This window comes from Apodemus sylvaticus, chromosome 2 (assembly GCF_947179515.1).
Source record: "Apodemus sylvaticus chromosome 2, mApoSyl1.1, whole genome shotgun sequence".
Lineage (NCBI taxonomy): Eukaryota > Metazoa > Chordata > Mammalia > Rodentia > Muridae > Apodemus > Apodemus sylvaticus.
In genome coordinates, this window is record NC_067473.1 from 73,753,835 (window position 1) to 73,825,923 (window position 72,089).

A 72,089-nucleotide genomic window follows, 5' to 3' on the forward strand; every position below is an offset into this window, starting at 1 on the left:
TTACTGACACACAGAACATGGCTCTGGGCTGGAACACAGGACGGCGACAGAGCAGAAAGTATCTCCCCACACTGTCTGTGAGAAACTGTCCTAGACCTCGTGACTGAGGGTCAGTGCTTGAATGAAGACCATATTCCACTTGACTATAGGATGCTAGATGCCCACTGTCCTGTGAATTCGGGTTCTTGGTCTTCTGGGTGGGTTGGCTCCATTTTGTTCAGATTTTCTTTCAGCATTTGCCCAGTTCTTGTGTCATTGGTGAAATTCTATTAAGATATGAAAAAATGGCAACTGGTAATTTTAATTGGTGATTAGAAATAGGAATTGAAGCACACTGATTCCAAAGAATCAATCATGTCCCATGCACCCATTCAGCAGGAGAGGCTCATGATCTGACTAGCAGACTCCACCGCAGGAGTGATGTAGCTATGATAACCTGAAACCCAGCAGAGGAGCCTTCTGGCCCATGCCTAAAACTCATTTCCTTTTCTCCTTAACTTGACCTTCTTTGTACAATTGGCAGTGGTAGCATGTTAGCATTCCTTCTAGGCTCTGCCCAACAGTTACCTAGCAACAGCCAGGTAGGAGCCTGGATTGCCATAAAAAGACTGTTTGGCCTCTCCCCCCACCCTCTCTCTCTCTCTCACCCTTTTCTTTCTCTCTCTCTGGCCTCTCTCCCCTCTCCTTCTCTCTTCATGAATTTCCTACTGGCCTCTTCCCTCCCCTTCCTTCCCTTCCCCTTCCCTTCTCTCTGTCTCTCTCTGTTTCTGTTTTTCTGTCTCTCTGTCTCTATCTCTGTCTTTCTCTGTCTCTCTGTGTGTGTGTGTCTCTCTCTCTCTCTCTGTGTGTGTCTCTCTTTCTGTGTGTGTCTGTTTCTGTCTCTGTCTCTCTCTCTCTGTTTCTGTGTTTGTCTCTTTCTCTATCTACCTCCTCTCTTTCTCTGCCTCTCCTCCCTTCTCAATCCCCCTTTCCCCAAATAAACTTCATCAATACTAGAATGGTACAGGGGTGGGGCTGCCCACCATACCTTGCTTTACAAAACATATCAAATGGGATTCCAATATTCCTGATACCAGCTAAAGGTCAGTTGTTTGCCCTTAAACTAATGCAGTCTTTGTGGTCTCCACCTCCTTCTTGCTAATTCCGGACAGTCTGATGGCTGATTGGCTGGCTCATGAGGCCCAGAAGTCATCTGACAGATATAATGAGATTCCAAGCACCTGCCCAACTAGAGTGGTAGCTTTTTTGCAGCTAGAAGCTTTCCATGAACAAAACTCCTGCACCTACAGCTCAGGGAACATCTCAGCACCAGGAAATCTGTGGTGAGCGAGATTGTTTCTCCTAGAAATAACCAAAAATCTTCACCCATGATATGTCAATATGTGGCTGCTAAAACAAGACCTCTATAAGTTCAACACCAATAGACATGCTAATGTGGAAGGGGGAGTCTCATGAGGTCTTATCCCCAACAAAGAACCACAGGAAATTAAGCAATGCTGCAGCAGGAGCTGCAGGGATGTCCTTAGGGATGAGTCCCCTGATTGATTATCCAGTACCAAGTGGTCAGCAGGGGAATGTGTACATACATAGACATTGAATGGGCTGAGCAGCTTGTATGCATATATTTATGTATGCACACACGTGTAACAATAACAAAGAGAAAGGGGCTATGCATTTGAAAGGGAGCAACGAGGACCTGAGAGGGCTTGAAGGGAAGAAATGTGCTGGAAGCCAGCCCAGCAGACGTGTCCTGTCTTCTTGGTTCTTCTTGAGGCAGTGGAGCTGGGAAGATGGGGTAAGACTGTGTCTTATGGAAAATTTAGGAAATTCTGGGGTAAGACTGTGTCTTATAGAAAATTTAGGGTTGCTGTATAATAAAGGGTTTACTCATCTAAGTTACTATGCTAATGTAGCTGACCGGCCTTCTGTGTTCCTCTGAAGCCAGAGACTGCAGTCTCAGACATTTAACACCTCAGCCTAAAACAGCGGGAGATTTAGTAAAGGATTAGTTGCTAGAGCCTTTTTCCTATTGTCCAGATGCCTCTTGCTTGTCAGTCTAGGGGGAAGTTAGGAGCAATAAACTTCATTGAACCAGGAGAAGAGAATAGCACTTGCAGAAAGAAAAAATTTACATAAGTGAATATGCATAATCTCACATAAATTCATACACATACAGCTTCATACATATTTTCACGCAGTCAGCTGGGCCCATCTTGCATGCATTCTCACAATTTCATACTTATCCACAAATCCATACTTACATATGTATATGGAGCAAAAGACCAAGCACTGGTGCAGAAAGAACTCACTCATTCTGGATGAAAAATGGACTCCAATATTTACTGCATGGAGAAAGAAAAAAGCTTCTACCCTTTAAATGCTAAATGAAATAAATCCACATTTGTAAGAAAAAGGCTTTGTATCTCTTAACAAGACTGAGCCTGTCTTGTCCTTACCATGGGACCTGTCCTGTCCATGGTAAGAAGAAGCCTGCCTGCTCCTTCTGCTCTCTGCAACATCTTCTTTTTTCCTCTTTCCCTCTGCCTCCTGCACATTGTTCTCTTAGTTATTTTATGTTACCTATAGTTTCTAAGTTATTCCACTCTGCATTCTCCTTCTAATCTTGATCTCTTCTGACTAAAACCTTCTCCTCAGTTCAGTTCTTCTCTCAGCTCTGTTCCTCTCACTAAATTCTACTGGTCTGGCTTCTCTTGTGCTCAGTCCTTAAACATCTTTCAGAATACATGATCACATGTTACAAAGTTCATCATAAGTTCACACAAAATACCAAGTCATAAATTGAAACAGAAGTTTACAACAGAGAATGTTTACATGCATATCCACTAGGAGTAATTAACTAGCTATCATTTGTCTTCTCTATAGGTTCGTAGAAAGTTTAAACCCATAACTAAGTTATAAGTGAAGTTTTGTATAGATAAACCCAGTCAATATTTTATCTTCTGTCCTAACACCTATAATAAATCCTAGTTTCATTTTTTAGACCTTTGGTTAATTGTTTTACAACCTCTTGGAATGTGCTCTGAGTAGGAGAAAGTCTGTCTGGTTGCCATCTAAGAGGAATTAACTTGTGACACTTGGGAGAATGGCAGAGTTCTCATTGCAGTCTTGACTATCAGAAAAAGATCCTAGTAGCAGCCCCATTATAAAATAACTTAATAATCACAGATGTACTTTTAGGAATTCTTATAGGATCATCATTAAAACTTAAGTCACCTATTTGTCTACATAGCATCACTATAAGACAGTACGTCTTCGTGGATCTGCAGAGATCTGCTCCAAAGGGGTATGTTATTACATATTGATTATTATAAATGTATAATAATAACAGGAAAAGCATATAGATAGCAGGAATCTTTCCTAAAATTAGTCCCCCACAGCCTTGCTGAATGGGGGTTCACATGTCGCAGATTATATAATAATCCAAGGCAGGCATTTCAGGATGATCATCTGCTAGTATATTAGCTTGTCCCATTATGGCTCCAGACAGAAATGTAGATGAGAAATTATTTTAACTTTGAAAATTAAAATTTCAAAATCAGTTGGGCATGGGGTTCATATCTATTAATTACCTTGTTTGATAGATAGATAGATAGGTAGATAGATAGGTACATAGATAGATGATAGATACACAAACACACACACACACACACACATACACACACACACACACACACATATATATATACCACAATGTCCACATGAAAAGCAAGCAATTTTATTTATCAATTATGCTTCAATCAGTTGGCAAATGTAAGATATTATCATAACCATCTTCAGAAAATACAATATACTACATTAACAAATCAAGGCAAATTATAAAGAACCCACCATAACTTGATGATAAAGCCTATTGCTAACGACTCTACATACTGTTTGCACACATGAAGAACTCAGGCAGGCACCTGGCTGGAAGCCTCCTCCCATAGCTAGCTCTTCCTGTTGCTGGAAGTTGCTATGTAGGCTGCTGGGGAAGAAAAGACATCAATAGTCTTAACCAAACCCTATAAACTACAGCGCCAACACAGCAGGCAAGCTGGGCCAGCTTGTGCAGTGCTGGTGTGGCTGCTATGGGGAGAGCCAAATGTTTTCTGATTGAATTGAAGGTCTATTCACAGGAGGAAGCTCATGTGTGGTGCTATAAACCCTGTCAAACACCCAGGGCTGGGGACACCATGGGCCATAGTAGAGACTTACTACTTACTGTTTAGCTAAAATTGACATGGCACCAAGCTGCTGTCTAAATATTGACACCCATAGACAAATGTTATTCTTATCTTTTATCAAAGAAGCTTCTCTTTGCAAAGAATAGGGGTGGATGCAGACACCCAGGACTGGATGCTCAACCCTAAACAGGAAACTCACACCACTACCTGGAAGGTTCAGGAAACAGTCATTGCAATTGGGAGCTCAGAGCAGCTGTGGGTCTGTCAGCAGCTAGTCACGGATAGACAGATGAAGAAGGAGCTCATGGGAAACTATTTCACCCTGCTGAGCTAGTAACTACATATGGATTCTGGGAAATGGAGAGTCGTTGTCTTCTCTATATTCCTCTGGTGACCCCACCACACTCTGAGAGATGGTTCTAAACCTATTGTCATGCACACAGACATAGTTAATTCTATGGATCACAAAGCAAAAACAATACCAAAGGGGGAAAAAGCCACAAATATATTCAGAACACATTATATGTGTCCTTGTATGAAACTGTCAAAAACAAATGTCATTAATAAAATAGAATAAAATTTACATCACAATTCCCAAAATTTTAAAAGAATTTCCCTTATCTTTCGGTAAATATACATAAATATATTTTCTTCAGCCTCTTTCTTCACATTTTCCATTTTTTCATCAAAATTTCTCCTTGCAGAACAAAGTTTTGCCTCCTTTTCTTTTTCTGATTTATTAGCATATTTCTTTTCTATTCTTTGGATTTCACTAGTGAATTCTTGAGTATAAGTCTCCTTCAGATCCTCTAGACATTGTTTCAGCCTGTTATCTATATCCTCGTATATCTTGTCAGAAAAGTAGGAGCCCCCATTTCTGGCCACCATTTTCTCTATCATTTCTATCAGCTGTTGCACTTGGTTTTCTTGCTCAGCCTGACCTGCTTTGTTATTAAAGGCCAGGTAGCGCCCCCCACACTGCGACACGATATCATTTAGCCTTTCACCTGCTTCACCTAGAAAATCATCAAGACTCTGGCCCTCAAGTTCTTCTTTGCGAGGGAACAAGATGATCATGTACTTCATGGCTGCCTCCCCAAAAAGACCCTTGATGAGAGCAACAGTTTTCTGCTCCTCTTCCGTGAAACGGTCCAGTCTCAAAACCAGGATAAAGGCATGAGGCCCAGGGCAGGAGTAGAGGACGCAGCGGCTGATTTCTGAACACGTGGCTTTCATGGTCTCATTGGTGTCAAAAAGCCCAGGAGTGTCGACTACAAGAAGGTCTTTCCCATTCCACTTCCTGGATGCTCTCTTGCAGGTCTTGGTAACAGCGTGGGCAGAAATCTTAGACTCAAACACACATCTTCCTAGGATGGTGTTGGCTGTAGCGCTCTTTCCATTTCCAGTTTTCCCTACCAGAATGATTCTCAGTTCAGAGTCTTCACGGCCAGCCATGGCGAGGTAAGCTGACTCTGAAGATCTGGGTGCACAGATCTTAAGGAAGGAGAAGAGAGGAAAATTGCGTATTAGGTAAATGGGAAGCACTCCTGATCCATTCTTTTGTCCTTCCCTCCCTGAAATTTTGTGGTGTACTGTAGTTTTAAAAGGCTGATGCTCTGGATGCCATTTGGACTGTCCCTGATGGCATGGAAAGGCTATCCCTACTCCTGCTACAGCCTTCAGGCCAATATTGAACACAGGCTCCTGGGCCATGCCCAGTGCCAAGTCTGGGAGTTGAGTGCGCACAAATCGTTCCTGTGCCAAATACCAGAAAGCCAGGACAGGAGCACACAGTCTGATGACTATGGTGGCCAACAGCTTATTGTATATTTTATGAAGACCTAGGAAAGGCATTCAAGGACTCAAAACATAAAGAAAGAGTAAGGAAGGCAGAGGCAGTTAGGATCTCTGTGAGTTCAAGGCCAGCCTGGTCTATAGATCGAGTTTCAGGACAGGCAACACTATAGAGAGAACTTCCATCTTAGACAAGACAGAGAGAGATAGAGAGAGAGAGAAAGAGAGAGAGATAACGTGAAATTGTTCCTGCCTCTGCTTTGACCAGTACACAGTTAATATGCTAATTATTACAGCAAAATACCACACTGGAGCCAGAAATATGTTCACTAATCACATGTTAATAAAAGAGAAACAAAAGCTCCAAGACAGTTAAAGCAATCCTGAATAACAAAAGAACTGAGGACTTGTTGCCATGTCGGTTTTAGCGTGTGTTACAGAGACATAGTAAAAAGAAAGCAACATGTGTGTGGGGGGGCAACAAGGGCCCAGAGCCACAGGAAGCCTTGAGTTCGCCCTAGAATATGCTGTGCCTCCCTCCGGGCCTCAGCAGTCCTCACCAAGCCAAGGGTTACACAAGTACACATGCAAATTTGTCTGTTGTACAATTAAGAGAAGTCAGCACTCCTCTGAGGTAAGAAAAGTAACTTAAACAAGGTCTGAGTTATCTCCCAACTCTAAAGAACCTGCCCTGGGGACACAGAATTTCTATAAAGGGTATCAAGCTACCTCTGTGTTCTTCCCTGTAGACACACTGCACTCACCAGTTCATCTCCTTCTATCTCTTAGCCCCCACCCCTCCCACCAGCTCCCAGTGGACTGCAGGCAGGACACTGCCACACCCATGGGCAGGCCATTCCCTCTCCCTCTCACAGTGCACTCTCTCCCTCCCTCCCTCTCTCTCTCTCTCTCTCTCTCTCTCTCTCTCTCTCTCTCTCTCTTTCCAGGTCTCTTCCAGGCAGACTCACCTTCTTCTGCAGGACTTGATGAGAACTCAGAGTCTCTCCAAGGAACCTGTTTGACCTGGTGGCCCTGCTTAACTATGAAGCAAAACTGCCTGCATTCCCTAATGCCCTTCAGTCAGGAAGTTCTATGGGCGGAGCCAATGAAGAAACCCTTTGCTTTTAAAGAAACAGAAATATTGTCATTGTCTTGTAATTTAGTGGGAGCTTCACCTCTGTCAAGTTGAAGCCTTTCCTCTGTGTGTCTGTTATAATGCCAAGAGTTTCTAAACTTTATTATTATTATTCTTGTTTTGGATTGTTTTTTGAGACTACAGTCTCATGTAGCCCAGGCTAGTCTTGAAGTCACTGTGTTTTGAGGATGACCTTGAACTGAAAGCCGAGAACCTGGTAATTACTCAGTCCTTGAGCATGCAGTCCTTGTACCTCAACTCTTGGAGTTGTCTCAAAATTGTTGGTTCCCAAGGCAGACAAAGGATGGTAGGAAGAGCATTGCCCATACCCTGGACTTCTCTTAGAGAGCTGGGCAGGAGTGTGGCCGCTCCTTACCCAAATCAGGCTTGGGCCTACTCAGCTCCATAGAGACAAAGGCTAGCTACATCAGTTAGAGTCAAGCTACATCAGTTAGAGTCAGTTAAGCTTCTGTTTCCCTGCCAGAGAACTGGCTTAACATTTCCTTGTCTTCAATCAAGTCTGCATATGCAAATTAGGTGTATTTCCTCCCTTGATCTTCTCTTCTCCCCTCCCCCACCTGAGGTATATATGCTAACCGTGTCCCATCAATAAATGAGCTACCCTCCAAAATAGTCTTGGCGCCATTCATTCCTTCTATATTCACTACCAGGAAGACCCTGCTCCCCAGCTCTTCCACATCCAGAGCCCACAGCTGACGCACAAAGGCCTATCAGCATCTGGGATCCACAGCTCACAGTGAAAACTTGAAAATGTTGATTCTGATATCAGTAAAGGACTTAGCACCAGCAACAGTACAAATTGACTACAGCAGGGGGAGGGAGGGAAACTTAGCAGGGAGGGAAGCCTGGAGGGGGAGGGAACCCTAGGGTGCAAAGACAGAAATGACCCACCTCCTCCACATCCTTTCAGTCCAGCTGCAGCCAGCTGCTGAGGTCCACAGTTGGGCCCCACAACCAATCAAGGCAGTCAGAACATTTCTTCAGGTCAGGCACTCTACTCAGGTGGTTCTATTTTGTGGCAAGTTGACATTAAAACCAAGCACAAAGCAGTGCCACACCAGGCCTCAAACATATTTTGGTCATGTCCAGAGAGATACTGAATGTACAAAGAGGCCTAGATCTTCAACTATTTTTCTTATGTTTCCTCTACTAACATCAAACATTTAGAGTTTACATGAAGATTTCTTAGTTGTTCTTAATTTTTGTGTGAGGTAAGAGATGTGGACCTGTCGCAGTCCTGGGATCACAGGAGAGAAAACTGGAGAGATTTGGTGTCTGTTTTCAGCTGTAGTTAGCTCGGTGAAATAGGGGGGAAATGAACTGGAACAACAGACTAACAAGAAAGTGTGCCTTTGTGCTCAGGCAATGACAGGGAGTGCTCAGTGGTATTTGATGAGTGTGAGGGTCAGGCATGATCAAGCCACTTATGAAAACCTCAACTCTGGAAAAAAGAAGAGCAGAGGTAGAAAGGGGTACTAATCTCCCCAGAACTCACACCATATCCAGATTTACTTGAAGGCACTGCTATAGTTCAATCTCTTTTCCAGTTGCCCAGCTATCTTCTTCCTTGTTTCCCTTGGGTAGGTGGGTCCCAAAGTCACTGAGTAAAGATGACAGCTCTCAGGGTCTGGTCGGCTTCTCCTGGGGAAAGCTCCTGTCTTTAATGTCTGTTTGGACCTGGAACTCCAGGGAAGTTTTACATGTGAGCTAAAGAGTGAACAGTCCAACATTCCTTTGGTCTTTTGTACTTGGAGCCCATGAAAAGACAGATTCACCTAGCTCAGCAATCTCCCACTGTAACTCGACCTCAAGGTGGTGTGGTTGTTTCTTCTGGTACTATTATTAAAAATCTTGCTGTCACCCCAAAATGATTGACACAATTCAATATCAGACAAAATGTGCCTGCTTTGTCTCTCGACACTTGTTTGTCCCCCAAAGCACACACCTAGATAGATGTTCAATTCCTTGCAGACAGAAGTCTTGCTTTGTCACCAGGAAGTCCTGTGCCTTGGACTTTATCTGATATTGTAGGTGGTTTTGCCCAAATGCAGAAATGAGCACATGAATGAGGAAATCAAATTGAGAGAAGCACAGAGTCAGGGAGAGGAAGATGGCAAGAGATGAGAGCGTGCCACTGTAAGAGCCCTTCTCTACAAAGCACCCTGACTGTGTGTCTGATCAGAAGGGGTGGGGTTTGGAAGGCCCTGGGATGAAACAGCAGGACCTGGGTCCTGCATGTGATTGTGTCTCTGACCCTGCCGTGCTGGGAGTCAGAACTTTGACCAGCCTGTCACTGGTTTCCATAGCATGAAGGAAGGATCCTAAACCTACTCTGGTTTCTACAAAATTGACACAGGATGGGAAAGCCAGTCCTAGAGTGACCTTCACTCACAAGGTCCCCAGCATTAGGAGGATAGGGATGGGGGATTACCTGGGTGTCAGTATTCCTAGTCAGGGAGATGACTGGGCGGGTAAAGGCACAAACTGCCAAACCTGATGAATTGATTTCAACTCCTGAGCCCACAGGATGGTGGGAGGGGATCAACTCCTGAAAGTTGACCTTAGCCTCCATAGAACATGGTTGTATGCCCCATAAGTAAATAAAATGTAAAAAAATATTAACTCTGAGGAGGGGTACTCTCTTTAGGGAGCTGGCTTAAGACAGGCAAGGTAAAGGGAAGAAAGTGACCTATCTTCCCCAACTCTCCAACAAGCCCAAGAAACCCTCATGTTATCTTCACCTTTAGCTTTGTCCTAGACTGAGCACTTTCCATGGTTATACAAGGAGCACCTGATACAGTCAACCCTTGTCTGAATCAACCCCTGTGCTCCACAGAGCATCCTGTGTCAAAGCAGTATCAGGTTAACCCGTGTGTGCACAACCAGAGACCCTGGTAAACACAGGTGTGATCAAAGAACACTGTTTATTAAAACAAATGCTGAAGGAGCACCTTCAGGAGCGCAGAAAATCCAGATGCAGAAAGGAGAGATGGGGGAAAAGCCTGACTGAGCTCAGAGAGCCCAAAGCAGATATGAGCAGGCAATGTGTCTCCTTCCCATTCATACTGAAGGCTCGAACACAAGGCTAGACACAAGCCTGTGTCTCTGACACAATGCTGCCATATCTGGTCCTCAGACTCAGAGGAGGTGTCTTGAACCCCGCGGGAGCCCCAGCTGAAGTTCATCCTGGTGGGCAGGACCTGGACGGGCAAGTGTGCCGCTGGCAACAGCATCCTGGGCCAGAAGTGCTTCCTCCCCAGACTGTGCTTGTTACCAGACCCTCAGCCGGAGCCTAGAAGCTGGATTGGCTGGCACATGGACATCCTGGACATCATGAGCTCTGAGGCCTCCCTGCCCGCTGCTCGTGCTGTCGGTGCCCAGGCTGCACATGCTCACGCAGCTGTGTCGCTTCACCACGTAGGAGCTCCAAGCACTGGCCATGGTGAAGTCTGTTAGGGGAGCAGGCAATGGTGTGGTGTTCACGAGCAAGGAGGGAATTACCTGGCTGTATAAGGAGCGATTCCCTGCTGTATAACTCGTGCTGCAGGGACAACCGCGCACTGAGGGGAGCTGGTAGCCGAGCGTGGGGTTGTGTGTGCATTCTGGACAACCCTGCCCCAGGCAGTGAGCACAAGGCACAGAACGAGCCTATTCTCGAGCCTTGTGAGGGAGCTCGGCAAGGGTTGGTTACCTCACTACTCCAGTGAGGTGAATGGGTTAGTGCAGGACCAACTCACCGAGGCAGCATGATGGCAGAGGCATGCATGCAGAGGCCCCTGTGCACCAGGCTGCTGGCCCCAGCTGTGGGCGTGGCTGAAAACCCCTAGGACCACACTGAAATTAGGTGTGGCTGTCCTGCTAGGGTCCTCCCTGTTGTTCTAGCCCTGCTGTATTGGAATCTACCCAGACCTTTGCCAAGATCAGTTCAACCTGACAAATCGCAAACCTACTTTGACCCATCAAAAGATTCTCCTTTCCTCCCTCACCTTGCTAGAATCAGTCAGCTGGAACTCTCAGCCACGCCCACACGCCCCACCCCAGGACTTCCTGTTAGTGAATCTGCCCTCTGCTCTTTTCTCTTCTCTGCTGAACTCAGATTGCCAATTCCTGTCAGCAAGTTTGCATTTCCTCTCAGGAAGAGGGAGGAGGGGGAGGCTTTGTTCTCCCATCCTCTCTTACCCCCACTACCTAAGAAGGTTTGGGGTGTGACACTTTTGCCCAGACATGATTCTGTTCAACTTGACCCTTTCATCTGTGGGAAACACAAACCACCAACACCATCTGTGAAGACAATGTAGCTGAAAAATAATACACAGGAACTGTGTGTGGCTGAGGGGAGAAGTGTGTTTTGCTAACAATAGCTAGATTTTTACATCCTTCATTTATTGGGTAGATGCCATGGCTATTGCTAGAAATGGAAGGGGACATGCAAGAATAAAGGCCACCAGAGTGTCTTATAAACATCATCCTGCCTCTTGTGAGACCTGAACCCTGAGGCACATTAGTGCCTTAGTCTTAGGGAGACAGCAGTGAGGCAGTGTGGGAGACAGGCTCATGGTGTCAGGACAAACATGGTGATGGAAGGAAAAGCAGGAGTCTTTCCTGAAATGGTGACAACTGTATTTAAAGTAAAGTAAAAGAGGACTCATAATCAAGTGGCCTTGGGATTCTTCTTGGTGGATCTTTTTCAACTTGTGGGTTGTGACCATTGGGAAATACACATTTCTGATGGTTAGGAACCTCCAACCATACATTCATATTTGTTGCTACTTCATAACTGTAATTTTGCTACTGAGTTGAGCCTCACATTTCCTACGACCATTGGAAATAATATGTTTTTGGTTGGCTGTGACCCACAGGTTGCAGACCGTGCTGTTCTAGATTCTTCTTCCTCGTAGGTTCAGGTCAGGTCAGCACTGGACCTCCTCCTCCCTTTTAAGGATTTAGCCAATTTTCATCGCTGTTTAAGCTATAAAGGCCAGGGTCTTCAGGATTTCTCTCTCAGGACAGGAAGACGGAGACATGAAGCCAAAGGGAATTCTGTGAAGAAGGAGAAGAGGATCCCAGCGTAAAGATCAAGCACACACCTAGTGTGTGTCTGCATGACAGACACTGGTGTGCCACTAGCTCCTCCCACTCTTGGTTCAGGAGAGGTCTGTCCTGTATGGGCGCCCTGCAGCACAGAACATGAATCCATTTCCCCAAGGAGCTCAGCATCAGCACTTCTGACATTGAAGATCAGATGGGGTTCTGCTATAGAGGACCATTCAGTGCATTGTCCAGTGCCCTCTGTGGGCTGGCTCTATTCCTGAAGTCTACCCTCTACAATCAGGAGCATCACAACAGAAATGTCTCCAGAAAAGGTGTAATGTTCCCTGCAGGCCAAACCGCACCCTCCATCCCCACTCCCATTTGAAAACCCACTGCATTATAGTGGTGACATCATATTGAAGATGTGATCAATATCTTGGTCAATAGATGGTCATATTGAGGATGTACAATAGATGGTCAGAATTCTGATGCTTGAGAGAGTATAAGAGCAACTCAGATTGCCAGCTCAAAGGGAACCCCTAGTAAGGACGGGTGCTACCTACTAAGATGCAGGAGACACTAGAACAAGAACCTCTGTGTGTCACTGTGTCCCCAGCAGGAAGAATACCTTGAGAACCAAGAAGCATCCAAAGGGTCACATCTACTATCATTGTCAATTATCACTGTAATTTGTGCTTCCTGTCCCCAAGCTCTGTGAGCTAGATTTTCCAGCTGTAACAAAGTTGTCTGTAATGATTAATATTGATGTCAGATTGACAGAATCTAGAATCATAGAGACAAACCTCTCACTTGGGTCTCCTGGTCTTCACCAGTTTCTTTGTTATTAAAAGCACAAACTTGCCCCTTGCACTTTTTAATTAGTCTTTTAAGGGCTTTGTTTTTTGTGTTATTAATATAATCATGAATGTTCCCATTCCCTAGGTCTTCCTTCCGTGTAAACAGCACAATCATATATTTCATAATGTTTTCCTCAAAACTGGCCTCCAGTTGCTCCACCACTGCCTCATCTTCCTTGGTGAACCGTCCCAACTGGAGTACCAGGACAAAAATCTTCACATCTTCTTCGCAGAGATGCAAACAATGATTGATCTCCTCCTTTAGCTTGGAAGAATACTTTATAGAACTCCCAATAGTTATCAAGTAAACAATGTTAAATATATACTCTAAAAACAAATAGATAATTGTCTCTCAGGATAACAAGCTCTGCGATGAGCAATCTTCTTAGCAGGGATGAGTTTTACCCTAATAAACTCTTTCCCTCTCCCCCTCTCCCCCTCTCTCCCCCATCCCTCTCTCTCTCTCTCTCTCTCTCTCTCTCTCTCTCTCTCTCTCTCTCTCTCGCTCTCTGTTACATATATATATATGTAAAGTCAATTAAGGCTTTAATGATAAACTACTCCATGACCTTTCCACATCTATTGACCTTTGCAGCAACCCCATGGCTCCCGCAAAGCCCAGCACATTCTCATAGATCTCATTCTTTGTATTCTCAGTGAGTCAGCCACTCTCCTGAGGAGATACACAGGTGAGCTTCACAGACTCTGGTTCCTCCTCTCAGCAGCTCTTGGAGAAGCTGGCATCAGAGGAGCCCCTCAGAGAGGTCCTGGCCATTTCTTAAGGTTTTATATCTGCTTTCAGAATGACAGTCCAGAAATGTGGCCTGCCTTCAAAGGCCTCAGATAGCTCTCCTCCATTCTTCTCCATTTGCACCATAGACACACACACACACACACACTGTTTTTTTACAGCAAGTTTCACTTCAACTTTATGGCATTGCTAATGAGGTCTTACACAGCACACGTAATCAATTGGTATGTTTACTATTGCGGTGCTGGGGATGGGGATAAAGCCTCTAGCATAACTGGTAATTGTATAATCACATAGCTATATCCCTAGTGTTTGTTTGCTTGTTTTGTTTTGTTTTGACAGAGAGTCTCATTAAGTTGCCCAGGCTGGCCTGGAAAGCCATAATCCTCCTGTCTCAGTCTCCTGAGTGTGTGTATTATAGATGTAGATCACCACACTAGGCAGAAGTTTCATTTTAGAATGACTGGATTCTTTTTAATGATTTGTTTTTATTATTTTTGGAAGTAAGTATGTAAGGGTGTGTGTGCATGTGGCTGTGTGGAGGGAAAGGCCTGAGGCTTTTGGTCTCCTGGAGCTGGGGTTGCAGACAGCTGTGGGGCTGCCTGACATGGCATGGGCGCTGGGAACTGAATGTGGTTCCTCGGGAAGAGCAGCGAGTGCTCTGAACCACTCCACCATGTTTCCAGCGCCACGTTCTCTTATATTAAAAATGTTTTTAAAGCTATAAAGCTCTACACCCAGGACAAGAAGCACAGTCCCAAATGTTAGAAGCTTGATAATTGCATGTGTTTCTATTTTGTATAAAATTGAGTCCCAGTAAATAGAGGGGAATGATCCTGCATCCCCCATACCTCTGCCTTGTTGTCTTAGGTTGACGCAGCTTCTGTGCATTAATATCCACAATGACTTATTATAGACATCTATAACTTTAAAAATAATTTACGATGTGAATTTCAAGTCTGTATGGCTTCAAAATACACACTAAACCTACAAAAGAGGGGTGACAGTTTGCACTTTGAGAACCATATTACCCAATTTCTCAAGTGCATGCCCAGGGTGAACGAACATGCCACAGTCAGAAAAAGTCCTTCTACGTGCTCCTGGGGAAGAAGAAATGCCCCTGCTGCTCTGCCTGAGCGAGACTCTGTTTGACAGGAAAACGTATTGCACTCTGGTTCAGTACCCAGGAGAGAGTGTCTGCGGGAGGCTCTGTAGAGGAGCTTGAAATATTCCAATGGGATCTCTCTGGTGAGGTCTCACCGTGTCCAGCCTATCCCCATGACTCATCCCAAATACCGAGTGACTAGACTGTCCAAGAACTCCATGTAAGGGGAGAGATGTCAGCCCCACACTCTAACTCTGCCCTGTGGGGTGACCATGGAGGCCCAACCAGGAGGTGGTGGTGAAACGAAACGGCTGAGGTGGAGACAACAGGTGTGGTGTTGCCACATGCACAGAGGCAAAATGTCAGGAAATGATCTTGTTTTCATAATTTGAGACCTTTCTGAGAAATGGAGGTCACAGACTCCCAGAGATAGGTAGAGATCAAAGGGAAGATACGATCTGTGGAGCTGCTGGGACAGGAAGGAGTCTTCTCGCTGCCATTGGCACCAGGGAGGCAGGTGGCTCCATGGCCTAAAGTGCACAGCCTACCAGGAGACAGTGATCTCCCAGCAGGACTTTTACTTCTGAGCACAGAGGTGAAATCTCTACCTTCTCTCTGGAGGGGAACAGCTCGAAGTGCACCTGGGCATACAATCAGTGGAGCTGCTGGGACAGGAGTCTTCTGGTCATCATTTGTGCTAGGGAGCCAAGGCCTTCTGTGCACAGACCCTGCCAAAAGAGAGTTGGTCTCCCAGGAGTACGGACACAGGCTTACAGGCCCACAGGAGGGACAAACTCCAGCCAGAGACAGGAAGACCAGCTAACACCAGAGATAATCAGATGGCAAAAGGCAAGCACAAGAACCCTACCAATAGAAACCAAGGAAACTTGGCAATATCAGAACACAGTTCTCCCACCACAGCAAGTCCTGGATACCCCAACACACAAGAAAAGCAAGACTTGGATTTAAAATTGTAGCTCAAGATGCTGATAGAGGACTTCAAGAAGGACATAAATAACTCCCTTGAAGAAATACAGGAGAACATGAGTTAACAGGCAGAAGCCCTTGAAGAGGTAACACAAAAATTCCTTAAAGAATTACAGGAAAAACACAAACAAACAAGTGAAGGAAATGAACAAAACCATCCAAGATCTAAAAATGGAAGTAGAAACAATGAAGAAATAACAAAGTGAGACATATGTGAAGATAGTAAACTTTGGAAAGAAATCAGGAGTCATAGATGCTTGCATGCATCAACAACAGAATACAAGAGATGGAAGAAAGAACCTCAGGTGCTGAAGATACCATAGAAAGCATTGACTCTACAGTCAAAGAAATGCAAAATGCAAAAGGCCTGTAACCCAAAATATCCAGGAAATCCAGGACACAATGAGAAGACCAAACCTAAGGATTATAGGTATAGAAGAGAGTGAAGATTTCCAGCTTAAAGGACCAGTAAATATCTTCAACAAAATTTTCGAAGAAAACTTTCCTAATCTAAAGAAAGAGATGCCCATAAACCTACAAGAAGCCTTCAGAACTCCAAACAGACTGGACCAGAACAGGAAGTCCTCCCAGCACACAATAAGCAAACCACTAAATGCACTAAATGAAGAAAGTCTATTAAAAGCAGTAAGGGGAAAAGGGCAAGTAACTTATAAAGGCAGACTTATCAGAATTACACCAGACTTCTCACCAGAGACAATGAAAGCTAGAAGATCCTGGGCAGATCTTATACAGACCCTAAGAGAACACAAATGCCAGCCCAGGCTACTATACCCAGCAAAATTCTCAATCATCATAGATGGAGAAACCAAGATATTCAATGATAAAACCAAATTTACACAATATCTTCCCACAAATCCAGCCCTACAAAGGATAATAGATGAAAAACACCAACACAAGGAGGGAAACTACACCCTAGAAAAAGCAAGAAAGTAATCTTCTTACAACAAATCTAAGAGAAAGTAACTACATAAACATAAAAATAACACCAAAAATAACAGGAAGCAACAATCATTATTCCTTAAAATCTCTTAACGTCAATGGAGTCAATTCCTCAATAAAAAGGCATAGACTAATAGAAGTATTTTTCATCTAAATCTTCAATTTTACCAAAAAATGTTTGTAATTCCTCTTCTAATTAATTTAGTAATGATTTTATGTGTACCATTTTATCTATTTTTCCATGAAATTGTCAATTTTAACAGGTTTTTCTACATATTTGTTCAATTTTGTCAGATATTTTCCATGTAAATCTTCAATTTTATCAGAAAATGTTTATAATTCCACTTCCAATCAACTTAGAAATATTTTTATGCCTACCATTTTACCTGTGTAATTTTTCCACGACAATCTTCAATTTTAACATGTTATTCTATATTTTTCTACAATTTTATCAGAAATATTTTCCACATATATCTTCGATTCTATCCTAAAATGTTTTTACTTCCTTTTTCAGTTAATTTAGCAATGTTCTTTATGTCTCCCATTTTACTCTTTAATTTTCCGCAAAAATTATGAATTTTAACATGTTTAACTTTATTTTTTTTTTCAATTTTGTCAGAAATATTTGCCATGTAAATCTTCACTTTTATCATAAAATGTTTTTACTTCCTTTTTCAATAAAAAAGGACAAAAAAGAGATCAAAGGGAACAAAGCTGATACTGAAGCAAGAGCATCGTTCCAGGAGTGCAGCCAGCACGTGTGAAGAAAGGCGTGAAGGGTTGAAGGTAGAGGCCTGTGCTGACCGCACGTGAAGATGTGGGGTAAATATGACTCACTGTCCATGGCTTTCTTCCTGTTCACAGTCTTCCTGGCACACTTGGCTCTGTCCATGATAGTGGGGTCTGGGTAGAAGCCACAGGCTGTACGAGGACTTAATATACTATGTGATTGGCAAAAAAGAGACTTGGAGGGAACAGGAGAAAGAATTAAACATGTGGCTAGCACTGTGCTGCCTCCAGGGATATCAACATTTTGTGCTGAGACGTGAGCTGATCACAGATGTAATCGCCCATCAGCGCCTCCAACACAGCAAGGCTATGAGGACGCTTGTCAGTCAAAGTTCCAAACTGCTGCTCCCTGACAGGGCTTCTTACTCTAGCATGACAGAACCTTCCTATTCACGACCTCTGGTCACCAAGAGAGATTGTTCATCTTGAGAATTAGCATGGTAGATTTCAAACCCTGGTCAGCCAGGGCTCTAAAGGCTGGGTCGGTGTCGATGGGCCAGTGAGCTGGGCTATGTCGTGGATGAGAGCTGCATGCTTGCTTGAGTATGCCTCGAAGGAGAGAGCTTTGGGTGTCAGAGGAGGAAGGGGCCTAACATGAAATACCTGTAACCTCCCCATCACAAGCTTGGCACAGAGGTTCTAACCCACCATGCCTAAGCATAATACGCAGGTGGCATCAGGACCACAGCTGCACCCCTGCTCCTCAGTTGTTTGTTTTATCTACTTTGATGCAAATTCCTTTATGGTTAAATGAAATTCCAGTGTGCGCATATACCACATCTTTTTCTTTCTTTTCTTTTCTTCTTTTCTTTTCTTTTCCTTTCCCCCCCAAGTTTCAGATTTTATTTGTAGATTACCATAGAAGGATAGGAAATCATTTTCCAGCTGGCATGATGTAGGATTCTCTCTCTTTTGTTTTAGATTAAATATTTTATTTATTTACACGTCAAATGTTATCCCCTTTCCCGGTTTCCATCTGCAAACTCCCTATCCCATCCCCCTTACCCTGCTTCTATGGGGTGCTCCCCCACCCACCCACTCCTGCCTCACTGCCCTAGCATTCTTCTACACTGTGGCATCAAGTCTTCACAGGCCCAAAGGCCTCCCCTCCCACTGATGCCAGAAAAGGCCCCTTCAGCTTCTCCAGCCCTTGCCCTAACTCCCCCATTGGGGTCCCTGTGCTTAGTCTGATGGTTGGATGCAAGCATCTGCATCTGAATTGGTCAGCCTCTGGCAGAGCTTCTCAGGAGACAGCTGTACCAGGCTCCTGTCAGTAAGCACTTCTTGGCATCAGCAATAGTGTCTGAGTTTGGTGTCTGCATGTGGGATGGATCCTTTTCAATCCATCCATCTGTTGAGTACCTAGTGTGATTCAAAATAGTATATCATCTACTGTGGAAGCTGTTCCAATAAACACAGGCACGCAAGGACCTCCTTGATATTCTGATGTCATTTCTATGAACCCCCATGGGCAATCTCTGTATTATGTGGTAGATTTATTTATATATATTTTTGGAAAGACTCACTGTTCTCCATGGCTGTAGTAGTTAGCATTCCCCTCATCAATGTATAAGTGCCTCCCATCACGTCTCGCTAGCATTGATTATTCTTTGCTGTTTTATAATGTCCATCCTAATTCAGGTGAGATGGCATTTTGTTTTAGTTTGCATTTCCCTCAAGGCTAATTATACTTAGAATTTTTGTCCATTTGTTGGCTACCTGCAGGTCTTCTGAGAAGTGCCTGCTCAGCCCACCTTTTGCTCTTTCTTTATTTGCCTCTTTCTTGATTTTACTTTGCTTTGTGGTTAAGGCCTCTAGTTCCTTATGTGGAGCAGGTTGAAGCCCCCATCAGGTGAAGAGTTTAAAGCTGTGTTCTTCCCTGTTGTGTGGTGCCTCTTCACTCTGTTTTCTCTCTGATGTAATTGTACTTTGAGGTCAAATACAAAGCGCCCATCCTTAACATCAATCTACTGACGTATCTTCTCTGTATTTTGTTCTAGTGATTTCAGAGTTTCAGGTCTTACCTCTAGACCTTTGATCCATTTGGAGTTGGTTTTTATGGTGGATAAGAGATAGGGGCCACGTTCCAGTCTTCTATATGTAAATGTCCAGTTTTGGGATGGTGGTGGTGATGTCTGTTGAAAAGGCTGTCCTCTCCAGAGTATATAATTTTGGCATCTCTGCCAGGAATCAAGTGGCTGAAAGTGTGTGAATTTATTTCTTGATCCTCTGCTGTGTTCTACTTGTCTATATGATCAGATTTATACCTTTTATTCCTGTGGCTATATTGTATTTCTTGGAAGCAGGAACATGGCACCTACAGCATGGCTTTTTGTACTGGATGTTTTTGTCAGTGTGGGAGGTCTTTTGTGTTTCCATGTGAATTTTTCAATTGTTTTCTAGTTACCTGAAGAATATCATTGGAATTTTGATGAGGCTGATGTGTGTGTAAAGTGATTTCAGCAATACGGACATTTGAACTGTATTTTCTCCAGTTCATGAACATGACTTTACACACACATCAGCATGTCCATTTGTATGTACATGCACACACGTGTATAGCTGTGTCTGTGTGTAAATCTATATATGTGTCTTTTTCAATTTTATTTCATCAGTGTTTTATAATTTTCTTTGCAGAAGCCCTTCACTTCCTAAGTTAAATTTATTTCTATGTGTCTTTGTAGATATCGTGGATGAAATTGTTTTTATTTTAGCATGGACTAGTTCTGATTGTGCTATTTGAGCCCTGCTTCTTAAATAAGTGGTATTTAAGCCCAGGCTTGTGGTGTTCAGCATGCAGAGCTCATCTCTTTCCCACGGTGCTGTGTGCTCAAGAGTAACAGGCCATGGATTGTACCAGCCAAACTGCCAGCAAACACCTAACATTTAGGGACGTGAGTCCTTAACGCTTCAATCTGTTTTTATTTTATTCAGCTGCTTTGAGCTTTATCCCAGTATCCACCTGAGCTTTATTTATTTAATTATTTATCTTTTGTTTCATCTGGTCCTTGTCCCCATGGAAAATGTTTACTCATAAGCTTCAGACCAGTGGGGGAGAGGGGCTGGTGCGTGCTTTGTCAGAGGAGAACTTCCCACCTTCTGCTCACACAAGGAAGGACAGTCCTCTGCAGGACTCTGCGGCAGCCATTTTATGGTGTTCTTCACATACTGAACCCGAAACAGTTATTTCACACGTGGCTGATCACTTAACCACAGGGTTCATCTCACGATATGGTTGAAGCCAGGAAGGATGAAAAGTCAAAATAAGAGGGGATTTCCTAGCTTGTTGATAAGAAAACTGTGGTTGTTGAGGTGCTTGTGAACGGAGGAAAGCAGCAGGTGAGAAGCCCCTGACGTTACCAGAGATCTCACCTAAGGCCCCTCCTGGGCTCACTTTGACCACAATGACATGTTTACATACACTGAGGAAGTGGGGACAAAGCAAAGGAACTGGAGGGCACCTCTGAGAGAACAGGAACCCAGTTCCCGTGAGGCAGTTAGGAGGAGGGACTTGGCAATCCCTGAGGTGATTTTTCATTTTCCGTAAGAAAAAATGTTCCGTCCTGTCTGCCTGACCCCTGCTCCAAGTCCTCACAATCCGACTTTCATCTGTAGATCTTGCTATTCTTTGCTTCCGTTGGCAATCTGAGAGCTTCTTGCTGACACTTGCCTTGGGGTTTACTACAGAGAGCTCAGCAGCTAAGAGCACTCAGGGCTCTTACGAAGAACTTCCTGAGCCACCAAACAGTAATTAATGAGCTAAACCTCTGGCAGAAGTAAACCAGTTCAACCAGTCTTCATCTTGTTTAGTAAAAAATACTGATGTCATACCACAGACACCTGTTATTAATGTCTCCTAGATATTAGCTGTAACAAGATAACAGTAAAAGAATCTAGAAGTTTGTTTTCTAAGTTCGAGAACACAAGAGGAGCTAGCTGTTCATCATTTAAGCCAAAAAGGTGTACTTCTATCCATCCACACCAAAGTAACTACTACCAGAACAGAGAAATTGGCAGGAAATGTGTAAGATGGACATCAATAAATAGGCATTGCTTTTTAACATATTAAAATGATTCAACTACATCCACATTGAGTAATTTGTATAAAAATCACAAAGAAAAAATTACCTATTATATTTGTAAAAATAGCATGGTGAACAAAGATTTGAGGAAAGCTAATATTATTAAGACGGTAGTGAAATGCATTTGCTATTTTTTTTTTCAGAAACAATGGTAATTCGATCTCTGGGTGCAACAACTAAAACCTAATCTTGTAATCCTTATTAAAATCTGATTCCTCTGGTGGCGAATCCTTGAGGATCCACTATGATATGGGGAAACACTAGCAGCTACATCTTACCCATCTGCTGTCCCTGTTCCCAAAGGACCTAACTCTCTCCTGCTTCCTCTCTTCCTCTATCCAACCCGGAAGTCCCGCCTACTCGCCCAGTGATTGGCGCCTTTATTCATTAGGGGATTGGTTCACAAGAAGCTCTTCAGGCCCATACACAACACTTCCTCTTTTCTATCCTAATAAAAAACAAAACCTTTCTCTCAAATATAAATAGAGCACAACTATTGCCATTTTGTAATCTATAAAGTATAAGACAGATCTAACACCCAGTCCATCATTTATGTCATTAAGATAGAACATTGCCATCTATCCTAAATTAAAAGACTTATGATTCTACCTTGACTTATGTCCTGGGCTTAGGTAGTATGCCATCTGACAATCGCCCAGTCAAATCTATTCCCTCAAAGTACATAGCCTGGGTTGGCAATGAGACTATAAGTAGTTTTTCAACTCAATCAGAAATCCACGAATGACTGATATTTACTGAGAATATATAAGAAGCCCTAACACAGCTTCCAGAACTGAGACAAATTGTAGAGACAGCTGCCTACCTATACAGCCCCAGTAAATCAGGAAGATAGAGCATGTCTTCAGCCTTCTGGCCCAGGGTTACCTGACAGACCTACAGAAACATGATATTAAGACTAGCCTACTCTGTCTCGACAGAAACAAGCTGTCCTAAACCTGTAATTGTGTCCTTTCTTTGGACAATATTATGTCTGTAGATGAAAAGAGGCAATTCTTGCCTAGTGGCTGTCTCACTACAACTGGAATAACTCGTAGATGATCAATTTCTTCTTTGAATCCAATACAGGGAAAGCTGTCAAGAACAGAATAGTATCAACAACAACTGGATAAATAACATTAAAAATAACATTCTATGGATTTCTGATGTTTTTGAAAACCAGTCTATCTATATAAAGTAATCTGGACTGTTCTCCATTAATGACACTCAACCATTTCTAATTAAAATAATTGAAAACACCCTAGCAATAAACTCAGATCCATAAATTTGTTATTTGGCCCTTAACTCACAGACTTAATCTTCTCAGATCAGTTTATAATAACAATAATAGAAGGACTGGGTCTAAGCCCTGTACTTTCAAATTGTTAGTATCAATATAAGAAATTTATACCAATGAAAACCTTGATTTTGTATCAAAATAAATTCTGTACTAAAGTAAGAAATTATGACTTCAGCTTAGTAACAATTAAAAAGATTTTCACCAAATGAGTTTGTGACTCTGCAATCAATTCTAGCTATTCCTCCATGTTCCAATTATGATCATTTCTACATTCCCTAGAAAGACAACCTATAATAACCACTACAGACATATTTTATTAATACATGTATAATAACTATCTATTGAACTCTCCACCTGCAGCCACAGACAGACATAGATAATAATTAATACCTGTTCAAAGCAGGCAATGATTATCACTACACCCCCACCCCCATCCCGCCCCAAAGCCCAGGGAACTGGGTCAACCACTCTTCATAACTTCTTCCAGCTGAATATGGGCATTGAGATATTTTTGAAGTTTGGAGGAGGGAAGGAAAATTAAGGGAGTTGGTTGGCCTTAAGAAGACCATACCAATGATTGATTTAGTCTCTGATGCCTGTGTCCTGACTGGATCCAGCTGAAAATCCAAGACATCAGGAATTCAAACAGGTCAGTTCAGCATGCCTGACAATGAGAATCACCAAAGCTGTATATTCTGTAATATACAAATTTCAAAACAAAATTTTAGTATCATTAGATAACCTTTTTGTTTGATTCTCTGGAATCTAGTTCTTCAGGGGGGTCTATCTCTATCAAATCTGATCCATATAACTCTGGAAGGTGGAAATACCTTAATCACTTTTCCAAAAACACAAAGATAAAACCTTTTCCCCGAATCAGCATATCCTTAAGCCAGTAATCAGAAAACACTTTATTCAGCCCTCTCTCCCAGGGGAAAAATATAACTACAAAACTCAAAATCACACCCATTTTGAAAATCAAAGCAATCTAAAACAAATGAAGTAAACTAAGACACTGTATGTGCCTATACTAGGCCTTTCCTATCTTGCCAAGCAGGAAAGACACTCATGATTCCCGTGGAGTCCACATTAGCAGAATATGAGCTCCCTGTGGCTGGTTAAACAATCTATACCATCTTTCTGTTTGGCTCTTTGCCCAGAGCCACAGACATATTTTATTAATACCTGTATAATAACTGTCTATTGAACTCTATCTGGAGCCACAGACATAGATAATAAATTAATACCTGTTCAAAGCAGGCAATGATTATCACTGCACTCTCTACTCTGGAGTCAGTGACTGATATTCCCTATCCTAGTTCAAATTAAAACAATCCAAAACAAGTGAAGTAAACTCAAATACTGTATGTTCCTATACTTAGCCTTTCCTATGTTGTCAAGAGGATATAAAACCCAATATTCCCGTGGAGCCCACGACAGACAGAATATGAGTATCCTGTGAGGCAAACAAATCAACCTTATACCATCTATGGTTTGGCTCTCTGCCTGGAGCAGCCAACTTGTTATACTGTCTATCTGTTCGGCTCTCTGCCTGGAGACACAGACATTTATTTTATTAATACCTGTTCACTGTCCTTTCTACTTGAAGTCAGTGACTAATATCCGCTATCCTAATTCTGAACCACAGGCAAAATTCTCCATGTGATTCGGACAAAATCTGTATATAAATCTATCCTAAAAGTAAGTAATACCAGTTTTATAAATTCACAGTTCAATCAGCCTCTGTTCAAGAAGTAGGCTACTTCCATTCTACAGCTCTCTGACTCAGAGCAACCTGCAGTCCCCACAGCAGAGGACCTCAGAGCCTGCTTTCCATGTTTCAATTTTTGTGCTACCCATCTACTCACTTAAAAAAAAAGAAAAAAAAAGAAATTAAATGAAACTCTAACTCTCAGGCTAATAATCTTACATTTCTAGAGGATATTTGCCCAATACATTGGTTAGCCATCTGTTGTGGAAATAAAAAAAAAAAAAAAAAAGACCTGACCTGTTCCCGCACTTGTGCCTCTGTCCTAGTGGCCTGGCCAGTCATTGTGCTGCCAGGCAATGGCCGGCCTATTTTTGTCTCGTGGAGATTCTGACTCTGAACTCCACAGTCTCTCCACCCAGCTTGCTAGGTTCCTACTGGTGGGTCACGACCACGCTAGTGCCCTGCTTCAAATCCCCCACAGCCTTTGTGGTGCACATCTGACAAACGCGCACTTTGCCACCGTACCTTTCTCTCTTGAACCCAGTCGAGCCGCCACGTGAAGGACAACGCAACACAGACTTAGGTCAGAAACAATGGGAACTCAGTCTCTGGGTGCAACAATTAAAACCTGACCTTGTAAGCCTTATTAAAATCTGATTCCTCTGGTGGCGGATCTGCAAGGATTCGCCATGATACCGGGGAAACTCTAGCAGCTACATCTTACCCATGTGCTATCTCCATTCTGAAAGGTGCTAATGTTTTTATTGTAATCTGTGCAGTAATACTTATGAAACTTCTAAGTTCAGGTGCCAATTGTTCACTATGTCTCCACGAAGAAGTCAACGTAGCCACTAAAAGTCACTCTAAAACCTGAGGACATTAAATAATTTTATTACACTCATAGTTTATGTCAGGAGTTCAGCAAAGCCCAGTGGGTACAAGTGAACTCTGCTGGGCCTCAGTCCTCTGAGGTGCACATGTGGAGGCAGGAGTGGGATTTTTCCCACCTTCCCAACCATTTGCCCCTGGTGCGTGTGCTCCCCAGGTCTACCAGAGCACTATAAAGTCAGAGGAGTTTAAAGGTAGTGCTGTTCTGCCCTGTTCATGATTGGGCTAATAACAGGCTGATTCTTTGTGAGACCCTGAGTTCACAGACACACAAAGGTCTCGTTTTAATAGTCCACCGCACTGTACAGCAGCCCAGTCACGTCCACCCACCGAAGCCGCAGCTCTGAATATGCTCAAACAGTGCTTAGAGAAGCCCGCCATTTCACATGTCCTTGAGGAACTGTCAGCAAACTCTGCAGATAGAGGCCTTGATGGAACCCTGGCCCACTCATAGCCCATACCAAACCGTCTCCATTTCCAACACACTGTGGCTCAAAGTAGAGGCCTTTTTTGTTCTGAATAGGACACATCTAATATAAAACTACATGGCAAAATGCCAGATTGAAGAGACCTATATCATAATCTTAAGGAAGGAAGCTATCATTGCATTCTTGGCTTTTTGCAAAGCCCCAGTAATTCCATACAAACACCTTTAAAGAGCTCTCAAGCAACTCTAACAATATATCCAGAGTTTCTATAAAGTGTAATATTAAAGTTAAGGTTAAATGTCAATCTAACAGTTTACCACTAACTTCCATTGGATGGATAAACTCGTAAGTAGGTGATGTCATGAGAGCCTCCCATTTTTTTTTTATTACGCTTCTGTGAACATTCAGAAAATAGTTAAACATACAGCAGGTTTGTATGAAAAATTAATGGTGTCCCATTAATTCACAAATCAAGAGTTTTGTGTATGAGCAGTTTGCATACGTGCATATGTGTATACCACATGCATGCCTAGTGACCTTGTAGGCCAGAAGAGGGCGTTAGATTCCCTGGGATTGGAGTTGTGGTTAGCTACAGATCAGGTCCTGCCTTCATGTGGGTGCTGGGAATTGAACTCAGTTCCTCTGCAAAAATAGCAAGTGCTCTGAACTGATGAGCCATCTCTCCAGCTCTTAATTCACAACTTTAAAAAGGACAACACTTAAGAGGTATTTATCTACTCCTTAGCATGCATTAAAAGAGGTTTGGGGTGAGAAAAAGGAGGGGGCTGTCTGTGGAGAGGAGGACATATTGAGCAGGACATGGCACTACAAGGTCCATTATCTGATCCAAGTATGTCACTACCTTTACATCCTGACACTTGACCCTCTAGAAAAAGACAGCCACTTACATCTGACACTACAGATGGGAAACTCCCAGGACACACATCTCTGTGCTGTGTGTGCTGACAGCACCCACCTCTCAGTAATGTCACTCTGCTCTCACAATCGCCTCAAAGAGAGCTTCACTTTGCCCTGTCTCTTCTGTGAAACTTTCTCAGCCAGCCACATGCTGTCCCCACCCACTCTTAGGAAACCATTTTACTCTCCAGTGTGAAAAAGGGGTTCTCGGGATTCAAAACAAATTCAGTGAACGTGAGCTTGAGTCGGTATCTTTTCAGAAAGAAGCAGGGAGATGACTGTGTTCATTCTGCATCCTCCTCCTAACAGGACAACAGAAAAATTAAGCTCGCAAGAGGCCACTGTAAAACTTGCCAGGACCACTCTTCTCCACCACAGCTTGGGATTTTTAAAAATATAGAATCTATTTGTACTCTCTGCTTTGCAGATTTACACATTTTTATCTGTCCCCCTTCCCTCATCAAACATAGAATTCTGTATCATCTTGCTAAAAAGAATGCCTTAGCCTGGTGATTGAGGCCTGTAACACCAGTTACCTGGGTAGGCTGAGGCAGGAAGACGGCAAGTTCAAGGCCTGCCTCAGATACAGAGCAAAGTTCAAGGTTAGCTTAGACGACTTAGACTGTCATAAAATGAGAGTCAAAGAGAGGGCCAGGGGTGCAGCCTAATGCTACAGAGCTCACCGAGCACCCATCCCCAGTAATGAAAAATAAAATGGAGAAGAAAATAAATACCATTACTGCCTCTCAAATGGTAGCTACAGGTCACATGAATATAATAGTCAATCACATGGACTTCAATGTACAACTTAGTTTCCCCTTCACTCCAACCACACTGCGAAAGTTCATAGCCCTGCGAGCCCGGGGAACATGGCCAGCGTCACAGAGTCTTTGATTAAGCAGAAATGCTTCGCAAACAAGGACTGTGCAAGAAACCACAAACAGTTGTCAATGATTTCTTAATATGTCTGCGGTCTGAAACATTTCCCACAATGGCAATTTGCAAGAATAAAATGAATTATTGTGGATTCAGATGTTCACAGTAAGGCCTGCTCATTCATTTTATCCAGGGCCTGTTCCTTCTTCCTAACTTTGGTCCTGTTTCTGTTGACTTCTGTGGTCACGTGTCTAGATGGCGAGTAGGACACCGGGAAGATGTTCCTTTTAAGCTTGGTGTTGCAAGGGCAAGCATGGAAAAGGTAGGGCAAGAAAAAGCTTTCTTGAGGAGGTGCCCACCCTTTCTAGTGAGGACTGAACCTAGGGCCTCCCTCCCACAGGTTGTAGCCTCAGGCCCCCTTTCAGTTATTCTGAGACGAGGCCATATTAAGTTGTCCAGGCTGGCTTTAAACTTATGATCCTCCTGCTCCAATCTCCCTCGAGTTAGACATGCCTGTGCTTTTCAGGGACATCTTTAAAACTATGCTGACAGACCTCTTCAAATGGCTCAGACAATGAAGCAAGAGAAATTCTATCAACATGCCCAACATGCAGGAGCAGCACAGAGACAGTCTCTCCCTGCAGCTGACCAGGAGTGCAGCCAACTGGCAGTACCCACCCACTATCTGGCTATCACCCTTGCCCAGAGATTGGCATCTGCTGAAGAGAGATGCTTCTAGGTTAAGTATTTTCTCCAGGGGAAGTTTACATGCAATAACCCGGCTGATAGAATTATGAAATCTAGCCTCCCCACTTTCTATCTCAAGGGCTATGAAAACTGTAGAGTTCCCTATGGAGTCAACATTTGTTGTGACTGACTCAATCTGACTTGTCTTTACCCGATCCTGTGTTCTTTCTTCCTCTTTCAGGTGTAAATCCCAAGACCACTCCCTCACAGCTTCTTTCAGCCTCCATAGTCCATGTGCCTTGGGACCCAACCTTTCTGCATACACACACACACACACACACCACCACCACCACCACCACCACACACCACACACCACATACACACACACACACACACACACACACACACACACATAGCACACCACACCACACAGAGAGAGACACACACACACACACACACACCACCACCACCACCACCACCACCACACACCACACACCACACATACACACACACACACACACACACACACACACACACAGACAGGAGTACACAAATACATACATAAATATACACACAAGAAACATAGCTTACAATATTAATAGATCAAAAGAGAAAAATCATTTAATTATTCCAACCATTAAAAGACATTTTAAAAATACTCACACTTCCAAACAGCCTGTATTTAGTGAAATAGGAATGAACAAAATATGCACAAACTAATTTAAAGATTAATCACTAATAACCAATATCATCTTAGTGATATTAGATATTCTATTCTTTTTAAATTTCTCTTTTTTTGTTTTCTTTGGTACTTTATAGAACCCAGGACTTTGTATATTCTAGGCAAATGCTGCTAGGCAAATGTTCTATCAGTGAGTTAAACCCCTAGCTGTTGGTGGCTGCTTTGTTTTGAGATGGGGTCTTAAGATTAAGTAGCCTAGAATGGCCTTAAATTTGTCATGCTCCAGTCTCAATTGAACACTATTTTATAGTAAGAGAAATCCTTAAAAAGCAAAATAAAAACAAAACCAATAAAATCAAAACAACAACAAACAAACAAACGAAACACACACACACACACACACACACACTCCGGACAGAAGATTATCTGTAGCCAATTCTAGAATAGAGTCAGCCAAGGGAGGCTCTCTCAACATGTTTGATTGTAACCCTTCTGAACAGACAGCCTTTAGTCACAGAGAAGATCGAGTGTGTGATTCCATAGAGGAATGCTAAGACCACAACTGCATAGAAAATGTTTCTGTCTCTTTAAGCCAGCATCATCCGGCCTTTCTCTCAGTTTCCTGATCTCTAAGACCCAGGCAGGCTAGTGACTTCCTCTATGCTCAGCCCTGGGCACAAAGAGACTTCTGCACTCCCAGCATAGGGAAGGCAGGAGACTGGGGCTTCTCTGGGCCACTTGAGAAACTGTCAGGAAGAAAGGTGAGCCTGAGACTGTGAGTTGGGGTGGAGAGGAGGCTGGGCTATGAGACCGAAGTGTATGCTGCCTACACACCTGCACTGTACAAAGCACTATGCACCGTGCATGTGGCACAGGCAACGGAGGGCTTCCAGGTGCTTTAGGATGGCCTGGGTTTCAACTTGACAAATCCGGAGGACTTACATAGTCTTAGGGGTGCATACATCCTTGATGAACAAAACTTATCTCTTCCTGAACTTTTTTAGTACAGTAAGGGAGATGTATTCTAGATCTCCATTCAGGAACAAAGCACAGTTTAGAAGACACCATTCCTCAAAATGCACATTTGGCCAAGGCAAAAGATACTTGTGTCCCTATGAATCATGCTTTCAAGGCCACTCTTAAACTGCCACAGCTGCCCCTCAGAAGTCTCCCCTTCTCACTGCCTGTAGGAGGGGCTCTAGCCTACTCGAGAGGAGTGGACTGGTCCTCACTTGTCATGAAACCTTTGCTTTCTGGAGTCTGCCCCACTCCAGCTACAGGGACACCCGTTTCTTCGTGTCTACAAGGAAGGGTTTAAGAAATAGCAACTTTCAAATTCTGGATGTGGATTAAGCTTATGAGAAATATCCCATTTGTTGTATGAGAACAACTAAAGATGGATCCGAGAAATTTGACATTTCTAAACATTTCTAAAGAAAAAACAATAAACCACCAAGTTTGTAGGAAAGGAACTTGACTATTCTTGGGCTCTCTCAAGCATGTAGAAGTGCACGTGCTTTATGTTCCCAGATAGTAAAAACATTTATCACCCGAGACTTCACTCAGCGTTTACTTTCCTCTTAGTACCTAGTGAAAGGGACTCAGCCTCCACTCTGACCTCTGGGAAGTCCCGGTGTCCTGCCCTGATTTCCCGTGGAGTCCCTGTGGGTGCTCCTCCAGGACAAGCCCCTCGAGCTCCTGAAGGAGCCTTGTTCGTTGCTTTATGTCTTATGGCTGCTCTTCATTTCTGATCTGTCATTTATGAGCATTTGGTGGTTTCTGTGCACAGAATAGTGACGTGGAATCGCACAGTGAGTTCTACTAAAGGCTTGGGGAGATGGAACGGGTACTAGATCAGTCTAAAGGGATTTGCAAAGCCCTTCTGTGGGAGATAGCCTATTGAATTAACATTTCCCTTCTCTGTGTGTTGTGCCCACAGGAGGGAGAGAGGGAGGGAACACATCACCCATAGTGGAGACAAAGAGATGGACTCTAAAGTGATGGAGAAGTACAGAGAAGCACTCAGACAGGAATGTGGAACCAAAGCTAGCACCAGAGAAAGGCCAGAGAGGACTGGAGAGGCTCAATCTGATTTCTGGGCAGCCACTGGCTGAGACCTGTTAGCTGAATAGGAGGCTGGAGTGGCAGACTGGGGGGACATTGCTTTTGTGCTTAGGGACTCCTGGAATCAGGCTTACATGGCCCAAAAGTACTTGGCTGTATTAAATAATGTTGCAATCAGAACATAGGCGGTAGAAGGGAATTGTTTAAAGCAAAGGGCTTGGAGACGCATAAGACAACTTTGTGGAGTTGGTGCTCTCCATCCACCTTTATGGAGGTCAGGAGAGCAAACTCAGGTTGTCAAGCTAGCACTGCAACCATCTTTCTGGTCCCCTCCCCCAGATGTTATTCTTCAAAATCCAGATACTATCTCTAAGAAGGAATAGAAGAATTTATTATGGTGGACAAACAGTGCCCCTGACTTGCCTGTAAACTGAAGTACACACCTAAACGTTCAGCTCCTTGCAGACAAAAGCCTTGCTTTGTAACTCCAGAACAGGGTTTTTTTAGACTTTGCTTGACTATGTGGTTGGGTTTTGCTCAATTGCAGGAATGAGAGAAAACCAAAACTGAGAGTCTTCTGAGAAGCATGGGGGGTAGGAAGATGGCAAGAGATGAGGAAGGCGCCTATGGTAAGAGCCCTTCCCAGAAAAGCATCCTGGCCTGTGTAAGAGAGGGGTGGAGCTTCCTCGGGTCTGGAAGCCACTGGGATGCAGCAGCAGGACTGTGTCTCTGGCTGTGTCTCTGACCCTGTCCTGCTGGGATCTCAGAACTTTGACCAGCCTCTGGTTTCCACAGCATGAAGGGAGGATTGATCCTAAACCTACTCTAGTTTCCACAAAAACGACACAGGATGGGAAAGCCAGTCCTAGAGTGACCTTCACTCACCAGGTGCCCAGCATTAGGAGGATAGGGATGGGTGATTACCTGGGTGTCAGTATTCCCAGTCAGGGAGATGACTGGGCAGGTAAAGGCACAAGCTGCCAAACCTGATGAGCTGATTTCAACTCCTGAGCCCACATGATGGTGGGAGGGAACCGACTCCTGAAAGTTGACCTTAGCCTCCATAGAACATGGTGGTAGGACTCTTAAGCAAAAAAAAAAAAAGAAAGAAAGAAAGAAAGAAAGAAAGAAAGAAAGAAAGAAAGAAAGAAAGAAAGAAAGAAAAAGAAAAAGAAAGAAAGAATAAGAAAAAAGAAAAATGTGATAAAAATATTATTCAAAAGGAGGGGTATTCTCTTTGGGGAGCTGGCTTAAGACAGGTGAGGTAAGAGGGAAGAAAGTAAACTCTCTTCTTCAACTCTCCAACAAGCCTGAGAAAGCCTCATGTTATCTTCTCCTTTGAGCTGTGTCCTAGACTGAGCACTTCCTGTGGTTACAGAAGGAGCACGAATGCAGCCAACCCCATTGTCTAGGATTGAGGGGCTCCCTTGTGCTTGATGGTCCGCATCTCGGGGGTGGGGTGGGGGTGGGGAGAACACTGGTGTCTCAGTTCAGCACCAAGTCGGTCTGTGTTCAGGACCACAGACCCTGGTAAACCCAGGAGTTATAAAGGAATATTTTGTGAAACGTTAGCGGAAGCATCTGCACGTGCACAGAGAATTCAAATGCAGAAAGGAGAGCTGGGGGTAGAGCCTGAACTCAGAGCCCCAAGCAAAGGGGTGCACCAGGCTTCCGCGGAGAGCAGTTAGTGGGGGGCCTTCCCTTGTATACTAGAGGCTTGAATATGAGCAGTGTCTCAGAGGAAAGCCTTTGTCTCTGACTTAATGCTGCCACATCTGATCCTCAGGCTCAGAGGATTCCAGGGCCTCCCAGGTGCCCCAGCTGAGGGTCATCTTAGTGGGCAGGACTGGGACCGGCAAGAGTGCCACTGGCAACAGCATCCTGGGCCAGAAGTGCTTCCTGTCCAGGCTGGGGGCGGTGCCTGTCACCAGAAGTTGCACCTTGGCTAGCAGAAGATGGGCCAGCTGGCAGGTGGAGGTGGTGGACACCCCGGACATCTTCAGCTCCGAGACCCCGCGGACCGACCCCGGGTTCGTGGAGGCAGCTCGTTGCTTCGTGCTGTCGGCTCCCGGGCCGCACGCGCTACTGCTCGTCACCCAGCTGGGTCGCTTCACCACACAGGACAGTCAGGCGCTGGCCGCGGTGAAACGGATGTTCGGGAAGCAAGTGATGGCACGCACCGTCGTGGTGTTCACACGCAAGGAGGACCTGGCCGGAGACCCCCTGCAGGATTACGTGCGCTGCACGGACAACCGCGCGCTGCGGGAGCTGGTGGCCGAGTGCGGGGGCCGCGTGTGCGCCATCAACAACCGCGCCACAGGCAGCGAGCGCGAGGCTCAGGCCGAGGAGCTGCTGGGTCTGGTGGCGAGGTTGGTGAGGGAGCACGGGGGCGCGCACTACTCCAACGAGGTGTACGAGAGGGTGCAGGCCATGCGGTGCGCTGACCCCCAGGACCAACTCGCCAAGGTGGCGGAGATGGTGGCAGCGCGCATGCAGAGGCGCACCAGGTTGCTAGCTGGGCTTTGGGGATGGCAGAAATCCTACCGGAAGGGCTGGAGATGGGGTGTGACTGCCTTCCTGGGCGTGGCCCTCTTGATCTACCTGCTGCTCTACAGAAAGATCCAAGGCCTTTGGGGACCAGAATAACAGATAAAACTGGTCGGAGAAGATGTTATGAGTGGGAAGGAGATCTTTTAAAAACGGAATATGTAGAACTCTGCTCAGAGCGTTGGTGATTCACAGTGCCGGAACATGGCGTCAACTTGGCCAAGGCTCTGTTGTGCTGAGCCTCAGCTCTAACTATATGCATTCAAGATTTTTAAAAATAAAATTGTCTAACTAACAATTCCTTCAGACATGTCATCATCCTTGTGGGCCATCCTTCCCTTAAAATTGTGCAATTTACCTGGTAGCTTGTAAATGGGGCAAAAGTCACAGTGCAAAGAGAACACACATTTTCTTTTCCTTAAAAAAAAGTTTTTATGTATTCTTTGAGAATTTCATATAATATATTTTGACCATATTCTCTCTCCTTCCCTGAGTCCTCCATGTCCTCCCCACCCTACTCACGGAACCTCATGGGTTTTTTTTTTGTTTGTTTGCTTGTTTTTGTGTGTGTGTATTTTTGGGTTTTGTTCTTTTTTTTTTTTTAATAACCAAACAACATCATGAATCCTATAAACTCCTGAGCATGACGCCTGCCCTGAGGGTGTGGATATACCCAGGGTCACTTCATTGAAGGAAATCGATTTTCCTTCTCCCAGGAGCCACTGTTTGTGAACAGCCCCTGACTGGAGTGTGTGCCTGCCCGCAGCCTTTGTGGGGATCTGCACTGGGCTTGCCCTCGCTCAGATGCAGTGTGCACGGGGGTGGGGAAGTGGGGGGTTGGGGGTTGGGGGGCGGGGGTGGGGGATAGGCGTTGGGGGGGTGGGGGGTGGGGGGTGGGGGGGTTGGGAAGGTGGGGGGTAGGGGTTTGGGGCGATGGGGGGTAGGGGGGTGGGGAGGTGGGGGGTGGGGGGTGGGGGGATGGGGGTGGGGGTGGAGGGCTGGGGGTGTGGGAGGTGGGGGGGTGTCCACCCACTATGAGCTCGAGTGTGTGCCTGGGAAACAGTTTCCTCGAAGTCGTCCACCACCTCTGCTCTGACAGTCCTTCTGCCCTCTTTTCCACAGAGATGAGGTAAGCCAATCAGGGATTTCCTTCCGGTGTCCAAACCAAAGCAGAACCTTCAAAAGAACACTTGCCATGACTTTTGAGGGGGGTGTAATTTGTTCCTCTGTAAAAAGATATGAAAGGTTCTTTTTAAAAAGAATTCTTTCAAGATGGACTTGACGGCACATGTCTGCTAGGAGTTGTGGGCCGGAGGACCAGGCAGCCCCCTCCCAGGGCCCTTGGTCAGTTCTTAGTACTGGGTGGTAGTGATCTTCATTGGATGATGTGAACTCTGGCCTCTGGCAGGTTTCTGAGAGATTCTGAGCTTTTCTGAAGAGTTAAGAGCCAAAGGTTGAATAAAAATCAAAATGGAAAAAAAAAACCCTCCAATGGGACAGAACCATCCCTCGGAATTCTCTTTTCTTTCTTAAAAACAAAACAAAACAAACAAAAAACCCCAAACCCTTAGAACCTCGTGTTCTTCCTCTTTGCCTTTGCTTTGAGATGTATATCTTTTTAAAAAACGATTTTCTTGAGTGGAAGAGTGGGAGGGTCTTGTACTCTGAGCAGCCTCTCTTTGAAATGCAAACAGCAAGGGAGGTGAGACCCTGCCTAGCTCCCTGGGATGGAATGTGGGACTAACTTGTTCGAAACCTGACAGCACCTCTGCTGCAGACCTTCCTCTTGCCCTGAGGATATAAAAAGCTACTAGCCACTAGCAGACACAGCTGGTCACTACAAAGTTTAGGATGAAGCACAGAGACACTAATAAAGGACAGGACGCTGCCACATCTTCTTGAGGAAGAGCTAAGGCTTTTTATTAGATTGACTCACTCAGTGCCATAGGCTGGCTTCTAAGTCAAGGCAATCCTCCTGCTTCAGCGCCCTGACCCACTGGGATAAGAATAAGTCACCACGCTCAGCTTGAGTTATGTCTTCTCTTGAAAATACATGCGGAGGGCTGTATCTACCTGGCTCTAAACTCTCTGCCCCTCCCTCCATCTCTCCTCCTTCTTCCCCTTTCCCCACTTTCTGTGCAGTCTCTTAGAATGTCACCTCCCTAGACCCCTTGAAACCCTGGTGTTCTCAACCTAGCGCCAAGTATGCTTCCCTGACAACAGAAAGCCTCGGGAGGGAATTCTCTGAACGAGAATGGCCCTGCAGCTGCCAGCTCTGTGTTTTATGTTCAAGGCTTAAAATTAGCAGGTACAAAGGTAAAGACATACTTCATCCTGCTTCCAGCCCGTTCCATAGGTGAGAAACTGCACAATGACCCCCTATGGCTCTGTCAAATAGCAAAGAAGGGGTAGCCGGCACCAGGTCTCCTGTCTGAGCTTAGCTGTCCTCTGAAAGGGGGCGGTCCAGGTTCTCTGGGACCAGCGGTACTTTTCTGTCCTTCTTTAGGAGTTCAGAAGACAGAGCCTGTGACATGGGACGCACGGGCTTGGGGAAGTATAGATGCTCAGCTTGGGTGCTGATGGGAACCCGGGGCTCAGCACTCTCCAGCCACAAGAGGGCTTTCTTGAAAAGGGGGGCTGTCTTCCACTTCTCAGCGTCAGGCTCCCAGGACTGTGCCCTCACACCTCCCCCACGGGGAAATGAGCAGGGCAGGGAGGCTTTCCACAGGAAGCGGTGTTTTACTAAAGCAGTTCTCCTGTGTTCTGGCCGATGTTCAAGGCCTTTCCACCTCCCCGAGGGGATAGTCGGCCGGGCAGTGTGTGTTCCGTCACCATGGGTTTTCTTCCTTTCCTGCCTTCCGACTCTGGATTCATGGCTCCGCGCGAGTAGCTGTTCTGTGAGAGCATCGCTCAGCAGGCACAGGTCCACCGTCCACCGCCTGGCTGTAAGGGACGGCTTGGGTAAGGCGGAGGCCCCACCACGGGCTGACAGCCGCTTGGGAGACGGGGAGCCGCTGTGCACACGGGTGAGCTTGGTGTGATGGGTTTCCTGGACTGTGAAAGAGCAGTGAATTGAGGGTCGGCGACAGCATATGGTAGGACAGAGTTCTGAAATTTCCACGCCATCATCCCCAGGCCCTAGGCTTTCCACCTCGCCAGCTAACTGCGCCTTTCTGAAACCCTCAGGTGACAAAGGTGAACGAATGCTCTTTCTGCTTTGACGGAGTAACTGCGCCCACCGGCTTTCCCCAGCTCCCCCAGCAGGTGGGGCACATTTCTTCCTTTTACACCAGAAGCCTCAAAGCCTACCTAGGCCAGGCAGGCCTCACCTAAAGGAGGGGAGGATGGGTTCCTAAGGCTCTACAGGCCAGAGTGAAATCTCTATGTTCCCTCCTATATGGTCTAACCCTTCCCTAGAAGGCTGGTCAGTGAATTCTATCTTAGAATCTTGCTCCGAAAACCACCCTGTTCTTCATGGCCAGGTATCCCACACCTTCCCTTAACACACCCCAGGAAGCTGTGGTATGTCAATAGCCTTGTGTTTAAGACAATGTGAGCACTCCCCTTGTCAGCTGAACTTCACAGGAGGGTGGGTACTGTTTCCAGGACTCTTGGCCACTAACCTGCCCTGCCACTCTTAGTACCTGGACATAAAGGAACAGGGGAGGGGCAGACAGGTGGAGCCGATGCCAGTGAAAATGTTTGTTTTGTTTTTAGTTGTGTGAGGGAATGCACCGGACACAATGGAGTTTGGAGGACAGCTTTCTGAAGTCTTTTCTACCCTTCTGCTTGGTGGAAACGGGCTTTTCTTCTTTCTGCCACACCCTGGGCTGGCGGGCCTGGCAGCCTCTGGCTGATTCTCCTATCTCTGCCGGCTGCCTCACTGTGTGTAGTGCTGGGATTACAGAAGCAAGCCAGTGTTTCCAGCTTTTCGTGCCTGTTCTGGTCCTCAGAGTCAAATCTTCAAGCTTGTGCTTCAGGGCTTTGGACTGACAGTCATTGTTGCCAGCCTAATACTTAACAAGGAAGACAAGGAAGACTATCTCTCTCAACTTCCTGGCTGAGCTGTGTCCTCCTCATTGCTTAGTAAAATAAATTGTCATGATATGTTGGCTTGGCCGTTTTTCAGATGAGAATGAGCATGTGTTGGCCTTGTGCTTCTGCCTCCTTCCTGAGTGAGGCCTTCCTGCTGCCCCTTGTCAGCTGCCGCTGCCCACACAGGGCCTTCCAAGCTCCTGTGGCCTCTGCACACACACTGGGGAAAGTTAGCAGAACTTTCCCTATGTAGAAGAGATCTACCTCCATTCCCAGTCTGCCCACAGCCGTGTGCTCCTCAAGCCAGCAGCCACATCTCTTCACGTCCATCACACACACCCCTCCCCTTCCCTCTGCTTCTAGGCTGTTGACTGACTTCCCCTGTTTGATTGTGACTCATTTCAATGTCTTTATCTAATGCCCCTGCCTCACCTATGGGCATTTGGATATTTATTCATATCTGCTGACTAATTTATTCCTCAGTGGAGCACATGTTTCCTGTAGTCTGTTTGATTTCTCAGAAACTGATTCAGAGACTGCCCTGTTAATGTACTGAGTGTGGTTATGACAGCCACACTGCACACATGCAACTGACACTGAGATCCACATTCGGTTCAAATTGAAATCCTTCAAAACAGAACAGCTACCTCCCCTATAGTCTTCGAGTAATTCTTTTTCTCGGTTGGGTAAATTTTTGTTTTGTCAAAACATGAACCTAGACATAGAAGTACAGTTCTTAATGTTGGTTTGGGAGAAAATTCCAGCCATCAGTACCCACTTTGTGTCTAAAGTATGGGGCCAGCAGCATCATATGTGGAGAGGGCTGTAGATTTATTGCAGATCATCTCCCCCAAGTCCCCACGGATTATTAAACCCAAAAGAAGACAATATGAAAGAAGCCATTTGGGGAGGTTTAGCTATAAGGCACATATGTGACTCTGGGAGGTAATGTAACTTTAATAGAAATCCCAGGGGCCTGTCCATAGCCACACAGGGGATACAGGGGAAGACGGTCAGGCAAGAAGCCTTGAAGTGATGTCTGCGCCAAGGACGGTCATGGTGAGGAAATTCATCTTCATCCCCACTGACACTGTATCACCTTCAAATCTGAGAAATGAGTAGAAAGGATGCTCTATGATTTGAAGACTTTAATAGAAATCTGGATATAGTTTATAGTAGTCAGAACAGTGTGTGAGAAATAACGTGAGAGGGAGCAAGGGAAGGAGGGGGAGAAGAGTGGGGAAGGGAAGTGAAGGGAAGGGAAGGGAAGGGAAGGGAAGGGAAAGAGAGAAGGGTGTGAGGAGGTGGACAGGCAGGGAAGGAGAGAGGAGGAGAAGGGAAGGAGAGGAAGAGAGGGGATGACTTAAGATATTGTGACAATGTGAAAACAATTGATAGTTTTCTATGAAGAGATTAAAAACCCCACTTTTTTTCCAAAATAAAATTGTGAAAGACAAAATAACAGAAGCATCCTATGTAGCACATGTGCTATGAAGTATTGTAAATCCACCAACCAGCCCTACGTCCGTAAGGGTGATTAAAATAGAGTGTACCATCATGGAACAGCTGTGGAGATTTGGGTTTTTTTCCTGAGATACTGGGGTGATCAAGAGCTGACGGGACCCACACAGGGTGAAACCTGGTCATATCCATCCAGCTAATGGAAACCCTGTGCTCTAGGTAAACTGTTCAGCAGGAGTACTGAGGGCACCTGTGAGGACTATTTGACAGCCTTCTTTGATGTGAAAAGCAACAATTTCAGAGCAGTTTAGATGTCTGTTAATAAAAAATGAACAACGCTGCAAAAATGACTTTTATGTAAAGGTTTAACATGAAATTGTCTAAGCATGTATACACAAATACATATAAAATAATCACATCATATAAAAGCATGAAAATACTCATTGCTGTGAAGGCCAGAATGAGAGAACGAGACAGAAGATTGGGGAAAAGACAAAAACCACGAAGTACATCTGTGATGCTTTAATTTTTAAATCAGGTCGTGCAACAACGTTGGAACAGTGAATCACTACATTCATTGCAAATGGTGGCTATTTGTTTTTATTCTATGTTTTTTTTTTCCTCATGCACATTTTTCCAAGTACAAATAGGTTTTAAGACTACAAATGTTTAAAAATTATCTGACTAACTTGAGCCAGGAGTTCACCCCGGGGTGGTTGGTGTCACAGGCTAGCCCTTCCTGGTGTGGTTGGTGTCACAGGTTAGCCCTTCCTGTTCCATGCTTCCATTTTATCAGACCAAAACCATCGAATCAGCATTACAGCCCTTTGCACAGAATATGTATGCCATGTTCGATCCAGTTACTGGCTGAATGTACTTGAATACAAAGATCGTGGTTATTGGTAAGCTAGGACCTCAGAACCAGGCAGGGAAGATACTTTGTCTGACCTCCTGACCTCCTTCCTCTCAGGTCAGGCCTTGGAGAAGTTGCCATACTCTGTTCATTCCTCCCAGGGAAAGTATGCTAGATTGCTTCTTTGCCTCTGGAACATTTTCTGGACATACATGATACTTTAAACAACCAATGTTACTCACAGCAGGGCAATTATTTTCTCTAGTCTGGCAAGTCCATCTACGTTGGCTCAGTTTTTGTTGTTGTTTGTTAGTTTTGTGTTTGTTTTGATCTGGTCTATTTCTTGTTTACAGAAGAAACACATTTTGTGCTCCCACATTTAGCTTGGGGAGGTAAATAGTTCCTCTGTAGTGAGCGTGCACTTTCCTGCTAATAAGAAAAAATAATAGCAACAGCACTCCGTGCTGGGATGACCCCGCCTCACTCCAGCTGTTACAGATGTTTGAAAGTGACACGTAGATGGGAGAGGTAGCAATGGAACTGGCCACCTGAGAATAGTCACCCTTAGTTACCTGAGTCATGCTACCTTACCAGGCCCCACATGGACCCAACTTTAATTCCTTCCTCATTTTTGTTCCAGAAGAGAATGGAAGACCTTCAGAAGAGAGCATATGGAACTATATCTGAAGGTAAGAAAGCACCAAGGTCCTAAGAGATTGAGAATTGGAGGGAGTAACTGCCCTTGTCCCACAAGTGCAGATACCCAGTTAAAATCTAGGAAAAAAAATAAAAATAAAAAATGACTCATATTTTTTCCTTCTGTCTCCAATTCTCTTGTGTCCAAGCTATTTGTTTTTTTTCATGTACACATATGTGCACATACATATACACAGGCACATACACATATACATATATACAAACACACATGCATACACACATGTAAAGAAACACATTCACATAGATATATATGCTTACAAATACACATGTGCACACACATATGTGCACACACATGTGCATACACACACACACACACACTCACTCACATATACACACTCTACTGTAACACAGGAAACCTGTCTTTGACACTCATTCAGAGTTAGAAGAGCCTGGAACTAAATTGTGACGGTTTCTTCATCTTCTCTCACTTTCAAACATTTTGAAAAATTCTTTCAAGCGATTATTTCTTACAAAACACCCCCAAACAATGAAAGGAAAGAAAAATCAAAACAACAACAGCAGCAGCAACAACAACAAAACAATAAAAACAGCACAGAGTAAAAGGAATAAGACAAGACTTTTGCTTTCGGTAATACTGAAACTTGAACCGAGGTCCTCGCGCTTGCTGCATGGGCAGTCTACCACTGAGCTTTACCCCAGATTTCCACCCAAATGAGAGCTTTTTTCTCTATAATGGACTTAGAATTTGTTTGGATTCACAGGACAGCCCCAGATCCTCATCCCTTCACTGCTAGAGATTTGAACTCTCTGCTCCCTCATACCCCCTCCCGCCAGCACTCCTTCTCTTATGGGCCCTGGGCTGCACCTGGGCAATCAGAAGACCTTTCTGGAATGCCCTCTTCATCTTCTTCTAAGTGTTTCTAAGCATCTTCTCTTCTACCCTTCTCCAACCACCCACGGTGGTGTCAGTTCCCAGACTTCCACCTGACATTATCTGTATCTCATGTCAAATCCAAGTGCAGCTTGGCTTCCTAGCTCAGCCAGCTCTGAATGTGACTCACGGCACTCTTCCACCTAAAATACCTTCAGGGCAGGAGCTGAGCTCATTTACACTGTCTGGAGAATTGTGGGTAAGGAGGTGACTCTGTCCTGCCGGTCATGGCTTCTCACCCCCCTCTGCCTCCTTCTAAACTCACACTTATTTCATGACCAGTTTTCTGGGGAGCTGCCCTGAGCATTGTCCAGGGGAAGAGCACAAGGACCTTTTCTTCAGAAATGACCTATTTGTCTCGGTTCAGATGGAACAGAGCCTCTCCTTCCTATGCCACTTCTGCCCCTTGGCGGACTTCCAACAGGGACCCTGTGAAAGTCAAGAGTCACCTAAAATTATAGGCTGACAGTTGGGAGCATTAAATGATGCCTATTTTTCTGGGATGGAGGACCATTGCCTTGAAGAGCTGTCCACAAAGACCCATGACCTCAAAGTCAGAAGCATCACTAAGTGAAACATAAACGTTCTCTTGTCCACAGGACAAGCAGCCTACTGTGTAGAAGAATCTCGCTGCCTGAGGATCCTCCTGGTGGGCAAATCTGGCTGCGGAAAAAGCGCCACAGGCAACAGCATCCTCCGCCGACCAGCATTCGAGTCCAGGCTCAGAGGTCAGGCTGTGACCAGGACCAGCCAGGCAGAGCTGGGCACATGGGAGGGAAGGAGCATCCTAGTGGTAGACACACCCCCCATCTTTGAGTCAAAGGCCCAGAACCAAAACATGGACAAGGACATTGGAGACTGCTACCTGCTGTGTGCCCCAGGACCCCATGTGCTGTTGCTGGTGACCCAGCTGGGACGTTTCACAGCTGAAGACGCCATGGCTGTGAGGATGGTGAAGGAGGTCTTTGGGGTAGGGGTCATGAGGCACATGATTGTCCTCTTCACCCGCAAGGAAGACCTGGCAGATGCGTCCTTGGAAGAGTTTGTGACCCACACTGACAACCACAGCCTGCGCAGCCTGGTTCAGGAGTGTGGGAGGAGGTACTGTGCCTTCAACAACAGGGCCTCTGGGGAAGAGCAGCAGGGGCAGCTGGCGGAGCTCATGGCCCTGGTGGGGAGGCTGGAGCAGGAGTGTGAGGGCTCCTTCCACAGCAATGACCTCTTCACTTATGCTCAGGTGCTCCTTAGAGGAGGCTACAGTGAGCACCAGGACCCACACAGGTACTACCTCGCTAAGGTGAGGCAGGAGGTGGAGAAACAGAAGCGGGAGCTGAAGGAGCAGGAGGGCAGCTGGGTAGCCAAGCTTTGCGCGGTGGGTTCCTGCTCCCACACCGCAGTATATGGTCTTCTTATTGCGCTTGCATTGGTCCTTTTCATCACTTTTGTTAACTTGTATATTAGCAGGTGGAAATGAGCCTTTTCGGGTGATTTCTGCCATCATCCCTGTCCTCCGAAGTTCCCTATCTCGTGTTAGGGAACCTCTGTCTTCAATTAATTTCACTCTCATGTGATTCCCATCGATCAGACATGCCCGGAATCTTCTTCTGAATACAATGAACTAAATAAAAGATGAAAGAAAAACGTATTTCTCTCTTTGTTGAAGTTGTGAGATTGATGATGACGCAAGTAGCGGCCATCATAGAGGTCTGGGGCTTCCCCGAAGGGAGGCACACGGACTGCGTGGCAGCGGGGCATGTCTCTCCTCGAGCTCCACAGCGGGGCATGTCTCTCCTCGAGCCCCACTTCCTGCAGATGCGATGTCAAAAGGAGAACACACAAAGCTGAGAGCAGAGTCGTATTTTAGTCATAAGTACACCTTGACCTCACGGAGCCTATAACATCAGAACTCCATCATTGCTCCACCCCTGAGAAAGATAAATACAGTGTGCATATACAGAGGACTCTGAAGGTATAGAAGAGACTGAGGTCGGGAGGCGGGGAAATGAGTGGGGACTGAGCAAAGAGGTTACAGGAGCAGGGTGGGTCTTACCCCGGAAAAAGCAGGGTCAGCGGTCAAGAATCACAGGAGCTAGAAAAGCTATACAAAGGGCAGAGGTGCATATTGTGGGCTTGGAAGATTGTGTCATGGGCATCATAGGCCCTCAAACAACACATGCAGGCAAAAGCTGCGATGATCAAGAGGCCCTGCATGTATATACCTGGTGAGCACTGAGTTTTGAAGTCCATGTAATTCTCATGTGTGAAGCTGGAACATTGTTCTCCTGAATCCTTCAGCCATAAAAAAAAAAAAAAAAAAAAGAAAGATGAAGATGTGTTGGAGAACTGGTATAAGAATTAGAATCATATGCTGCTCTTCTAGAGAACTGGGGATTGCATCCCAGCACCCTCTCCTGGGAGCCTTCAACAGCCTGTAATTCCAGATCTGGGTGATCCCTTTTGGTCTGCACTGTATTCACACGTGCTCACTCCCATACAGACTACACACACACACACACACACACACACACACACACAAATCAAAATAAATAATTATTATTTAAGTGTGAAAGTCATGTTAGATGGAAAAGTGGCTCAGGGGGTAAATCACTTGCTAAGCAAGTGTCCACATAAACCCATCTGTGACTCCAGAACTAGCTGTGAAGGGAGGCAGACGGATCCCAGGGCTCTGTGGCCAGCCAGTCTAGTGGAAAAGGTGAGTTCCAGGCTTAGTGAGAAATATTGTGGAATAAAGTTACCCAAGGAAGAGAGAGAATTATACAACGGAAATTGTGAAACAGAGAAAGAAATTGAAGAAAACAGCAGAAGATGAAAGGGTTGGTCATACTCAAGAACTAATATCATGACAATGTCAATACGGTCGAAACAAACCTACAAATTCAATACAGTATGTGTCGAAATGTCAGTGTCATTCTTCAAAGAAATAGAAAAAAACCTTTACTATCACCATGGACGCCCCTGGGGAGCCCCTTGAGGACGCAGGAGATCCCAGACAGTTAAAGAGAACAGTGCTGGGGGTATCATCAACATCATCAACATGACTTGAAATTGTATTACAGAGACAGTAATGGCATCAACAACAACAAAACCAGAAACACAGATAAATAGAATAGATGCCCAGAAACTAACCACACAGGAGAAGCCATGAGACTTTTGACAAAGACGCAAAAAAATATATATTAGAAAAAAGACAGTATGGGCAGGTGATAACTAAGCCTTTGCTAGGTCCTTGAGGGCAGGCCAGCTGAATCACTGTACAACTGACCATTGCCTGTACACTAACAATACAGATAATAAAAATTATATCTATGCATATATATGTATATATGAATGATATGGAAAGCGCAGTGAAATTGCCAGGGGAATAGAGGGACTAGCGAGAGGAGAAAGGTAGGAAGGAATGCGGGGAACATGTGAAAGTGCATGGTAGACTTGCGTGAAAATAGTCTTTCCATCCCCAGTGCTATGTACGATATACACATAATTTAAAGGGTATTTTTAAAAATTGACAGAAATAAAAGCAATATGAAGTTTTCTCTATTGCTCCAAATGCTTTCAAATGCGTGCAAAGAGACTTTGTTAACGATCAGGCACATTCCCAGACAGCCAAAAGGGTCTCTGCAACAGTGGCAGACAATCAGGTATCCTCACAGCCAGCTCCCAGGGGCACAGGACAACAAGACATGTAAGTCATTAGCACGTACCACTGCCCCCACACAAAGCCATGGTTTCCCTTCTCCCATGGCTGTGTTTATAAAAAGATGAAGAGAGATAATGAGATCTGTAAGAATATGTTCTATGGGGGGGGGGGGGGGTGAGACATGGGGGAAGAGGTGTCTCAGTGGGCCCATGCAGACGCATCCCTCTGTTAGCATTCTGTCTTAGCTCCACCCCACAGCTACCTACCAACAGCCAGGCATGCTCCTCTCCACAGTTACCCGGCAACAGCCAGGAAGGCCTGGCCCTCCCCCCTCCACATGGTCATGGTCGGCCTCTACTTCTCTACTCCCTCTTTTTCTCTGCCTTTCTCTGCCTCTACTACCTACCCTCTTAACCACCCCCTCCCCATGCCCTGAATAAACCCTGTTCTATACTATACTGTCATGTGGCCGGTCCCTCAGGGGGCAGGGATGCCTCGGCATGGCCCACTGAGGCACCCCCTTCCCCGACACCCCCATAGAACATATTCTTATATCCCTTTATCTTTTTATAATAACAACATTGGTGCCGAGACTCGGATCTAGAAACTGCACATCTGCATCCCATCTCAGTCACTTCAAGAGACCCACGCTCACTGGTAAACCCCCCATCCCCCACTGGTCAGAGAACCAGGGAGAGTTCTTGAGCTTGAAGCTACCCCTGTGCTGCTCTGACCCTCACTTTAGGACTTTTTCCTGTGGGTGAGATTTCCCTCTCCTTGGAGACAGTTTCTTTCTCTCTATTGAGAAATTTCCCGGGCCTGGTGAACTGGTCTCTGGCTCAAGAGCACAGACTCTGAGCGTGAGCCCCAGGCCCCCACGTGATGACCGAGAGGTCTGGACGGCTAGAATCTCTCTCCGGTTATTAATGCCCTCAGGACACTGGCAGCAACAGTTAAATAATCCTATTTTCTCACCCCGAGTATCAGTCTTCCCTGTATCTGACGCTATTTAATGGGATGTTTTGGTCTAAAACAATTATCTCTACATTGGCACTAAACTGACACTTTCTTGTTAATGACCGCTAGCTAGCGCAGATTTTCCCCTCTCCCTTCCCTCAGTTGCTGGCTCTTCCTCCTGCGGTGGCACCCGGTTCTGCCTAGATTCTTGGGCGTCTGGCTCTGCCCCTTGCCAGGAACTCTGCTGCCCCTTTCCCCTTCTTGATCTCTGGATCTCCGCTCTGTGTCTGTCCTGTCTCAGCTCCCTCGGCCTGCGCTCCTCTGGTCCCTGCCTCCCTCATTCTCTGCCCGCTGCGGACTAGTTCAACCTTTCTTTTTTTTTTTTCCTTCCTTTTTTTTATTTGATATATTTTTATTTACATTTCAAATGATTTCTCCTTTTCTAGACCCCCACTCCCCGAAAGTCCCATCAGCCCCCTTCCCTCCCCCTATTTTCCCACCCAGCTCTTCCCACTTCCCTGTTCTAGTTTTGCCCTATACTGCTTCACTGAGTCTTTCCAGAACAAGGAGCCACTCCTCCGTTCTTCTTGTACCTCATTTGATGTGTGGATTATGTTTTGGGTATTCCAGTTTTCTAGGTTAATATCCACTTATTAGTGAGTACATACCATGATTCATCTTTTGAGTCTGGGTTACCTCACTTAGTATGATGTTCTCCAACTCCATCCATTTGCCTAAGAATTTCATGAATTCATTGTTTCTAATGACTGAATAGTACTCCATTGTGTATATATACCACATTTTTTGCATCCACTCTTCTGTTGAGGGATACCTGGGTTCTTTCCAGCTTCTGGCAATTATAAATAGGGCTGCTATGAACATAGTGGAACATGTATCCTTATTACATGCTGGGGAATCTTCTGGGTATATGCCCAGGAGTGGTATAGCAGGATCTTCTGGAAGTGAGGTGCCCAGTTTTCTGAGGAACCGCCAGACTGCTTTCCAGAGTGGTTGTACCAATTTGCAACTCCACCAGCAGTGGAGGAGTGTTCCTCTTTCTCCACATCCTTGCCAACACCTGCTGTCTCCTGAATTTTTAATCTTAGCCATTCTGACTGGTGTAAGGTGAAATCTCAGGGTTGTTTTGATTTGCATTTCCTTAACGACTAATGAAGTTGAGCATTTTTTAAGATGCTTCTCCACCATCTGAAGTTCTTCAGGTGAAAATTCTTTGTTTAACTCTGTTCAACTGGAGGTCAGCATACAGAAGAATGGGAATTGATCCATCCTTGTCTCCTTGTACTAAGCTCAACTCCAAATGGATCAAGGACCTCCACATAAAGCCAGACACTCTGAAGTCAATAGAAAAGAAACTGGGGAAGACCCTTGAGGACATGGGTACAGGGGGAAAGTTTCTGAACAGATCACCAATAGCATATCCTCTAAGATCAAGAATTGACAAATGGGACCTCATAAAATTACAAAGTTTCTGTAAGGCAAAGGACACCATCAAAAGGACAAATCGGCAACCAACAAATTGGGAAAAGATCTTCACCAACCCTACATCAGATAGAGGGCTAATATCTAATATATAACGAACTCAAGAAGTTAGACTCTAGTTCAACCTTTCTAGACCCTGCTTGCTGCCCTCCCCGCTCTACGCCTTGGCTCTGCTCTTGCTGCGGGAGGGGTGGGTCTGACCCCACCCCTTGTATCCTGCTGGAGGTGCCACAACTCGCTTTCCCACGTGCATGAACTTCCGCTGCCCTCGCCAAAGCTGCCACTGGGCCATGCCTGTTTGTCCACTATCGCAGTTGCTTTGAGATGTCCTGCTGCAACTGCGAGAAAATTTCATCTTGTCCGAAAAGCCCCCTTCCCACGAATTCGAAAGAACCCCTTCCTCCCTTCCTCCCTTCCTCCCTTCCTCCCATCCTCCCTTCCTCCCTTCTTCCTTTCCTCTCTTCCTCCCTTCCTCCCTTCCTCCCTTCCTCCCTTCCTCCCTTCCTCCCTTCATCCCTTCCTCCCTTCCTCCCTTCCTCCCTTCCTCCCTTCCTCCCTTCCTCCCTTCATCCCTTCCTCCCTTCCTCCCTTCCTCCCTCCCTCCCTTCCTCCCTTCCTCCCTTCCTCCCTTCCTCCCTTCCTCCCTTCCTCCCTCCCTCCCTCCCTCCCTCCGTCTCTCTCTCTCTCTCTCTCTCTCTCTCTCTCTCTCTCTCTCTCTCTCTCTCTCTCCCTCCCTCCCTCTACCTCTCTGCCCAAGATTTATAAAGTGAAGGCTAGCGGTGTGCCATTCCACAAGCGTGTTGCTAGGATGTGGAGCACGCTATTTCAGGAGCTGCCTTCTCCCCACCCACTGCAGACTCTGGGCACTGGCCCGAGACTTCTGGCTGCTAGTAGGTAGTCCTTTGCTTCTGCTGTCGCTGGCCCATAGCATGGTTCTGCTCAGACCCACTGGCCCCCATTATAAGGTTGGCAAAATTACAGCGAAAATTCAAGTCTCAGCCTCAGAGGGTGTCAGCAGTTAAAGTAAGGGCATTAATTGACAAAGAATGGGATCCTATAACTTGGGATGGGGATGTGTTGGAAGACCCTGTTGAAGCTGAGAATTTTGAATTTTTAGATTTTCAAGGGTTTGTCCGACCTGAGGAAGTAGTTCACTTAGCCCTACCCCTGAAATAATACCTTCTGTTCATGAGAAAATTAATCCCTCAGAGTCTGATAACTCAGCAGTTGCTTTCACTGAAGAAAATGCCAGACAAGACAATATTGATGTTTCAAAGCTCACCAATAGTTTCTTCTCAACCTATAACCAAACTCAAGACAAAACAGGCCCCTAGAGGGAGGTAGAAAGTGTAGTCCTTGATGAAATACATTATACTACTAAGGAGTTTAAAGAGTTTGCTAATTCATTCAAGCAGCAATCTGAGGAGTATCTGTGGGAATGATTTTTAAGGGTGTGGGATAATGGTGGAAGGAACATAAAACTAGAGCAGGTTGTTTATTGACATGGGCCCTCTGAGTAGAGATTCTAGGTTTAATGTGGAAGCTCGCACAGTTAAAAAAAAAGTTGTCAGAAATTTGTTTGAATGATTTGCTGAAGCGTTTATTAAAAGATGGCCTACTGAAAAGGAGTTGGAGATGCCTGATGTCCCTTGGCTTAGTGTCCATGAAGGGATTTTAAGGCTTAGGGAGATTGCAATGCTAGAGTGGATACGTTGCATAAAACCTAATCATCCACAAAGGGAAGGTCCAGAAGATGTGCCCTTTACCAGTCCTATAAGATGCAAACTGGTGAGAGGGGTACCAGCACATTTGAAGAGTTTTATTCTTGCCCTTTTCCTTGTGCCAGACCTTAGGATTGCTGTTTGTTGGGTTCCATGTTCAATTAGATAAATTAAATTCAAGGGGTTTAATTAGGCCCAGAGGTAACAAAGGCCAGGTGGTAGCATTGAATCTCCAGAGACAAGGTGATCATAGTTATTATAATGGACAGCACAGCCAAAACAATGTTTATAATGACATACTCCATAATGGTCAGCACAGGAGAGGTGAAATTTATAATGGCATGACTCATTTGTACCTCTGGTACTGGCTAATCAATCATGGTGTTTCCAGACATGAAATAGGAAGCCTACTGCATATCTGTTTGATCTGTATAAACAGAAAAATTCTCAAACAAATGAAAGAAAGGCTACATTGGATTGTGGCAAAAGGCAATCTCGGCCAGTGAATCAATTTCCAGACTTTTACCAGTTTGCAGATCCAGAATCCCTTGAAGGAAGGGGTGTCCGGGTTCCCCTGAGGAAGGATCTTGATACGACACCAAAAGTTTTGCTGTTAGCCTTTTTCCAATTCTTCCCCAGAGGGACATGCAACCTTTTACAAGGGTAACTGCACACTGGGGTAAAGGAAATAATCAGACTTTGCAGGTTCTATTGGATACTGGTTCTGAATTGACACTGATACCAGGAGATCCAAAGAAACATTGTGTTCCTTCAGTTAGAGTAGGGGCTTATGGAGGATAGGTGATTAATGGAGTTTTGACTGATGTCCGACTCACAGTAGGTCCAGTAGGTCCCTGAACACATCCTGTGGTCAGTTCCCCAGTTCCAGAATGTATAATTGGGATATATACACTCAGAAATTGGTAGAATTCTCACATTGGTTCCCTGCCCTGTGTAATGAGGACTATTATGGTTGGAAAAGCTAAGTGGAAACTTTTAGAGTTGCCTCTGCCAAAGAAAATAGTGAATCAAAAACAGTATCGTATTTCTGAAGGAACTGCAGAAATTACTGCCGCTATCAAGGACTTGAAAGATGCAGGGATGGTGGTTACCACCACATCTCCCTTTAACTCTCCTGTCTGGCTAGTGCAGAAGACAGATGGATCATGGAGGATGACAGTTGACTGTGGAAAACTAAATCAGGTAGTAACTCCAATTGCAGCTGCTACCAGATGTAATTTCATTACTTGAGTAAACACATCTTCTGGAACCTGGTATGCAGCTATTAATCTGGCAAATGCCTTCTTCTCAGTACCTCTCCATAAGGACCACCAGAAGCAATTTGCTTTCAGTTGGCAAGGCCAGCAGTATACCTTTACAGTTTTGCCTCAAGGACATATTAACTCTCGTTCCCAGTGTCATAACTTAGTTAGAAGAGATCTTGATCATTTGACTCTTCCAAAAAATATCACATTGTTGCACTATATTGATGACATTATGCTGATTGAGCAGGAAGTAGCAACCATTTTGGACTCATTGGTAACACATGCGTATCAGAGGATGGGAAATAAATCCAACCAAAATTCAAGGACTGTCTACCTTAGTGAAATTCTTAGGAGTACAGTAGTGCGGGGCATGCAGAGATACTCCTTCTAAGGTGAAAGATAAGTTATGGCACCTGGCCCCTTCTACCACTAAGACAGAAGCACAACGTTTAGTGGGTCTATTTGGATTCTGGAGACAGCACATTCCTCACTTAGGAGTGTTATTCAGGCCTATTTACCAAGTGATTTGGAAAGCTGCTAGCTTTGTGTGGGGTCTGGAACGGGAGAAGGGTCTTCAACAGGTCTAGGCTGCTGTGCAGGCTACTCTACCATTTGAACTTTATGATTCAGAAGACCCAATGGTAGTTGAGGTGTCAGTGGCAGATAGAGATGCTGTTTGGAGCCTTTGGCAGGCCCCTGTAGGTGAATCACAGAAGAGACCTTTGGGATTTTGGAGCAAAGCTCTACCATCATCTGCAGACAACTATTCTCCATTTGAAAAACAGCTCTTGGCCTGCTATTGGGCCTTAGTGGAAACTGGACATTTGACAATGGGACACCAAGTTGCTATGCGACCTGAACTGCCCATCATGAACTGGGTGTTATCAGACCCTCCAAGTCATAAAGTAGGACGTGCACAGCAGCAGTCTATTATCAAATGGAAGTGGTATATACGTGATCAGGCCAGAGCAGGTCCTGAAGGCACAAGCAAGTTACATGAAGAAGTTGCTCAGATGCCTATGGTTTCTACTCCTGTTACAATGCTATCTGCTGCCAAGCATGCACCTATAACCTCATGGGGATCAGATGACTGAAGAACAGAAGACTAGGATTTGGTTTACTGATGGCTGTGCACGTTATGCACGTTATGCACGTTAACCCCTTTCTGGGACAACCCTGAAAGATACAGAAAAATCTTCACAGTGGGCAGAACTTCAGGCAGTACACATGGTATTACAGTTTGGAAGACGAAATGGCCAGAAGTATGATTGATCACTGACTCATGGACTGTAGCCAATGAATTGGCTGGATGGTCAGGGACTTGGAAAGATGATGATTGGAAAATTGGTGAGAAAGACATCTAGGGAAGAAGTATGTGGACAGACCTCTCCAAATGGGCAAAGGATGTGAAGATATGTGTGTCCCATGTAAATACTCACCAAAAGGTGACTTCAGCTGAGGAGGAGTTCAATAATCAAGTGGATTGGATGACCCTTTTTTGTGGACAGTCAGCCTCTTTGCTCAGCCATCCCTGTCATTGCCCAATGGGAACAAAGTGGCCATGGTGGCTGAGGCAGAGGTTATGCTTGTGCTTAACCACACAGACTTCCACTCACCAAGACTGACCTGGTTACAGCTGCTGCTGAATGCCAGATCTGCCAACAGCAGAAACCAACACTGAGATGGCATCATTCCTCAAGATGACCAGCCAGGAACCTGGTGGCAGGTTGACTACATTGGACCTCTTCCTCCATGGAAAGGATAACATTTTGTTCTTATTGGAGTAGTTACTTATTCTATTCTGGCTATGGATTTGCCTTTCCTGCATGTAATGCTTCTGCCAAAATCACCATCTGTGGACTCACAGAATGCCTTATCTATCATCATCTACACAGTATTGCTTCTGACCAAGGAACACATTTTGCAGCCAGAGAAGTGCAACAGTGGGTCCATGATCATGGAGTTCACTGGTCTTACCATGTTACCCATCATCCTGAAGCAGCTGGTCTGATAGAAAGATGGAATGGCCTTTTGAAGACACGGTTACAGTGCCAATTATGTGCAACATCATAGAAGACTGGGGCAGAGTTCTTCAGAAGGCAGTATATGGTTTGAATCAGCATCTGATATATGGTACAGTTTCTCCCATAGCCAGGATCCATGGGTTCAGGAATCAAGGGATGCAAAAGGGAATAGTTCCACTCACTATCATTCCTAGTGGCTCTCTAGGAGAATTTTTGCTTCCTGTTCCCACAACTCTAGGTTCTTCTGGCCTAGAAGTTTTTGTTCCTGAGGGGAGAGTGCTTCTACCAGGACCCACAACAAACATTCCATTGAAATGGAAATGCAGACTCTCCCCTGCTCATTTTGGGCTTCTAATGCTCTTAAACCAACAGGCTAAGAAAGGAATAACAGTGTTAGGAGGGGTGATAGATCCAGATCACCATGGGAAAATTGGATTGCCTTTCCACAATGGAGGCAAGCAGGATTGTCTTTGGAGTGCAGGAGATTCCCTAGGGCATCTCTTAGTACTACCATGCCCTGTGATTAAAGTCAGTGGAAACTACAACAGCCTGATCCAAGAAGCATGACATCCCGAGGGAGGAAACAGGACAGGGAATTAAGGTATGGGTCAAGGAAAAGAGCCAAGGCTTGTTGAGGTGCCTGTCGAGGGTGAAGAAAATACAGAATGGGTACTAGAGGAAGGTGATTATAAATACCAGCTAAGGCCACATAACCAGTTACAAAAAATGAGGATTATGGAATAATAAGAATGCTTCTGTCTTATTTTGTTAAGAACACATTTATCTTTCTTCCAATTTCTTTAACATCAATTGATATTTAAGTATTCATCACCAAAGAAGGAGACAATAAAAGAATGTTCTCAAGGGACATTGCCCATTGTAAATTTACAAATGCCTTTGCAATTGTACGAGGAATAATTATATCATATTAGGCGTATTCATGACCTTGTTATTGTTTCATGTGAACATGAGATATTATTTGTGTCAAGTTGACACAGGGTGGATTGTAGTGGCTATTCCTGGTTGTCAACTTGACTATATCTGGAATGAATTACAATCCAGAATTGGAAGGCTTGCCTGTAATCCTAATCTGGAGGCTGAGAAATACAAGTTTCTGACCTGGATCTTGGCAAGGAGATCTTGAGGCATAGTGGCTATGAATTCCAGAAGATTAAGACAAGGAGTTCAAGGTCATCTGGGATTAAAGGCGTGGTATCACACACCTTTAATCTGGGCCACACCCTCCACTGGAGACCTACATAAGGACATTGGAAGAAGGACTCTCTCTTCTTCACCTGCTTGCCTTGTGGAACTGAGCAACTGCTAGATCTTTGGACTTCCATCCACAGCTGCTGCTGACCATTGCTGGGGAGTTGGACTAAAGACTGTAAGTCATCAACAAATTCCCTTACTATATAGAAACTACCCATGCGTTCTCTGACTCTAGAGAACCCTCACTAATACACAGATCTTTAAGCTGCTCATTTATTTCCTACTGAGCACATGAACACATGGCTGTCTGGGGTTCTTTGGAAACCCAGTATTAGAGACTGGACCCCAGCTCCTTCAGGAGACAAATGAGATTCTTCCCATGTCCCATGGCAATGGTTCTGCTGTGCCCAGAGCCAAGCTGAGTGCAGACCACAGGACTTTCTCTGCCTAACCTGGGAAAGTTCCCAGCAAACCAGGAGCAGCTGTTCACCCAGGAGTAGGAGTCTGTTGTGGAACTTGTTTGGGAGTGGTGGGCTGCCCCCAGTGAGCAGAAAGAAAGTCTGTGTCCTAAGGCTGGAGAGTCAGTGTGCTGTGCTCCTGGAAACGCCACAGCTTCCCTGTTCCCAGCTCAACCTGGATTGGAATCACCTTGAGTATGACTTTCTTTCAGGGCCTCCCTGTCCTTCTCCCCTGTTCTTCACCAGCCTTTCTGATCCTTGTTCTAACCCACTCTAGCTACCTCCTACCTCTTGAACCAGGTAAGGGAGAACAACTTCGCAGCTTCACTACTAGGAAGAACCTATACAGACCTTCCAAAGGTAATTCAGGCCCCTGCCTGCCAAAGATTCTGAGTGTTTCCTTGGACCATGTTCCAGGAGCAAGGTCTTGTATTAGTCAGGGGCTTACAGTCTCGGGTCCAGGCAGTCCAACAATGCCTGTCTACCAATGGAAGGTCCAAGAATCCAGGAGTTGTTCAGTCCACGAGTCTGGATATCTCAGCTGGTCTGTAGTGTACACTGGGATCCAGAAGAAATATGCTCTAATGCCAGTGAAGCAGGAATGCACTTGACAATGAGAATGAGAGGAAAGAGGCAAAGAGAGCAAGGTTCCTTCTTCCATGTCCTTTATCTAGGCAGCCAGCATAAGGTGTGGCCCAGGTTAAAGGTGAATCTTCCCAATTTAAGGACCCAGATTAGAAATGGGTCTTCTGCCTTCAAAGAATTTAATTAAGGAAAAAAAAAAAACCCTCATAGGTGTGTCCAGGAATTTGGGTTTTACTTAACTCCACATATAATCAATTCCATATATAAGCAAATTGAAACCAAAATATTTACCACAAGCCGCAAAATGAATGTCTAATTCCAGAACCGCAGGGTCTTCGGTACGTCACTCAAAAACACTTTTGGGAGCTAAAGGATTTCTTAGATACTTCCTAGCTCCTCCCCATATGAACCTGTCCAGAGACCAACTGGACAAGAAAGATAAATTAATAAACCTCGAGTTCTTTAATTTCCACATTGGGTGGCAGGACAGACACCTACGGGGCTCAGACATTCTGTCCCTCATGGTCACGTGAGCCAGTGTCTAACACAAATCTCTGAATGTGTTGTTGTTTCCTTTGCCCTGGAGAGCTGAAGAGCATCAGAGCCAAAGCTCAGCTGAGGCAGAGCAGACGCAGCAAACCTCAGCTCTGCCGCGCTCGCTCTCTTCGTGAGTGAGAAACAAGGGGTGGGGGGTGAAGAAATGTCTGGAGCTGAGGTGAGGAAAACTAGTGCTTTGTAGTTGTGAGTTTCGCAATGTTCATTTAAACTCAAGCTATGGTCTCTGGGTCATCTTGGATGGTAGATTCCAGCAGGGCAAGGTGGAGGTGCCCCTGAGCATCGGTGGGTAGGACAAGGCCCAGGGAAGAGGCTGGGAGAGCGATAGGAGAGATGGCTTATTCTCACACAGTAGAGGTTGCCTTCCCCGAACCCGCGTGCATAAGAGATGAGTGTGATTGTGCCTTTCTGTAACCCAGCACTGGAGGCACGAGGTGGCATAGATGTATGACTTCCAAATCACCCATGAGGCTAGTGTGCCATCTTCCTGACGCAACTTCCCCAATTTCCCAGCCCACAAAACCCCCGTCCCAAAGACTGTTCTCCCTCCAGCTCCTTCCTCTCTGGCTTCCAGACACAGCCTGGCTGAACAGCTAGAGAGAAATAACTTCAGACATTTCTTAAATTTGTTTTTTTATTTTCCATGTGTGAGTGTTTTGCCTGCACGTATGGAAGCGCCCTTTGCACATGCCCAGTGCTGAGGAAGCCGGGCGAGGCTGCTGGATCCCCTGGAACTGGAGCTGTTGACAGTTGTCAGTCTCCTTAACTACTGAGCCAGCCCTCCGAACCCAAGTTTGGATGATTTCTTAAAATAATAATGGTCCAGCAGGAGAGCAGACACAGGATCTATGGGCGAGGTGGATATGGGCGTCTCTCCTGTGCCTGCGTGTCCTTGGATTGTGTTTTTAATTGACATGTATGCTCGTGTCGGTTCCTGAAAGCCCCTGACTGATAATGAAAATGATCTATAGACAGAAACTCACCCAGCTTCCGCAGCGTGTTGTCTTCCCCACAGAACTCTGTGGTCATTCGGAACTTTTCCACTGCAGCTTTCTGGTGCGCACCTTCAAAGGGAAGGTGCACCCTGCTGTGAAGGGACTGTCAGCATGAAAGGAAGCCAGGGTGCTGCAGCACAGAGTAAAACCAACTTCTACAACAGCCCCAGGTTCAAAACTGAGGATGCAGTGGGAAGGGACAGGGAGAGGAAGGGACAGGAGGAGAGGGGAGGAGGGAAGGAAAACGAGAGAGGAACCAATTTCAAAAAATGCAACCTATATAGTGAAGGAATTAAGAAATGGGAAATTTTCATTTAAGGTCAAATAGGCTAAGCTTATTCACACATTGACTGGTGTCGTTATCTTGCAAACACTGCCCCCTGCTGGTTCCCTGCTGGTTTGCTGTGCTCTGTTTTGCCCAGGCTAGTTCACGCTCCTGAGTGAACAAGGCAGCGAGAGGGCTGACTGGAGGTGTCTTCTGTCACTGCTCTGCCTACAGCCTTGAGACAGGATCTCTCGGTGAAATTGCTTTCTCCTAGGCTGACTGCCAGGAGCCCCAGGATCTGCCACGTTGTGCTGCCCGATGCTGAGATTGAAGCACAAGCAATCACGCCTAGATTTTTATTTGGGTGCTGGGGGTTCGAACTTAGTTTCTCATGCTTGCACAGAAAGTGTTCTTATTCACTGAGGGCTAATATCCATCTCTCAGCCTCAACAAATGTTTTCTTTATGACTCTAGAGAGTCCTCTTTTCTCATCCCCTTGTTTTAAAACATGCTGCTATGCCCACACGAGAATCCAAACACGAATGCCTATGGAAGTTTTGTTCACAATGTCCATCCAAATGCAGAGACAACTCAGATGTCTTTCGGTAGGAGGGCGGGCGATGCGACATCCGGGCAGTGGGAACTACGAAGAGATGAGTTATCAGGACACGTGGGGCCCCGGAGGGAACGTACGTGCCAGCTGCTAAGTGACAGGAGCTGATCTGGCGTGGCCGGTGCTGTGCAGCCACAGGTCAGTGTCCTGCTGGAAAGGACAACTGAAGATCACCTGTTGTCAGGGGCTTGGGGAAGTAGAGGCAGAAATGAACAGTGAAGCGCAGAGGAATCTTATGGTCACGTGATAGTCTATCTGACCTCTGGGTTGCTGTTATCATCCACTTGTCAGGACCCACAGGAAGTAAAACACCACGAGTGACCCCTGCTGTAAAGCTACACACGTCAGTTAATAAAATACATGAATATAATTCCATGGACAGCAACAGTGCTCCACCTCTGCAGCACGTTACTGACAGGAGAAGCTGCTGAGGAGACCACGCCCCTCTGTACTTTCTGCTCTGATTTTCTGTAACATTAGAAAGGTTGAGGCTGGATAGACAACTCTGCAGTGAAGAACATCAGCTGCTCTTTCAGAAGGTTCCCAGCACTCACAGCCATCTGTAACTCTAGTCCAACACTTTCTTCTAGCCTCTGCAGGCACTGTAGCACACAGCGCACATACATATTACAGAAAAACCATCTATACACATAAAAGAGAATATTTTTCTTTTATTTTCTATATTCTTTGTTTATATTCCAAATGATTTTCCCTTTCCCAGTTCCCCAGTCCCCATAAATCCCATAAGCCCTCTTCCCTCTGCCCTTTCCCCAATCACCCCCTCCCACTTCTCTGTCCTGATAATCCCCTACATGGCTGCATCAAGCCTTTCCAGGACCAGGGCCAAAAGAGAATGTTTTCAAAAAAACTGATTTTTAATAAAGTTAATTTAAACTCAGCAGAGGATAAAAAGGGATGAGACAGGGCAAGAATCAAGGTAAAGGAGGTGAAACAGAGAGAGGGGTTGAGGAGAGGTGACGACTGGAGAGAAGAGGAAATAAAGAGCAGGGGAGCAATGGTCGCCCGCACGTGACAAGTGGATCCCTGTAAAAGCGTAGGAGAGGCCGCCTAGGGCAGCAGCCGGCAGTGCTGGCGGGATGCTGGGAGGAGGTTTGTTTCTATTTCTCTGTATAAATGTCTGTGATGTGCGCACACGACTGAAGGCTGCCGAGGAAGCCAGCAGACGGCCTGAGATGCCCTGGAGCTGAAATTTCAGGAGCCGCGAGCTGATGTGTCGCTGGGGACCAAACGGTTCCTCAGGAGGAGCAGAAAGTGCGCTTAACTGCTCAGCCATTCTCCAGCCCACACATTAGTCTGAAATGACCGCGGAGCCTGGTTCCACCCGCGGTGCTGACGGTTCTTTCTCGGGCTGCGCACTGCCGCTTACAGCACAGAGAAGCCTTTTACCCCACCATGGCTCTCAGCACGGTTCTCTTCCTATGGCTACTTGGTTTATGGCTGTTGCTCATCCACAGAACCCACCTCTGGCTTCTCTAATCGCCCATGTAATCCACAGGGGTGGATGGCAGGCAGATGACAGACACGTGCTTAGATATGTAATATAATGGAGGGTGACATTTCACAAATACACATAGCAGCAGCAGAGTGCGACTCTGATATTTTGGAGCCTTCAATTATGTGTCCTGTATTCTTTAGTAAGCATACTATTACCTAACAACATACCTACTAATTTAAATGTATAGCTCCTATGCCAGTGTTATTAAAATTTCTAAAGAAACCTGTTGTTTCTATGCCAGTCAGTCAGTCATATCTAAGGAAACCCTAGCTATGGTAAGAAATAATCTTAAAACACAATACTTAGACCAGCAAAAAAGAAATAAATGTTATCAATCCTATTCAGCTGGTGCCCCTGGCTGTCTACTTTTGTTTCAGATCCTCTGGTCCCCTAATACTCCTCCTGACACCAATCACAATTGGGCCATAAATCTGGTGTGCTACAAATTTTGTCTCTAATAGAAAGCACTAAGATACTTGTCCTCCACTGGCATGGCCAACCCATATGACAGACAGAAATGACCGTTCCCCAACAAGGATCCGAAGGGGCCACATAAGACAATGGGTAAAGGACGGACCAGCGTGGCTCCATCTTGTTAGATTCCTCTCTGTTTACTGTGAATTTTAATTTTCCATTTCCTGGAATTTGGCTTGTTCCCCATCCTGACTGGGCTTTGACCTCTACCATCTACAAAACCAAAAGATGTCCTGTCAAGTAATCTTAAATGACTTCTGTATTTTGCTTGCCAAGTCCTTTTGGAAGTCCCCCAAGCCTTGGAGACCCCCAGCATTGTGCGTTTGAGCTGTAAACCCGCACGTCCCTGTCTTTGGACTTGTTCTCTGAAATCCTGCCTTAGAGAGAGACAGCAGCAGTACTGCCTTTGCTATGCACAGAAGTAAAACTTGCTTTAATTCAATCAGTAAAGGCCAAAGGTGCTTTCATTTGGTGGGATCAACAGACATCCTACCATGTTGGTCATTTTGAGGTTAAGAGGCTTGACTATTGATTGCCTCCTTCACTTGGCAGCTTCTATAAATATGCTGGATTTAGTGTCACACCAAGCCCAAATTCTCTGTGTCCCAAAGTGCTTGGTGTTTTCAGCAGTAGACCATTATTTAGATGTTAGAAATAGAGCCAGGCATGGTAGTCCTTGATCTCATCATTTGAGATAAGAGACAAGAGAAGCTATTTGAGTTCAGTGGCAGTCCAGCGATGCCTATGTAGCAAACCCTGGCCTGTGAAATTAAAACAAATTAAAGGTTTGAAATGGACAAAATAATTATTGATTGTATAGTTGGAAACATTGGGTAGTAAAACCACATTTTCAGAAGTCTCCTTTAATTTGGGCTCAGAGTGAGGTCCATGGTTCTCATAGTGTGAAATCAGAGACATTCTTTGATCTATCCTATTCTCATTCCACTGGTTTTCAACAGTGAATCAAATCTCAAAAATCTTGGGCCTAACATGGACCAACTAAAATTATGTCCTAATTACTATTCCTAGTGCTGTGATGAAACACCACGACCAAAGCTAACTTGGGAGGAAAGGCTCTATTTGGCTTGTACTTCCCTATCACTGTTTATCGTGGAGGGATAACAGACTCAGGTAGGGAAGGAACTTAGAGACAGGAGCCTTTTCACAGGGCACAGAGGAATGATGCATACTGGTTTGCTCCTCATGGCTTGCTTGTCCTTTCTTATAGAACCTAGGGCCACTTACCCAGGTGCAGAACCACCCACAACAAGCTGGACCCTTCCCCATCAGTCTCCAATTAAGAACATTCCCTACAGACTTGCCTACAGCCCAGTCTTAGAGAAAATTTTCTAAACTGAAGATTCTTCCTCTCTGATGAATCTAGCTATGTCAAGATGACATAAAACTAGCTAACATGTCATATGCTTTGCATAAAGGAGGAAATTAGTTTAATATATATGTGGACAGCCCAAAAGCATTTTAAGTTCACTTGCAGTGTGTGTAAACAGTTGAATACCATATCTGAATCAACTCTCCTTGGGCCATTGAAATAGGAAAATTAAAAAATGTTTTAGGAAAATCCTTGGCCTTTTGGAGTCTGACAGTATCAGTTTCTATATCAACCTGAAACAAAAGGCAGACAAGGATTCTGTTAATCCAGTGAGACGCTGAGCATGCCGCAGTTGTTCCTCTGTGCTGCCTTCCTTGCAGATGAAGGCTGCATCCTAGGGGTGGATTTTAATATGGAGATGGAGCTTGAAGAAATGTATGGTGGTTCCAAGGACCAGCCTTGGCTTGGAGAGGGTTCTGAGGAAAGGGTGTTCAGGAACGGTTAGTGACTCAAATTCAAATTGTCGCATACAGGCTACTAGCCTGTATTCTGCTTGAGACAGCTCTCTCTGGAGATCTCCAGACAGCTCAGCTCTCGAAGACCAAAGCCCAGACCTTTATTTATATAACAGTTCAATTGTCCATCTCAGGTTCCCTTTTGATTATCAGCATTCTGTAACCCTAGCCCCTTGACTCCTAGGAAAAGACTATAAGCACATTTTTTAACATTGCAAATAAATTCATCTATCTGCCTGCCTTTGCAAGCACAGACAATAAGTTTAGCTGGGTGGAATCCCATTCTGAAATTACCATTCCCACCAAGCCTGGACCTAAACTCACCCTATCCCAGGCTGACCTTGAACTCAGGAATCTTCCTGCCATTGTAAGCATAAACAATACACTTAGCTGGGTGAGAACTTGCTCTGTGATCACCACATCCTAAATCTCTTTTATCCTCCCTGAGTGTCTGTCTGACAAGCTGACTCATAATGCATCTGCCTTTGTTTTTTTAGGTGCATGAAGCTCCTAATACAATTAATATTGCATCTTTATGTATTTTGCATAGTTGAGAAATTATATAGTTTTGAACTCATATTTTCAGAGTTCTTTCCCATAACTTTAAGGCTGTCCTAAAGGTCTCAGCATTTACTATTGTTTGCTAAGGACATAAACAATCCCTTTATCTCCCTGACTCCTGTGGTCTCTGATTATCATGGAGTCATTAACCTTGGCAGAGAGGATGTTTCTGGATAACTTGGGCAGGGAGACTATTTCCAGATAACCTGGGCAGCGAGAAAATTTCCTGAAGGAGGAACATGAAGGAAAAATATATTTTATAATATGTATTTATAATATATTATAAATACTGATGTATATTTACAATAAATATATTTATAATACATATATTTATACCAACAAGCCTCATACCCAGGAAATGATGTGGAGGCCCACACCCTGTTGGCTCGCCTTCACAGTGGGAAACCATGTCACACAGTTCCTTCCACATACATGGCCATACAGGACTCAGCACGGTGGCATGGGGGTTGTATGACAGGATAGAGCAGTCTTCCTGGGATGTCAGCTGATTTAAAGGTTCAAAGTAGGTCTCCCTGTTACCATAGAACCTGCATGGCATCATGATGTAATGTTTGTGATAATGACTTTGTAAAAGTATGGCTCTCTCTGCCAGCCCTTGTTCCAAACCACACGAAGATCTCTGTATTTATGAAAGGCTTAAGGTACAGTAGCTGGGCAGATTCTGAGCTATGCTAACTCCACAGTGCTGGCCGGGTCTACTCCCCAGTCATGTGACCTGCTATCTGCCCTCTTAGTTCGCCCTGTCTTCTTTGTTCATCCGTGTCCTGTTGGCAGCTCTCCAGTCCTCACCTGACACCCTCTCTCCCTCTCTCCCTCTCTCCCTCTCTCCCTCTCTCCCTCTCTCCCTCTCTCCCTCTCTCCCTCTCTCCCTCTCTTCTCTCTGGGCCCAGAGGTCCAGCATTTTCCTCTCCTGCTCAGCTATTGGTGATTCAGATCTTTGCTGACCAATCAGAAAGTGATGGAGTTTACAAACTACTGAGTCAGGAGATGCTTCATAATAATTACAATACCAGAGTCTGGACTGCAGCCGGATCTATGGGTACAGAAATTAGAATTTAAATACAAAAAGTCCTCTGCATGACTTCTTATAAGAAGAGAGATTTGAAGGTTGAAACAGGAATGTTAAATAAAATGTAGAGGAAAGCTGTTCTGCTGCAAAATCTTACAGTACTGAGTATCTAACCCAGCCAAAGATTATCCATTAAGTAGTTCCTACATTCTTATAATGAAAATGAAACGACAGTTTTCACATTTCCCTTCTCCCTCCCTGTCTCTCAGATCTTCAGCATCTTTTTCTTTAATGATACCCATTTATACATAAATGTGTAAATGTGTGCCTGCACTGTGCTGAGTGTGCAGTGATGCTTGCTTCAGGTTTGAGCACTGGGTGTTGGATCACCAGGTAGGGTCATTCCTGGGACAATGAATTCTACCTCTGAGTTGTTCTTGTAAGTTGCTGGAGTCAAGAGTAACTCCAGGCATTGGTCTGCTGCCCCCTTCTTACTGCAGGTCCTCAAGATCTACATTCTTTACAGCTGCAGTGAAACCACCTGGCCTGCATGAGCCCCTTAAATGTTGAGATAAGACCACTGTCTTCTTTGAGGACTTGGTACGTTCCAGGTTATGAAGGAATTGCTTTATTCTCTGATCCTGAGGTTTAGGGTGTGTCCTTGGCTGCTCTGGGTTCATGTTCTGACTGGGCTACTTTCCTATCAGGCTTTGCTCTGGTGTTCTATCATTTAGGTGTCGCCCAGGATTTTTTGATTTCAGGGCTTGGCCAGGGCTACTTTTGTCTTAGGTTTGAGCCCATGCTCAAAAATTCACATATTAAGTGGTAGGACTCCTGTGTATACACACCAAGGCTTACTGGGGGAGTTTCTCACAAGTTTTGAATCCCCAGATCAATCCACCAACAGGCAAATGAACAGGAATGCAATAAAGGCTTTGGTTAAGATGATCCAGTTATCACTAGAAATCCTGTCTCCATCCCTGGAAAGTCTGTTCTAAGTCACTGATGTCTGTGAACTGCAAACACCCTTCCCTCTTATGCTGCCTCAAGTGCACTGGGTTCAGAGTCTGCAAGGCCCTGTCCAGGAGTGCAAGCAGAGTAAATAAAACCTGAGACCATGGATGTCTAAGTGTAAGGAAGGATGTCTAAATACTCATAAGACCTTGGTTTTCTTCCAAGGCCTGTGGCACTGGGAACATTGTCCAGGGATGGAGACTAGAGAAATGGGAAGCAGGGATGTGTGTAGTGGGTTAGTGAACACAAACCAGTCACCTGTGTGCCCAAGATAATCAGGGGAAGCCCAGGCTTACGTCAGCCTTTAGGTCCTCTAACTCAAGGGACACAGAACACTTTACTTCTCCTTTGACGTGACTCTGTACCTGTGTTGGGGAACCATGCATGGAATATCACTGTGAGTGCATTCTTCCACATGAGGAGAATCACTGGAAAACACTTTCCAGATGCCTGGTGCCCTGTGGCCCACACCGAACCTACTCTGACTTCTCTGCCCTCCAGCCCTTCATAACTCCTCTAAAAACTGTTGCATTTTGGCACCAGAAGGGGCTGGTTACTGTTCCTACAGTTTAGAAATTTTAGCCCCATGATTTTGGGACCAGATAGGGCTCCTGCTTTCTTGTCCCTTTCTTTTTCCTTGGGACTCCAGCTAAAGGCAAAGATACAGAGCATGGGCAGAGGCACACCCATCTTCAGGATGAGCCGTGAGCATACAGATACGTGCCATGCACATAGACACAGCAGGTGAGGAAGAGATGTGCTAGCTGCCCACACTTGCTGTTTGTAACCATCACCACCTGTTTTAAGAAGTTCAACTAAGGACTTAAAAACCATCATTCAGAAATACAAAGAGTCAAAGTAAACATTTCAGGAAAAAAACGTGGTAGCAGATGAACCTTATATATTTATTAAAATCCTTATACACAATGCTAGAGCATGAAATGCCCGATAAATGACAAGATGACAAGGCTTCTAAACTGTGTTATATATAGAAATGAAGGTAGAGGTTTATAGAAATCAGGGAATACATCTCGCTACTTCTTAGGTTCTGGGGAGACTTAGGAAGCATGGGCAACTATGTGTCAACAGTTACCACCAAAGGAGGGATTTCAGGGTTTCCCATTACACAGTTGAGTTAAAATTGGTTCTGTGGTCCTGGGTCATCACATTCTTAATCCGATGGATTACTCGGAGTTTTAATTGGGTCTGGATGAGGATCGAGGTCAACAGGGAGTGTCTAGGGAACCTGAGCTATCAGGATAAGGGTTTGGAGCACAGTCTTTCAATTTGTGAGAGCGATGTCACATATCAGACCACCAATGCTGGTCATTGTAGTGATTACAACTTCCTCTAAGGTCTTGGTGTCGGCTGACACCCACCCACAGGATCATCGTGCTCTGGATCTCTCAAAGACAAGATAGCAGCTGGGCACATAATGGCTCCACACACCCACTGTGCCATTCTGCCGAGACTGTTTCTCTAGTGTGCTCCACACATTTGATGGTTCTGGATCCTCTGAGGTGAGTGTAACTCCTGGATTTGAAGGAAGGCTGTGGCCCACAACCCTTCTTGGTGGCATGGAAACTCCAGCTTACACTGCTATGGATTGAGGGTCAGTCATCAGTTTAGGAAGACTTGTGAATGCATCTAAGATTTTTAGTGACCTAAGTCTAACCTGGGGGGCCGGGTATAAGATGAGTCCTGATAAGGCCAAGTGCAATCCAAACATTCTTTATATTTAGGTGGTTTGGCCATTGCGGGTCGTCCTTGTTCCAGTTAAGGCCATGGTTGTGGGCCTGGCTCCTTTGCAGTAAGCATAGTACTGAGTCATAAATAAGAGAGGGTGCGGCCCACACACCCTTGAATTTAAGCTGGGCCCAGTGTGCTCTACTCAGGCCAGGGTCCCACTGATGTCACTTTATGGCCGTTGCCATCACTGCACTCGTTAGACCAGCTCCCCTTGTGGTTAGGTTGTGTCCAACCTTCCTGGAGTGGAGGGTATGGCCTTGGTCACACTGAGGTCAGCTTCTCCTTGATCGTTGGAGGGCCTCATCTAGGAAGACCTGGCATGGATTTCTGAGTGTGGTCCCCACACCTTTGATTCAAAGGTGTCCCCTTATGTTCATGTGTGGCCAAGACCACTTGAAAGCAATGGTATGATCTTAACACCTGATGTGAGAGTGTTGGAAGAATTCCAGACACAGCCCATAAACCATGATGGTACACAAGGGGCTTCTAGATTATCATTGATGACAGTTCATAGTTTATCATCTGATGTCAGTCGTCTGTGTAGGAATGATTGTCAGTGAGTCCAAGTATTTTGTATGATATGGCCTGGATCACAAATGAGGCTTTGGCTTGTTCAGGTTGTATCTCTTCCCCCACAATATTAAGCTGGCTGGCAACCCCCACTCTTCGGATGGGCTACCTCCGGCCTTTGTTCCTGGGAACAATAAGGCGCCGTCACCTTAACTACCAACATTGCCTCAAGGCTTCACCTGAGAACAAACAGAGACATCGCCAGGCTGAAAGCAGTCAACCCGCTGAGATCTGGAGCCAAAGACCTCACAGCCCTGCCTTTGATGTGACCAGCTTCTGGGAGGGGTGGCTTATTCCCCTAATACTATAAATCTTGTCATAAAAATATTAAAGTTAGTCTTGACCGGATTGCCACCTTGACTCACATCTCTCTCTCTCGCCCCTTCCTTCCCGTTAACCTCAAAATTCTCTTACAGGCAACCCAGTTCACATGTAGCCACAGGCGGTTACATATTGGCGCCTGAACGTGGGCAGACCTGATACGGGAGAATTTCCTGAGGTGACCCTATCTAGCGAAGCTTCGCAGAAAAAGTGAAAGGAAAATGGTATCCGCACGGTAAGCAACATAGAGGTCAAATGCTAGCGCTAGTGTAAAATTTTATTCTATTGTTGTGAGTGCAGAGGGATACGGGTTTGGCAAGCAAAACTGTGCTGACCCGGCACAGTGGCCGCTTGTGTTGAACAATAGGGAAATATGGGACCGGAAAGTTCACGCGAAATTGGCGCCCGCAATATTCAAGAGTTGCTTCAGGCGAAAGGGATAGGGTTTGAAGAAGGAAGATTGGAGGATTTCTTGGACCAGATATATTCTTGCTGTCCTTGGTTCCAAGAAAAACGAACGTTAAATGAGAGAACTTGGGAAAGAATTGGTAATTCGCTAAAGGCAGCCAAGGCAGATAATATTACCCTCTGCCTCTGGACACTTATAAAGGATATTATAGATGAGGGAGGTTTGGAAGAATTAGATATTATTCAAGAAATTGAGGAATCTCAAGAAGAAAGCCTGCCAGAAAGGACCCCTGCAAGGGAGGACCCTCCACACCCTAAGTCACATAAACGCAGAGACAGTGCTGATGAGCCAATTGTAAAAAAGACAGCTCATCCCAAAAAAAGAGCAACTGAATCTCATGGAGAAGAATGGGCCCCTGTAGCCCCATCTGCTCCGCCTATGACCTTGATGGCAGGAGATGAGATCCAGAGAGGTATGCAGTTACAAAAGTTGGAATTTGAAATTAAATTGCAGATATTGACTAATGAATTACAGGAGCTAAAAAGGGTGTCTAATACTAGAGAGAACAATAATTCTGAGTCCCGCCAATCGCCATTAGAAAGAGTTATAAGCCAGGCTCGCGGAGAGGGGCAGGATACGTCAGAAATCTTAGCTTTTCCAGTCCTTGAGATTGAAGACCAGGAAAATGTGATTAGACAATATCAGACTTTGGAATTTAAAGTGATAAAAGAATTAAAGCTAGCCGTAGCCCAGTACGGCCCGACAGCTCCTTTTACACAGGCGTTATTGGATACTGTGATAGAGTCGAATTTAACTCCACAGGATTGGAGAACACTGTGTAAGGCCACGTTGTCGGGGGGGGGGGGGGGGGGGAGGAGATTTCTTGCTTTGGAGTTCTGAATGGCGTGAGGCTAGCAAAAGAACTGCCACCACTAATACTCAGGCAGGCCATCCAGAATGGAATGCTGATATGTTACTGGGAGAAGGTGTATATGAAGGAAATACTAACCAGATGGGGTTTCCCATCGCAGTGTATGCGCAGATTGCGGTGGCTGCCCGCCATGCTTGGAATTTTTTACCATCAAAGGGAGATCCTAGTGGGAATCTAACAGGTGTCAAACAGGCTCCCGATGAACTTTTTCAGGATTTTGTGGATCGATTGCTAAAAACAGCTAATAGAATTTTCGGAAATTCTCAGGCAGAAAATCCGTTGGTTACCCAACTAGCCTACGAGAACGCTAATGCGGCCTGCCGGGAGGCGATTAGACCTCATAGGGGGAAGACAGACTTAGCTGGTTATATTCGTCTCTGTTCTGAAATTGGTCCCTCATATAATCAGGGTTTAGCAATGGCTGCAGCGTTGCAGGGAACTACCATTCAGGGAATTCTTTCGCAGAGACGAGGAAATAGAAGGTGTTTTAAATGTGGCAGTCTGGGTCATTTTAAAAGTGATTGCCCTGATAACAGGGGTACTATAAACGGGCAATCAGGTTGTTCACCAGGAACATGCCCTAAGTGCAGAAAAGGAAATCATTGGGTGAAGGGATGCAAGTCAAAAACTAATATTCAAGGCAGACCCGTGTCGGGAAACGGGGGGGAGGGGCCCGCCCCAGGCCCCGATTCATCCAGGACAGACAGTCTGTGGGGCAACGCAGCTGCTGCCGAGCCAAGGAAATCTATCTTTGAACTCGCCAGAGCTACACCAGGGAGTGCAGGATTGGACCTCTGCAGTGTACTCCATGCCATACTAACCCCAGAAATGGGCGTCCAGGTCCTGCCTACCGGAGTTTTTGGACCATTACCTGAAGGAACTTGGGGATTACTGCTAGGACGAAGCAGTTCTACTGTAAAGGGACTGCAGATTTATCCAGGTGTCATAGACAGTGACTATGAGGGAGAAATAAAAATTATGGCTGCTTCCCCTCATGGTGTCATAACTATACCTGCTAATCAAAGAATTGCTCAGCTTGTCCTGGTTCCTTTACATCCACTGCCTTCCAAATTCGTTAAAGATAAAAGAGGAAAGGAGGGCTTTGGCTCCTCCGGAGTGTATTGGGTTCAATCTATCACCAATAAAAGACCTAACCTTAAATTGACTATTGAAGGAAAGAGTTTTGAAGGATTAATAGATACGGGAGCTGATGTTACAATTATTAAAGGACAGGATTGGCCGTGTAGCTGGTCACTGACGGAGACACTTACGCATCTCCAAGGCATCGGATATGCCAATAATCCTAAACAGAGCGCGAGACTTCTAACTTGGAAAGATAGAGGGAAATTCAGGGCAAATTCGGCCTTATGTTATGCAAAACTTGCCTACTACTACTCTACTACTCTACTACTTTGGGGTAGAGACCTTCTATCACAGATGAATTTGATTATGTGCAGCCCTAATGAAATCGCCTCTAAGCAAAAGACAGAGCCAGAATCCTTACCTGCTCAGGGGCTTGGGAATGAAGAGCAAGGCACTAGAAAGTTTAAAAGCCCCCAGCCAAACCCTAACTCTAGAAGTCTGGGGCATTTCCGGTAGTGGCCACTATCTTGCCTGCATCCCACGCCGATAAAATTCAATGGCTTAGTGATAATCCTGTGTGGGTTGATCAGTGGTCTTTATCTAAGGAGAAAATGGAAGCCGCCTCTTTGCTAGTGCAGGAACAATTGAAGGCGGGACATTTAATAGAGTCTTTATCTCCATGGAACACGCCAATATTTGTTATTAAAAAAAAATCCGGCAAATGGAGATTGTTACAGGATTTAAGAAAAGTTAATGAAACTATGTTGCCCATGGGAACTTTACAAGCTGGTCTTCCATCCCCCGTGGCTATCCCAAAAGGGTTTCATAAAATAGTCATAGATTTAAAAGATTGTTTCTTCACTATTCCATTGCACCCTGAGGATTGCAAAAGATTCGCGTTCAGCGTTCCTTCTATTAACTTCATAGAGCCTATGAAAAGATATCAATGGACAGTGCTTCCTCAGGGCATGGCTAACAGCCCAGCTTTATGCCAGAAATTTGTAGCACAGGCTATTCAGCCTGTGAGACAGAAAAAGCCAGATATTTACTTTATCCATTTCACAGATGATTTTCTAATTGCAGGAAAAAATCCTCAGACCTTGCTTTTACGTTTTAAAGATTTACAGCAAGCTTTGGTCGCTAAAGTATTGCAAATAGCACCAGAGAAATTTCAGACCCAGGAGCCGTATAATTATCTGGGTTTTAAACTTACAGACCAGGCAATTTTTTCGCAGAAGATAATTATCTGCAGGGACAATTTGAAAACTTTAAATGATTTTCAGAAGTTATTGGGTGACATTAACTGGCTTCGGCCGTATTTAAAGCTTAGTACAGGAGAATTACAACCTTTGATATTCTAAAGGGGAATGCTGACCCGACATCCCCTAGATTATTAACTTCAGAAGGACTTTTGGCTTTACAGACAGTGGAGAAAGCTATTGAAAATCAATTTGTTACCTATATAGATTATTCTTTACCTTTGCATCTGCTAATTTTTAATACTACTCACTCGCCTACAGCTTTATTATGGCAAAAGGCTCCTCTGATGTGGATTCATTTGAGGGTGTCTTCAAGGCATAATATTTTGCCATATTTTGAGGCGGTGGCCCAAGTAATTATGCTTGGAATAAAGCAGGCGCTAACTTATTTTGGCAAAGAACCAGATGTTATTATACAGCCTTACAGTGTAAATCAGGATGATTGGTTAAAACAGCATAGTACAGATTGGTTGCTAGCTCAAATAGGCTTTGAAGGGAGTATAGATAACCATTATCCTCAAGACAAATTGATAGTTTTTAAATATGCATGAGGTTGTATTTCCTAAAATGACATCTTTACAGCCGTTGCATAATGCTCTTTTAATTTTCACAGACGGCTCCTCCAAAGGAAGAGCTGGATATCGTATTAACAATCAGCAGGTGGTCGTAGAGACCCCTGGGCTTTCTGCTCAGTTATCAGAGCTGACAGCGGTGTTGTGTGTCTTTCAATCTGTAAATAGTACGTTTAATCTTTTTACTGACAGTGCTTATGTTGCATTTTCTATACCACAATTAGAAACCTGTGGCACTTTTAATGTTAATACGCCAGCTGGATCCTTGTTTTCACAATTGCAAAGTATCATTCTTGCTAGGAAAAATCCCTTTTATATTGGTCACATCCGAGCCCACTCAGGTCTTCCTGGACCTCTGGCTCAGGGTAATGAGTGCATCGACAAAGCTCTTATAGGGCAAGCTTTGGCACTTACACCCATAGAATTGGCAAAACGTGATCATGATAAATTTCATCTTTCTAGTCATACGTTGAGACTCCGTCATAAGATCACAAAGGAGCAAAGCAAGAATGATTGTAAAGCAATGCCCTAATTGTCTCACTTTAGCACCAGTGCCCCACTTAGGGGTTAATCCACGTGGTCTTATGCCCAATCAAACTTGGCAAATGGATGTAACTCACTATGAAGAATTTGGGAAATTAAAATTTATACATGTTTGCATTGATACATGCTCGGGACTCATTTTTGCCTCCCTGCATTCGGGAGAAGCCTCTAAAAATGTAATTGATCATTGTTTACAAGCCTTTAATACCATGGGATTACCCAAAGTCATTAAGACAGACAATGGACCAGCCTACACTGGTAAGAACTTTATCTCATTTTGCAAGGAATTTAATATAAAACTTAAAACTGGAATTCCTTATAATCCAATGAGGCAAGGAATCGTGGAGCGTGCTCACCGCACCCTTAAAAACTGGCTTCTTAAAACTAAGAAGGGGAACCTATATCCTCCTAGGTCCCCTAAATCACATCTTGCCTTTGTTTTATTTGTTTTAAATTTTCTCCAAACGGATGCTAAAGGTCAGTCTGCAGCAGACCGACACTGGCACCCAGCTACTTCCAATTCCTACGCCATGGTTAAGTGGCGGGACCCTTTAAATAATACATGGAATGGCCGGGACCCCGTTTTAATCTGGGGAAGGGGGTCCGTCTGCGTTTTCTCTCAGGAAGAAGACGGTGCACGTTGGCTGCCAGA

At 45.0% G+C, this 72,089-nt stretch overlaps 2 protein-coding genes and 1 pseudogene across 2 annotated transcripts; 2 read left to right on the forward strand and 1 right to left on the reverse strand.

Annotated features, from left to right (window-relative positions):
* Positions 1-3,716: 3,716 nt before the first annotated feature.
* Positions 3,717-7,141, reverse strand: LOC127678593 (GTPase IMAP family member 9-like). The gene is made up of 2 exons (XM_052173680.1): positions 6,947-7,141; positions 3,717-5,678 (listed from the first exon to the last, which is right to left on the reverse strand). The coding sequence occupies exon 2, from the start codon at positions 5,637-5,639 to the stop codon at positions 4,770-4,772; it is 870 nt and encodes a 289-aa protein (XP_052029640.1). The 5' UTR covers positions 5,640-5,678; positions 6,947-7,141; the 3' UTR covers positions 3,717-4,769.
* A 22,679-nt stretch (positions 7,142-29,820) lies between these two features.
* LOC127677918 (uncharacterized) lies at positions 29,821-43,397 on the forward strand. Its single transcript, XM_052172856.1, has 6 exons — positions 29,821-29,944; positions 31,795-31,876; positions 33,034-33,890; positions 36,236-36,820; positions 40,784-40,832; positions 42,352-43,397. Exons 2-6 carry the CDS (start codon positions 31,834-31,836, stop codon positions 43,224-43,226), a joined length of 2,409 nt encoding a protein of 802 aa, XP_052028816.1. The 5' UTR covers positions 29,821-29,944; positions 31,795-31,833; the 3' UTR covers positions 43,227-43,397.
* Positions 43,398-67,532: 24,135 nt separating this feature from the next.
* On the forward strand, positions 67,533-68,713 carry LOC127677761 (endogenous retrovirus group K member 6 Gag polyprotein-like; annotated as a pseudogene).
* Positions 68,714-72,089: the final 3,376 nt, after the last annotated feature.

Bases quoted from the DNA above. Each gene is read 5' to 3' on its own strand.
- LOC127677918 (XM_052172856.1), top strand. From the start codon at position 31,834: ATGGGGGGTAGGAAGATGGCAAGAGATGAGGAAGGCGCCTATG. The intron at 33,891-36,235 runs TAACAGATAAAA...GTCTGAGCTTAG, and splicing joins AAGGCCTTTGGGGACCAGAA to CTGTCCTCTGAAAGGGGGCG. The intron at 40,833-42,351 runs GTAAGAAAGCAC...TCTTGTCCACAG, and splicing joins ATATGGAACTATATCTGAAG to GACAAGCAGCCTACTGTGTA.
- LOC127678593 (XM_052173680.1), bottom strand. From the start codon at position 5,639: ATGGCTGGCCGTGAAGACTCTGAACTGAGAATCATTCTGGTAGGGAAA.